The following is a 62,198-nucleotide window of genomic DNA, read 5'->3' as shown; positions in this document are numbered from 1 at the left end:
AATGCTGGATCAGGCGGTGGTGCTATCAGGGAGACCTGAAGGGCCACATCTGCTTTTTTGTAATCAAACTCTACTGTACATGAGTATGTCGAGATGGCATGCTACCACCTGGTGCTTGGGTAGAGGTGGGCGCAGTTTGCCAGATTGTTGCCCCAAGAATTGCAATTACAGCCCCCCATGATCATCAGCAGTAAAATCTTCAACATGAGGGGCTAATGATGGAGGGGCAACAAGGGCGATTTGACCCAGGGCAAGTTCAAAGGGGGAGTCAAATTCAGACACTTGTTCATGGGGGCGGGGGGGGAGGCATTTGGTAAGGGTTTGGTGTCGTTTTATTTTCATGCATTGTCATTTCTTATTAGCACTAAGGGCCTCAAAAGCGGAAAGTGGCCTGGGCTTCCCTGGAACGCTGAGAGGGCCCGTATCTTGGATCACCTCAAAATAGCAATCATGCTATATTTAAAATACCAAGGACCTATATTTTCCTTTCACCATGTCATATACCACATTTGTACCTAAGAATAAGCACACCTATACTACGCACTGGCTGGTACTAGTTTCTGTCCTAAACTAAGGAACTGTAATCCCATAATATATAGAAGCATGGGAGGGAGAATTTGGGGAACTGGATGAAGCAGAACAAAGAAAAGGTCTGGATTGGACTGAAGAAAATCTAGAATACTGCCACGTGTAAGGCTATCATGCTCATAAAGATGGCTGCAGCAGAGGGCAGTGAAAGCAGTCCAAATGTGCAGAACTGTGCTAAGGTTCCAGAGCCCATATGTTTGAATAACAAAATATTATTGTGGAGTTGGGCAGTGGCTCAGTGGTAGAACATGTGGAAGGTTCGGGTAGTAGGTAAAATGAAAGGTTTCTGCCTGAGAGCCCAGAGAATGGCTGCCCTTTAGGGCAGACAATGCTGACACTGAGAGACCAACGGCCGGCTCAGTATAAGGCTGCATGTGTTCATATTCAGTTAATAAGCCTCTGATGTGCTGAGATGTGGACAGCAGTGGGGAGGGCATTGCCAAGGCTTCATAAATAATGCAAAAGAAAATATTCATGAGTTACGTAGACATTGTGTATGTAGTGCTATATCTATGCACACACATCTCTTAAAGCTACAGTCCAGTCAATTAATTATGAACTTTTATGCATGAACTGGCCCTTTAAAAGCCATTAAGATGTACTAAAAAGAGATTTTTTTATCTCAGGAGAATCTTGTATTGAACAACAGCTCATTTGGAAAATTAGTTCTGGACACCACTTTCTGAGGAGGATAGATCAGGCAGAAATAGAACAAAGAAGATAAAAGATCTCCAAATACAGATCATAGGAGGACAAACAAAAGAATGGGAGGTGGGGGATAGGGCTGGAGAAGAGACAGGCTGTCAGCTTTACGATCCTGACATAGTTTCAGGCAGATATAAGTTAAACATGAACGGGGAAAAGATCCGAACTGTAAAAGCTCTAAGACAGTGGAATCTCCATTCTTGAAAGTTTTCAGTCATATGTCCTATTTTTATACATTCTTCATTTCTATTTGCTGCCTTTCAACATAACCTTTTCTCACACAATGTACAGTTCTACATGCATTGTACAGGATGTAAACATCTTTCCTTGTGTCAGCAATTCTGTGGCAAGGAAATGGAGTTTGCCATGCATTCAGAGTGCAATATTGTGCAGGAGAAAGGAAAATGGAATCTTTTTTCAAGTTGTAAATTCATAGAGAATGCAACTGGAAGCTACTTACAATAGGAAGTGTCAAACAAAATAACATGTACGAGCATCTCGTATCTGTTCCACTTTTAAAATTAGCTTTATGTTGCTTCTCTGAAGATTTGTCCAAACAGCTGTCCATCCACTGAGAATCCCTACTCTCCACCAGCCCCCACGTCTTCTTCTGCCATGACATTCTACCTCTGCTCCATGTTTAACACCAAACTGAGCCATGGAGGCTGTATTTGCAGGTATCTTTTATAATTGTGGTAGAGTTAAAAGTCTAGTAACTTTTTAAACGTTACATGGTGAATGAGAAAGAAACACAGAGCAAGATACATGCATCACCTATGGCTAGGCTCTATACTAATCACACTGCCAGGCTATGGGAGCTACCAACATTGTACTCATGTGCTCCTATGACAAATTGCAAGGATGCTTCAAAAGTTCTGAATGCCAGTGTCAAGGAAGGTGCGTGGTGCTTTCTTCCCTTTGACCGATTAGCCTTAAAGCAATGCACTGTCATTTAGTGAACATTTTGGCTTGTGTGTGTACTTTTTTGCAGTTAAATTTGTTTCTTCCCCAACTATGCATACTCTGTTCCTACTAAATGGCATGATTACCCTACTCCAGAACCTGGTATGTTTGGACTTGCTTTTATACCACTGTCTTTGAAGCAGGAGATGGGAGATTCTCAGCAAAAGCAGAAAATGCAGTTTGGTTGTACACAAGAACCTTTAAACAAGTCACTGGATGACTAGTATTCCATTTCTTCTGATGTTTGTTTCAAGCACTTCCTTTATATCCTCGTGCTTTAGACAAGCAGTAGGATACGGTGATTAAAGTGCCTGGAAGAACCAGGTTCAAATCCACATTCTGTCATGGAAGCTTGCTGGGTGACCTTGGGTCAGTCACACACTCTCAGCCTAATCTACATCACAGGGTTGTTGTGGGGATAAAAATGGAAGGTGAGGAGAATTATTCAGGCCACCTCAAGTCCCCATAGGGGAGACAGGTAGGGTATAAATAAATACATAAGCATTGGATAGCTTCCTAGTTTCCCTCTAATTTTATTGCTTCAGTTCATGTTTCTACTAATTTAGTTTTCATATTCCTTCATGGCCTGCCTTATGGCAGAATTTTATTTGATTAGCCAGTGCACTGAGGCTCTATTATGCCATTTCCTTGCCGCTTAAAGAATTTGATACTAACTGTATCATTCCAGCTATTACATAACCCTCTCATTTGAGAAATTTCCCTTTTGAAGTCAAATGTGAGCGTGCTCTTTGTTAATGCAGCTTCCCACTTGCATGCATGTTGACTAGCGATAGACGCTCGTGGTTGCCACACTGTTCAACACAGACTTCATGTATCACCTCTTAAGCACCATGCTGATTTGAAGTCAAGTTCACCCATCTTGGTGGTTCTATAATTACCTGAGACAATAGACAATATTTTTTAAATTGAGCAAGTCTTTCTGTCTTATGGCCTGAGATGACATGCAAGTCTGAAGCTAGTTGCCTTACTACAGAAAATTCTCTTCTTGTATTGCATCTCCTGTCTCTTTCTGTGTTACCATTCAGAAGGCTCAGTTGTGAGCCATTTTCTAAAAGCAGAGGATAGAACTTTTCTCCTTCCATAGTACCAGAACTCAGGGGCACCCAATGAAGACAGTGGACAAAATGAAGCATTTCTTTACTTGACAAGCAATTAAATTGCAGAACTCATAGCTGCAAGCATGGATAGCTTTAAAAGGAAGATTCACGGAGGACAGATTGATCAATGGCTACTAGCCACTTCTCTTTGTTAAATACTATCTTATGCATTTTTCTATACTTTTGGGTCCTATATATCATGAACAATCAATGACACTTTTTATTATTTATTATGAAGAAAGACAACTGAAGCAACATAGCAAGGATGTTTGTTCTGCGAGACAGACAAACAAGCTTACGAAAATGCTAGTGGCAAGTAATACTAGGGCTTCTGTTCCCATCACTAAAAGAAGCACCAAGAAGAGAGCTTTTCTTGTTAGGTCAGATTAGCATCAATTCACTTGGGATGCAGCTTGAAGCTTCTGTTCAAGCTATGTCAAGACTCAGATCAAAGCTTCCACCTAGCATTTTGCCAGTTCTTTGGAACAGGTGCAAATGGGGAGCCATGCTGAAGGACTGAGCTAGCCCATCCTCTGCTATATTCAGTGGTTAGCCCTGGCCCATTAATGGCTGCTATGTTCAAAGCTAAAAACAGCTTTAGGGCCAGCACTTATTGCTCTTCATCACCAAACACGGGTTCTGTTGTATCCGTCCAGTTACCCAATCAACCCACCCCCAGGATATTTCTTTGGAAGAGCTTATCTTGGAATTCAGGCACTTTCCCAATAAATGGCTTTATTTATGGCATGCTCCAAGGATGTCTTGCCATAGTTCTACCTGTAGATATTACCATCCATCTGTGGGAAATCCAGGAGTGATATGTTGCAAGAACAAAATCAAGTTACTAGATAGGTTGTTTCACTGAATTTCAAGTCAGTTCTATGGCACTCCATCAGTCATGAAGGAGGTTTCAGAATATGAAGTGGGCTCAAAAACCCCTCCAATCCACTCCCAAAAGTGGGTTAGACTAGAGGAATGTGTCATATCACCTCTAGCAAGCAGGCCATGTGGCCCACCAGCAACACAGAAGCCCATGCTTACACTCAAGTTGGCCTTGCATCATATTTTGCCCTAGATACAGGTCCACAGGGAAGAATGTGAGTAGGAAGTGTTTACTTTTGAGAAGATGAACCTTCATTTCACCAAAACCAAAAAGGAGTTAAGATAAGAACCCAACCAAGTGTGTGTTTGTGTGTGTGGAGTGGGGGGGGGGGAGAGAGACATAAGAGAATGTCAGATATGTTGTAACTCTCATCCACTACTCAGGTACCCAACTGTTGCCATACAACCCAGGTGCCTGGACAGGGAAGTAAACTGTTATAAGCTCACCCCCATAGAGAGATACCACTCTTGATAATTCAAAGGAAGCCCATAGAAATCATTTTGTTGACAAAGATTATTAATTTTCACAAGCCTCCAATCTTGGGCAAAGACACAAGCATATAAGTGCTGAGCTACAATATTTTAGTTTCCCAAGAACAAAGCAATATATACCAATCCCTCCCATCTCCCTCCAACTGCCCCAAAGATCCTGCCAACTGGGAGGCTCTACCGCAGTCGCTCACACCACAAACTTGTTCTTCATGAGGGAACTGCTCTTGGTGGCTGTGTCTGCATGAGCCTGATAACCAATCACCACTTTTGAAGACAGGCCCAGGCGCTCCTTGTACACACGCCTGCAAACAAATAACATTCTGTCATATCAGCTTGCCAGGAGCAGCTTCTCTTTTCTGCAGCCACCGTTAGCATACCCAGAACCCCTCCCAGTGAAGTAATCCTTTATTGAAAAATAGGAATTTCATTTTTATGTCAACCGCTTGCTCTCCTTTCCAGCACCTGTGGCACATTTGATTATGAGGATAGATTCTACTTTATGGAAGGTGACTGGCTGACATTAGCTCCCCTAAGCCATTGCCCAGCACTACAGGCACAGCAGAGGATGGGAAACAGCCTTTTACCCAATATGAGTGACTCCATCTCGATTCTCTGCCTCCTGGGTCCAGATTGCAATCTTGTCCCCCTTGGCACGGATGTTGATGACAGCCCCACAGACATCATCACTGTAGTCATCAAACATTTCTCCAATCAGACACAGCAACTACACACAAGTGACAAGATGGGGGAAATACAGGAATTACACAGGGAACCACAGGATGCAGTATAGGCATGGGAAATGGGCAACACATCGGGCCTTATAAAGGCTCTTTAAGCAGCTTGTCCTGCCCTAAAGGAAACAAAAATGCTACACCCTTTGGGAAAGAGCTTAACTCAGAACTGGAAGGGAAACAATATACAGGAAAGAAAGGGCTGCCTGGGCAGAAGAATGCCATATAGACTTTGCTTCTCCCCTTATCAAGCTGTCAAGCCACCTCACACCAATGAACTACCATCATCTAGGGAAAGAACTACTGAAGGGAGGACTAGTGTGGGAGCTTTTTGGTCTGCTGAAGACTGAAACAACGAGGCTTAAACCCAGCACAGTAACATGGGTAGAAATCAGAGAAGATCTATGTGTGAAAAACGCAGCCACACACACAGCCACACACACACACACACACACAGCTTACTTACTGTCTCCAGCCAGAAATGGTCAAGCTCTGTATGCCGCTGCTGCTTGGCCAGTGCAATAAGCCAGCGGCCACCCCGTTTGTTCCGATTATCTTCCCACATAGGCTCAATACCATCCTGTCAGGAAAACAACCAGAAGTGCTTAATGACACAACACATACAATTCACACATACCTCATGCCTCCAATTGATATCAGATTCCCAGCAGACCATGCATAGTACTGCAGTGTATGGCAAGACTCAACCAATAAGAAAAAAAAGAAAACCTTGACTACAGATGGAACATGTCATCTCTGTTCAGTATCCCCACAGGCGACCTGCACAGTGCAACTGAACAGGGACAGGAATCAGAAGCGTCAACTTGGAGATGTCTTACCTTGAAAAGAGAGTAGTCACAGCCTGAGGTCAGCTTGCTGGCCAGTTGGATATGACTATACAGCCTGTAGCCTCAAGAGGAAGGAGACAAGATATGTTAAAAAAACGGATAGTAGATTACTCCCCATGGAGATAGAGATCTAATAAAACATGGCAGGAATATTTCTAAAGTAGCAACTCAACACCACCATGGAAATATCCTTAAGAACTGTTCCACGCCCACACAAAGTAGTGGTACATACTGCAAGGAACTGAGGCCTATTGGGAGCTCCCAACCACATGCATGTGCATCTAATTAGTTTTAAAATATGCAATTCCATTTTTAGCATATATATGCACAAGCAGGGCCTTTTTTCTGGGAAAAGAGGTGGTGGAACTCAGTGGTGGAACTCAGGACTGCACAATGATGTCACTTTGGGTCAGCTGGAACGGGGCGGGGGGAGAGTTTTTTAAAGTTTAAATAGCTCTCGGCGAAAATGGTCACATGGCCGGTGACGCTGCCCCCTGATCTCCAGACAGAGGGGAGTTTAGATTGCCCTCTGCAACACGGTGCGGAGGGCGATCTAAAATCCCCTCTATCTGGAGATCAGGGGGCAGGGCCACCGGCCATGCGAGCATTTTCAAGAGGTGCCGGAACTCCATTCCACCACGTTCCAGCTGAAAAAAAGCCCTGTGCACAAGTATGTGCTAATGTACAGGGCAGCTCTGAAATGGAAAGTGTTTGTCAGACGCAGATATTCTTGTTTCCCTTCCAATTCCAACTAGTATGTTATATAGCTCCCTTCTCAATCATAGACACATTTAATGTTACTACTTGAGTTCGACCCAAGCTGTACATACATTGCAAATTTGTTTTGATTTTATAAGAACTTAATCAACATGCTTTCCCTCAAAGAATCCCTAGAACTGTAGTATTAGCAAGGCTGTTAAGAATCCTGAAAGCCTCAGAGTTCCATTGATTAAGAGAATGAACGGAGTCTAAAGTGTGGGTACGCCCCAATAGTAATTTAATAGGGACATCAGCACTGAAATTCCTTTTTTGAATGCTTCTCTTATGCACTTCATGTTGCTGGAATTGCTTGCAGGTCTGTCAGATTCTACAGCACTGTGAGGAAAAAAACACCTACATAAACTATTTCAAATTAATTCTTTTACTTGGCAGCATGATGTTGACAACACCCTTATCAGAGCATTTCTGAGACTGACAATCTACAAATTTTCAACAATTTCCTCCCTTTCTTCTCATTACTGTAGTTCTGCTGCCATTTTCATTGGAGATTTTAACAAGACTTACCACGAGATAGACAGACTGAATTTGGGATTGTCAAGTTCAGGTATCTTAACAGTAAGGAGGAATGAAAAGCACTCACGCCCAAAAGTCTTCCACAGTGTCAAACTTGGTGACAAGTCTTAAGTTCTCCTGCCATGTCTTGCTCTTGTCATTTTTGAAGAACCATAGGACCCACCTATGAAGATCAGCAAAAGGCATCATTAAACTACCAGCTATATGCACATATTTCACACAGGCACTCAACCTATATGCAAACATATCCTGGCTCATCATACCAAGAATCAGAGCATGGTGCTTTCTAAACAGTGAAAAGGGAGCAGTGCTGCCCCATACGCAGTTCAGTTCCTCACAGAATATCTGTTCAAATATGAATGAAGCTAAACTTGCAGGAAGTGCACGGTGGATTTTATTCAGCTCCTCCCATTGTATGGAGAGGGCATGAGAGAAGATGCAGTTTCCAGGAATATAGGCGTGCCTCTTGTGCCAGAAAGACAAGAGTGATCAAACTGAATGTGAGGTCATAGCGCCAGTGTGGTATAGTGGTGAGAAAATCAGACTAGGCTCTGCGAGTCCCCTCTCTACCATGGAAACTTGCTGAGTGACTTTGGGCCAGTCACACACTCTCAGCCTAGCCTATCTCATGGGATTGTTGTAAGAATAAAATGGAGATGAGAAAGATGGAAACTCATTTGGGCCCCACTGGGAAGAAAGGTGGTAAGTAAACAAGCAGTCAGTTGAAGGTGTTTAGTCATCTTGAGAAAGGCATACACGCTGCTTCTTCCATGCAACTGGCAGTCAGGAGTAAGTGTAGCCCCAGTGGCACTCGCAGTGCTGCAGGGGCTCATACAGGCCTGGCTGGCAGTGGCACAAATTCAGTGGCACCAAACCCTAGGCAAAAAGTGGGCTTCCCCACTCCCTACTTTCCCACAACACGGTGGTACATTTCTGCACCATCTGGGGTTTCCTTGGCTTTACTCCAATCTTTCCCAAACCTGCTTTGCTGCAAAGTTTTGGGAAAGATCACAGCAAAGCTTGGAAGGCCTCCATGTGGGTAGGAAAATTTGAAACTTTCATGTGGCCTCACATGGCATATCTCCACAGTGAAATGGGCTAGAGACTTTTCAAGGTGATAGTGGTCAATTAACACTTTTAAAAACATGGTGGTGAGGGATTGGCTGCTGCCAGGAGACTCTGACAGGAACACTATTGGAAAGCCAGCCATGTGGAAGCCCTGTTGCCACTGCACTGTATCCACAGCAGTGAGGAAACTACACTAGCCTGTCTCCATGTGGAAAGCAAAACTGATGGGTGCAGACCTCCTCTGCACTGCTGACCACTGGGAGCAAGCCAAGCCCCTGTAGTGCAACACTGCCTCCTCGCTGTTCCTCCCTAAGCAGTCTCTTGGAGGGGAGAACTGGCCCTACAGCGGTCTGGTCCCACTCGGGAGATGAGCACAGCAAGGACAACCAGGGGGTCTTCAAGATGAGTGAAAAATGATGTTTTTGCATTTCAGATATTGACAAAACCCTTTTAGGTACAAGCAAAGTGGGCAACCCCACCCCTCCACCCTCAGGTAATTTCAGGTGGGATTTGCCTATAGCAGTAAAAGAGGCAAGAGAAAATGTTACCACCACATTTGACAATCTGCACTTCCAGAAACAATTCTATGCAACATATCTGGAATTTATATTAGCATTGGGATTTCTTTCTATAGGGCAATGGTCACTCAAAAGATATACTGTAGCATACAAAGCATTTCTTGAAAGCTAAACAAAGGATTTCTTGGCAACAAATATCTGCTGAGTCATGCACATCGCTCTCGTCACATTTCAATGCATATAACAAGGACATTTCAGGTTAACAGGGAGAGTAGCCATTAAACTAGGAAAGTTAAGACTACAAAAATGGCACTGGGGAGGGCCATAGAATCATAACTGTATAGGGTTGCTAGTCAGTGCCTGGCAACTGGTGAGAGGACTGTGGGTGAGGATATGGGAGGACTATGAAACCAGCTGCAGCATCACATCACTTCCAGTAAAAAAGGACATGTCATAGGTAGCTCTAGGAAGCTTCAGAAACTCTGTGGTGAAACCATAAAGTTTCCAGTAATTCCTAGAGCTTCCCAATGTCATTTCCATTTTTTACTGGAAGTGACCCAACATAGCATGCAATACTGTGGAGTTTTTTAAAAATTTCCCACTGCCTCTCTAAGCAGCAGCAGGCAATGGGAGCAGGAGCACCTCCATTGGAAAAATAGACCCCTGTTAAGATATCTAATTCTCAATGTGGCCAAATCTGTGGATACTTAAATCCAGAGACTGGAGCCTTGAACACACAAAACAGATCTTTCTACAAACCTGAAAAGGCCCCAGGTTTGCGCAAGAGAGAAAACGTTCTGAAATGTAAAAAAAAAAAAAAATACTAGGGTATCCGCTCCAAATAATAGAAGTAGTGCCTTTAATTTGAAATGAATGCCCTCAATGGCCTTTGCTAAGCAACCACGCCAGCCATCAAGCCTCAGTTCCTGACAATAAAAGGCTGTTTGGCCCTTGGAGGGAAGACCCATCAGAGCTACACCCACCACCAACAACCAGACCTGGCTGCTTGCTACTGTTCAACAGCAGGCACTTCAAAAACTCCTGTGGTATACTGGTTGGAGATCCTTTTCGCACTTAAAATTTAAACCACCATTTATGAGCATTTGCCACAATTGCAATGGCTTCAGCATGGCACCCCCATGTTCCACACTGTCTGAGGCAGTTTTGATTTGGCATCTTGTTTTTCATTTTAGATGGGCTTTGAAGCCTCAGTCCAGTTTTGGGCTTTCGGGGCTTTGCAATTCATGTCACACTTTAAAAAAAAAAAACTTTGAGCAGGTGTAGTAGCATTGCAATGTTGTAACCCTTCCCGCCCCCTCCCCTGTATTTGCTGATTGGGCTGTCCCATGCCCACTGGAGCGATAATTGGTGGTGGAGTTCAGGGGGAAAATATGTACTTTTCGTGCTTGTTCCATTCTCATTTTTTTTTAAAGCCAAGCCAGAAAAGGGTTAAAATGCTGCTGCTGCTTCATCCCCTCCAGGCAGCTTCCCTGCTGCTTAGTTTTGCTGTGCAAAATGCTTCAGCTTTTTTTCTGTTTGGCAAAGCCCAAAACATGCCTGGAAAGGAGGGAAAAGCAGCCATTTAATCCTTTCCTGGCTTTTAAAGTCAGGAGGAACGTGCAGCCATGTTACAATGTTACAATCCATTCTTGCCTTTGAAAAAAAAGAGTGTGTGCATACCCCAAGGGAGGAAGGGAAAAGCAGAGAAGCAGAAGGAGAGTATAGAGTTCACACTGACATTAATCTGACCAGATATGACTTGGCAGCAGCTTCAAAATAAAATCGTAGGGGGGGGGAAATCGGGGATACCGCGGACAAACATTGGTACTGCGTCCCATGAGTATCTTGCAAGTGTGAAACTCCTGCAAACATGGGAAGCAGAACAGTTACTGAAACTCTTTAAAGCCCCAAAGCGAAAAAGACCAGAGTTTCAGATCTGAGAGACTCAGGTTCAAATCCCCACTCTGCCTTGAAATGTCACTGGGCAATCTTGGGATAGTCATACCATGCCAGCCTGACCTACCTCCCAGGGTTGTTGTGAAAATAAATCAGAGGAGGGGAGAATGATGTAAGTCACTTTAGTTCCCCTTTGTGGAGAAAGGTGAGTTGTAAGTGAAGTAAGCAAATAATAAACATAACCAAAGGTGTGGGGCAGAGAGAAGGTAGGCTGGTGTGTGGGAAGGAGAAAAGGAAACAGGGGATAGTGAGGTTATGGGGGCTGCCAGGAGGAGGAAAATAGGAAATAGTGTGGGAACAGGGATATAAGGGAAAGTGAGGTACCCCTGCAATTCCTTGTGAGTTCCCCACTGCACAACTGAACCCTGTGGCACAACTCAGCCATACTCTTCCTGGACAGAGATTGCTGGGGGAATGAAGGAGGAAAAGCAGAAGATAGCGATCAAAAAAGGTAGGTTGGCTGGAGGTGGGTGGGAAGGAAACAGGAAAGTGGGGGAGCCAATGGGGATTTCCAGGTAAGAGCAAAAGGAAATATGGGGGATGCTATTACCTGTTCTGGAGAGGATGTTTCCTGAAGCGTTCTACCGTCACCTCCTCTCTTCTGGTCTTGCGCTTTCGCTGCTCTTCCTGTGCACTTGCCTGACATTTAAATAAGTGGATAACAAATAGTGTCAAAACAAGGAATACAATACAAAAACAAACAGAAGGATTGTCCCTGTGGTGGTAGGAAGGAAGAGGAAAACTAGAGGTACTACATATTTGTGGTGCTGGCCTGGTGCCCTTGTTCAGTGGCAGAAGAATGTTTTGTATGCTTTTTTCAACTAGCAAAAATCCCCTATGCAGTAAGCCTCCAAAATGTTCTCAATTCTGAGATAAAATATGACCTCTCCAAAAAAAGAATGAAAGAGCATTTCCCCACAGTTTTCTTTTCCTTCTGACAAGAACAGTAACTAGAACTGCTCACAGCACTTTATTCCCTTCCCAAAAAGAGTTGGCAGCACTTGTAAGAAAAAAGGCAGTATCTATAAGAGAAAAAAACAAAATAAACTTTGCAACATTTTTAAGGCTAGCACACTTTTATTCCTACATAAATTTTTGTGGGCTAGCACCTGCTTCTTCAGTTAACTCTGAGAAAAGGTGTTCTAGTTCACAAAAATTTATGCTAGAATAAAAATGTGTAGCTAACCAAGTGCAGCAAACAACTTGTTTTGTTTGGGTTGCAGATGACTATAACACAGCTACCCCTCTGGGATTTATTCATTTTTATTTACTTTATTTACCATTTACTTTCTTACCAAGACTCAAAGCAGATTTCATGAAAAAAAAAAGGTGACACACCACATGAAATGGCAAAACCATATTAGGTGACAGGATATTGTAGTAATGCTCTCAGGGAAAACAGCGCAGTGCCAGAACATAGAGGTCACTGTAAACAATCTTATAAGAAGAATTTCAAAGGGGGACTCCATACTAGGAACTCTTAGGAAAAGAGTTGAAAATAAAATGGCCTGTATTATGAAATGGCAAGATATGGAACAACCTCATTTGGAATACTCTATGCAGCTGAGGTTGTTATATCTTAAACAGGATATTGCAGAGCTGGAAAAACACAAAGGAGATCAACCAAGATGGAGTACCTTTCCTATGAGGAAAGGCTGGAAAGTTTGGGACTTCACAATTTAGTGGAGGGAAGAGATGCTCAGGACAATAGATATGGAACAGACAAAAAGAAATACTTCTTTACTAGAAGAGCAATTAAAATGAAGGTAGTGATGGCTACACACATTTAAAAGGCGAGCTTTAAAAGAGTGTTAGAAAGATTAATGGAGAAGTGGTCCACCAATCCCTACCAGCCACGGTGACTGAGGTGAGCCTCCATCTATGGAGGCAGCAAACCTCTGAAAACCAGCACTGGGAAGCAGCAGTATTGGAGGGTCTCAGCCTCTGTGCCCTGTCATTAGCCCCTCCAAGACAACTGGATGGCCACTGTGAAACAGTATGCTGGACTAGAGGCCTGAAACAGCAGGGCTTTTCTTATGTTCTAATGCCTAGTAATCTACTATTTACCCTACTCAGATGTATCATTCCAACTTACTTATAACCCACCTTTCCCCTCACCATTTAGTACCCAAGGCAGTTTTCAACAAAGATGAGAGCCCTATCACTCAGGAGGACACAAATATACACAACAAAAGCCACCCATAGCAAACACGGTATAAAATTACAAAAGCTGCTGTTTGCTCTCCCTCATTTTAAATGTCCTGAATAATCCAGTTTGGTGTAGTTTCCTAAAAACTAGAAGGATGAAGACAGTACCCATGGGTTTAAAAGACCATTCCACAGTAAAAGCCAACCCTAGGTAGTATTAGTTCTTCTCACCTGCCTGGAGAATCATACACACCAGCAACAAAACAAAACACCTTAGCCCGCGGAGAATAAGGTTGGCAGAAGCAACATATGCTATATCTAATTCTGAAACTTTTTGCTAGGCAGGGTTCTTGTGACTTTAACAGCAGAATTATAAGCAGAAGATCAGGAGATGCCACTCCTCCTCAGTAATGCACAGCAACAATAGGAGCCCTTCCTGAAGGATGACTGAAAACTAAAAGTAACCCTCTTATATAGAGAAGAGGCAATTTCAGCAACTGTAGTTTCCCTCATCATCACATACTGAGCAAGAGAATTGGCAATCTTACCAATAATAGGCTCAATACGGCTGTTATACCCCCCCAACAGAGCTCAGCAAGATACAACTCAGGTCAGTGTATACTTTCTCAGAAAGAAGTCCCCCTAAATTAACCAATTATTTTCACATAAGCATGCACAGAACTGATGACTTAGTGAGGAAAACCCAACTTTATACTAAAAAGCCAGATAAGTTTTTCAGAATAATAAACAGAAGAACCACTTTATTTAGGCTAGGCTAACAGCTTTTTTTCTTCAAGGACCAATAAGACCTCTGAAAAGATTTTTTAAATACACCTAAAACAGTAATTCAAAAAACCAACAGCTGGGGGTGGGGGCAAAGTGAAGAGACACTCACCATCTCTACTGCTACCCTCCTGAACAATAACAACAACAGCCTCCACTGCTTCAGATCTTTTATCCTAAAGGCCCCACTCAGAACCACCTTTAACCAAGAAGCCTCACTTCTTAAAGCTCCAGGCTTCCTTTTCTCCTCCCTTCAAAGACCGGACTGCATAAAGGTACACCTGTCTTTCCCTATTGGATGGAGCACAAAAGGTAGGCCAAATGGGCCTACTAAAATAAATTGGCTTAAGGAATATACCACCTTTTTACCACTTTTTTTTTTAAAGAAAGAACCTCAGATAGAATGTTCCAATGGAACTGCAGGATTTGAGTCCAGTAGCACTGTAGAGACCAACAAGATTTTCAGGGTAAGAGCTTTTGAAAGTCAAAGCTCTGAAGATACCAGAATAAGGAAACTGACTCTCAAAAGCTCATATCCAAAAAATCTTGTTGGTCTCTAAGGTGCCACTGGACTCACATGCTGCAGACCAACACTACTACCCATCTAAACCCTGTCCTAATGGAGTTACATTATCTACACATTCAGTGGACTGTCCAGGTCTGCAGAAAAAGTGACTTTGCAGAGAAAGAGACCCCAGTAGCCAGAGATGAGGGAAGAAATAGAATGTTGGCCCTAAATCCCAATTAAAGGAGAAATGGGTGTGGGGAACTGCTCAAGCCTTTTAGCATCCCGAAGTCACAGGGATTGGTGGAAGAGATTTCCAAGTTATCCTCCCCCCACTTCCTTGTGAGCCCTGGTTTGCCTAAAAATCTGGTAACTGTAGCTGAGGGTTGCCATCAGATAGGGATAGGCCCGTTTCACCAAAATAACACTTACCCTGTAAAAAGAAGCCAGTCATGAGGCGACATTAGAAGGTCCCAGAGGTCCCCCATTATACAACAGAATGTTCTAGGGAGAGTGCATTTATAGAAAATGCCTATCAAGCCAGATTTTTATTAAAGTTTCCAAACATGAATGTCTGATTTCATTTGATTCTGAAAAAGTAAAATGATTTCATTTCAGATTGAGTTGCTATGTTTTCTGGCAGGGCTTTGGGGATGGCTGTTAACAGCTGCATAATAGGTAGTTATTCAATAGGTGAAGTTTTCCTTCAACATTGCATCTCTACTAGGGAAATGTTTCATCTGTTGAATTTCTGTGAGATGTGCAGCAGTAAAAGCATACAAGTCCTGCCAGAAAACAGTGGCACCCTTTGTTCTAACAATATATCAATAGGTAAGAAGGAATAAAATCAGAAATACTGCTCAATTCAGTCCTAATGTGCTCATAAAATTTACAGATTTCTTGTCATTTTTTGTTGCAGCAGGAAAAATTGAGCTAGAAAAAAATGGAAATCAGATAAAATGTCATCAGTGAACAGTGTATGTGCAAAGAGTGATAGGTCCTTGTCAATGAAAAAGGAAATAATGTTCTGTGTTATCTGTCACCTTTTATACCAACCTTCCTTGACGGAGTCGGAGGCAGTGTTTATGGTTCTCCCCTTCACTCTTTTTTAAAAAAAATTATTAATGTTTCAAACACAAGAAAAAATCTACCATCTAAACCACATACATAACATACAATACTGCATATAAGAATAATGAGCAGGGCTTTTTTCTGGGAAAAGAGGTGGTGGAACTCAGTGGGTTGCCCTTGGAGAAAATGGTCACATGGCTGGTGGCCCCGCCTCCTGCTCTCCAGACAGAGGGGAGCTGAGCGGCGCGGAGGGCAATCTAAACTCTCCTCTGTCCGGAGATCAGGGGGCGGGGCCACCAGCCATGTGACCATTTTCAAGAGGTTCCGGAACTCCGTTCCACTGCGTTTCTGCTGAAAAAAAGCCCTGATAAGCAGTGAGTACATAATACAAGACTAAGTAAGAAAAGGAAGAAAAATGAGGGAAAAAAGTTGAAAAGAAGACGGGCAATGTTGAATCAAACTGTTAGTGGAGGGCTTTTCACATTTATCTTGCATAATATAAAACACAGAGAGGAAATTTTTAATGGCATATGGGAGTTTTTTTTAAAAAACATTTCTATATATACTGTGAATAACTTGAGGAAGGGTTCAGATAAATGTTGGTATTAGGTACTGTTCTGATTAATATATGATATTAAGTCTTGCTATGTTTCATAGAAATCTGACATTCTGGCATTACCATTAACAACTCTTAAATTAATGTGTCAATTTTTCTGCCAATTATTTGCCATAACTCAGTATCAGTGATGTAATGATAATAATTCTGCAGATTTTTAGCACTTTTCTATAACCTTATGGGCTGCCATCAGCATGAACGCTATTAATTTCTTGGATGATACTTTTCTATTTTTGTTCCCCCCATATTGTTAGCAGGGCCAGTGCTGATGTGACATAAATAACTTGATGTGTGATATTTTCCATTTTTATAAATATTTTCCTCCAAAATTTTTATATGACAGGGCATGACCTCCACATGTGTATATAATTGCCTGATTGATTGCAGCTCCTCCAACAGTTTGTGTTATTTATTCAAGCAAGACGTACCAGGGTTATATACCATTGGTGTAATAACTTAAAGGAATTTTCCCTGAGGGCTATTGATACTGTTTTCCTGGTCTGAGTTGTCCATAATTTTTCCCATATATTTTTGTCTATGTTTATCCCAGTATTATTTCCCCAAATTGTTTTCAATCCAATTGATGCACTTCTATCTGTTTCAACTAAATATGAATATATTTTGGAGGTTATTCCTTTTGTGCTATTCATGTGTTGTATTCTGTTCAAATTTTGTCATCTTTCTGGTCATAGTTTTCCTTACTGTAGGATTCACAATCAAATAATGTAATTGATAAAGAAGTATCCAATTCATCGGGATTCCTTAATTTTTCTTTTAGTTGTACAACTGTGAGGGGAGCTTCATTTTTGTAAAGATCTCTCATTCTGTGAATCCCTTTTTCTTACCATTTATTATATTCTTTTGTTTTCTCTATGTAGGAAAAGTTGGAGTGTAATGTAAATGAAATTAATGGGGATATTTCTGGGATCACTTTGTTCTTCCATTTATTCCAGATTTTTAATGTGGTGTATAAAAAGGGATTTTCAACCCATTTTATATCTCTTACTTTTCCCCCTCTAAAAATAGTTTTTTCAATTAATTTCAGGTGCTCTCTATTGGCTTCCATGCCCACCCATGTCTTATCAGGGGTACACTCCAGATATGCCATCAATGTTTTCAGCTGGTTTGCCTCATAATATTTACTCATACTGGGTTCTCCCCATCCCCCTTGATCTAACCTTTTTTTTGTCTCAGGGCCTTTGTAAGTCATGGCCTTTTACTTTGATAAATGAAATCAGTAAATATCTTTTGCCATTTTGCTAGCTTTTTTGATTCAATTGCTATGGGAAATGCTTGAAAAAAATAATTTTGGCAGTACTACTATTTTAATAGCATCGATTCTGCCCATGATTGTCAGATGTATCTTGGACCATCTCTTAATATCTTTTCTTATTTGTTGAATTACTGGGTGGAGGTTTAGCTGCTGACGTTTATTTAAATGTTTTGAAATATTTACACTTAGTTGAATGATTTATAAAATACTGGAATATTCAAATCACTTTAAATTTTATATTGTGTTTTAGGTTTGATATTTATATATAATGCTCGAGATTTTTTATAGTTGATGTGTAATTCTGTAATTATTCCATATTCACGGATCTCTCTCATTAATTCTGGTATAGCTTTTTTAGTATTAACAGAAGTAACGCTCTTTTATCCTCACAACAGCCCTGTGAGGTAGGTTAGGCAGATAGAATGACTGGTCCAAGGCCACTTACAATGCAGCCCTAAACAGGTCTAAATCCATTGATATCAGTAGTCTTGGAAGGGTGTGACTCTGTTTAAGATAGCATTGCCAGTGATCATTATGAGACTTAACCCTGGTTTTCCCAGTCCCAACAGACCACATGAGCTCTCATTTTCTTCTAATGTGGAATTAAGGCATTTCTAGTTTACATAGATATATGCTAACATGGCACTTGCTGATAAGCCCCCAAATATATTATTGCATCAGAGTTGATCCTATTGGTTGAATATAGTAGAGATTTAGTGCTAGAGTTTAAATTAGTTTAATTATTATTTCAGATAAATTATAAATACTGTTGTGGCTTACTCAAATATTTCTTCTGTTAATGTATGTTATTATCTAACATTTGTAAAACAAATAAAAGCTATAAAGATAAATGAATAAAAGTACGGTTATTGAAATAAAATAAAAGTACAGGTTATTTTAAAAAACTACAAAGCCAGGTCCTGAAAGGTTTTTGTAATTTAAACTGCTGATTCTTTCTTGAAAGTTTCATCCATTTCCAAAATCTACAAGAGATACTGATTTTGACCCCCCCCCCCCCGCTTTCTTCTAAAAAAAACCGTAGATGGAAATCTATTTCTTCAATTTTTGCAACTTCCTATACCCCTGGTTGCGGGTAGCTCCTCATTTTTTGATCACATTATTTAATTCATTAAGCAGGAATTCTTATTAGAATGAGAGGTGCCTTCATATAATATTTTTTCTAGATGCCACCAAGAAGAAGATGCTTGTGTAGATGTTAACTATGGCTACATGTTTGCACTGCATGTTTCAGTCTTACTTGTTTCTTGTCATTCAGGTTCACGTTGGTTAGAATCCAGCTGCATGAGCAATTGTTGATAGTAAAACTCTAGAACTGACAAGGTTTGTGTCCACGGTGATTATTCTATGAAATTCTGGCACTAGTTTTACATGAGAACATATTTATGCTTTATTTGTTTCACTAGCCACTAACTGTAGTGTACGTATCTTCATGGTAATGGAATAAGCTTTGCACCATCCAGTCTAGTGAAGCGTTCTGGAGATCTCAAAAACTTGCATGCTATTTTGTGTTTTCGGTTGGTCCTAATAAAAAGGTATTTCATGGGTTTTAACGGTCTAATCACTTTTTTTTTTAAGTGCTCCATGGTATGATTTGGAAACTACTAGTAATCCCAGATGTGTGGATATGTTTTGTGGCAGCTTGGCTGTGAAACAAAAGTGTTCTCTATATGTGCGCAAAAGAACATCCATGCATCCATGTACTTATTACTCCATTGGTATTTGCAGGACAGCCTTGGTTCAAATTAAGCAGCATTCAATCTTTATGCTTTTTTGTGAATGATGCCATAAATCCTACCTACTCAATTGGTCTGATCCTATGCATGTTTATTCAGAAGAAAGCCTTGTGGAGTTTGGGGGCAGGGATTTCTAGCAAATAAGCTTAGGATTGCAGCCTTAAGAACCATCTTGACTTTTATTTTTACTTCTGTCCTATCACAGGAGCTCACAAATGGCAGATAATGTTCTACCAAGTATTCAGAGAGCTGTGGCTAATGTCTACTTCTGCTCCTGCTCCATTTTCCAGATCTATAATGGCCTCTTAACCAAAAAGTATTTGCTCCATGGGAGAATCTTCAGAATCACTTCAAGTGGGGGCTAGCATGAACGAACACCCCTCCACCCAGGGAAAAGAATTCTAGCTTAATCTTCCTGACATGGTGATATTCTAGGTGAAGGAATGGGGAGGGACTGAATCCAGTAACCCCATGGCAGTGGTGGAGAGTGCTCTTAAGTCATAGCTGACTTACGGCAAACCCTGGTGGGGTTTTCATGGCAACAGACTAACAGAGGTGGTTTGCCATCGCCTGCCTCTGCAACTCTGGTCTTGGTTGAAGGTCTTCCATCCAATTACTAAGGCTGACCCTGCTTAGCTTTTGAGATCTGACGAGATCAGGCTCACCTGGGCTATCCAGGTCAGGGCCCGGTATCCCCATGTACAGCCTGAAATGGCTCAGCAACTAGGAGAACTAGACCTTCAAAGGGTTAAGAGTGTTTCTTGGGAATGTGTAAGGATCTCTCCCCCTTTTTGTTTGTTTGCAAGTGCTTTTAGGAAGGTTCAATCCTTATCTATTTTTAACCGGAAACCTGCAAAACCTGCAAACCTATTTCCTTATGGCCATCATAGGCACTCGTGATCTCTAAGACGGGGTGCGGGAAGGGGTCCTTCTAATTAAGCATCATATGCGACTACCTCGCTTTGTTGCCCTAACTTTTCTTCCCGGGAACAAATGAAACGGTATTTCTGACTTTTGGGGAGAAAGAACGAGAACTCGTTCGCATTTTCTATGCGCGAGGTCTGCGGCATTGCCTCCATGTGGCGGCCTAATTGCTGACCAGCCACGCCGTGCGGGGCTCTGCCAGTGCATCGCTCGCCTCAAATCGCTACCCAGCGACGCCTTGCAGGAGCACGAAGTTCTTGCTCGCTAGCGCAGTGCTCCCCACTTCTGCCGTGCCTGGGCAGAAAGGCTTCTATCGCGCCCTCCTTTCGGATGCCCCGCCCCAGTCACCGGACAGACGGCCTTCCAGGCCGGGGGTCCCGCTGCTGCATCCGGGCAGGGCGGAGGGGCGGGGAGCGCGGATTGCGCGCGATGATGAAATCCCCTCGCCGGGCGCGTATAGGGCGCGCGGCGGCTCATTGCAATATTCAGCAGCAGAAGCCGGGCGAAGGCGCCGGCGACTCCTCTCCTCTCTCTTGCTCTTCCTCCTCCCGGAGCTGCTCCATGGCAGAGCTGCCCTGACTCCCTCGCTGCACCGCCGCCCTATCAGGCCCGGAATGATCTGAACTCCTCCACGGAGACGCACCCGAGTCCAGCGCTATTGCCGATCGCAGGTGAGCGGCGGTTGAGCAGGGCTCCCTCCGTCTGTTAATTTGCAGGGGTGGGGAGCACGAGATCAAGGAGATCCTCTTTGGATTGGCCAGGGCGGGGTCATAACGTTGCCCTGAAGGTGAAACACCCAAACCGGGGGTGGCGGCGGATGGCTGAGGTCTCGCTTCTGGGGAGGGGAGTCTCTTCTTATGTCTGGCGAGCTTGGCTCTCCCTTTCTTTCCATAGGGAATCGGGATGCTAATGAAGATAGGAAAGGTTTCATCTTCCCGGATACCCCCTCCCACCGCAATAATTTATAGAGCGAGCAGCCTCGCCAGTCCTGCCCCCTCCCTTCTCGGGTTTCAAGGACACGGAGTCACCCCGTTTGGGTTGCCTTGATCCTGGTCCAATCCTAGTTGCCCTCTTGCCTGCCCACCTACCCACCGATGCTTTGTGGGGATGGGGCTTGAAAGTGGTGGTTTCCAGCTGTCCTCCCCACATGTTAAAATGAATAGGAAGGTGGCAGCTGCAGCCATTGAGACATGCGATGTAGGCCGGGGTGATGGCCGCTGGGGAGGGGCAGCCTTTGCAGCAGTAGCGGCTGCCACTAGACTTGTTGAATCTGGGGCACAGGGTTGCTTTCCCCGTGGTGGCAAGCTGGGCTCGGCATCATCCCAGTGGCTGCTCTCATAGCTTTGGAGAACCACCGTCTCCTGCCCCTCCCAGCACAATGGGCTGGCATGGAAGCTGAGTCTGCAGCACAATGCTGCCTCGAGCTGAGCAATATGGGCAACCTGTTCTGACTGGGGAGACAAGCCTAGGGACGTGCTGCGACTGCCATGCCCAGGTTTCCCCATCTCTTCGCCTCCTTCCCCCCCAGCAATGTAGTCACATCATTGTTGGGATCAGCAGAGCCCACTGCTGAAGCCATCTTGCCCTGTCTCTTATTTTCATGCAGACCTCAGTGCCGGGATGGATGTGTTTATGAAGGGCTTGTCCAAGGCAAAGGAAGGGGTCGTTGCCGCTGCAGAGAAAACCAAGGAAGGGGTAGCAGTGGCAGCAGAGAAGACCAAGGAAGGCGTGCTGTATGTTGGTAAGGATGCTGCAGGCATAGATGCAGAGCTGCCCTATGGGCTGTGCCCCTTTTTGCAGGAGAATCAAATGGGAGGATATCATGTACAAAGAATAAAAAAGGGGAAATCAAGCTTCTGTTGTGGGAGTTTGGGCTCATTTATGGCAGTCCTTTGGAATTGGTAAATTGCTCCGCCTCCATCCTGTTCTTCTGTTTAAGGAGTTCTAGGGCAGTGGTGAGGTCCAATGCACAGGGTGACAACAGACCCAGAGATCTGGAGTGTGATGCTGGGGGGGGGGCAACCTTTATAAAGCCATTTTCAGTGTCCCCTTCCTGAGCCTCCTGTGAAGGCCTAGTGGGTCCAGATGTCAAAGATCCCTCTTTACCTGTCAAAGGTTTTGTCTTCTGGAGCTGATCTATGAGAGCTCTGCTTGGTTTTGCATGTTTGGTTATTGTTCTCTAAGTACCACCGAATTCTTCATGTCCTTAAAACCCTGTGAGCAGATGTTCCGGAAATGTAGCGCTCCTTTATCCGAGAGTGAATTGCATTCCCATAGTCAGACAGAGAGTCTGTGACACAGCTGGAATATACCCTGGATTTTTGAAAGCCCAGGCTAGAATCAGACTCATTTTTTCCCCTGTTTCATCTGCTTCATGTATTGCTGGTCCTGCTAGCCCTTCTGGGAGCAGGAGGCAAAAGGATTGAAGTTACACCTTTTTATTGGACCAGTTAGTAGTTTAAAGATGGTATGCAAGTGTCTGAGTTTCATAGAGCTCTTTCTCAACCAAAATGAATATACTGAATGAATCATTTCATTTTGCATGGTAAAGAACTACGTGAAATAAAAATGTGTGCGCTTATCCTTTAAAGGATGGGTTAACAAGCATCCATGACATCTGCCTGCCTACAGTAATGAAGCACTGGCCGTTAGCTTAATGTCCTTCTTCAACCCCAGATTGTTGCCCATATGTACAAGCTCCATAACGCAGTGCTCGAGCTTCAGCTGCTGGGTGTTGTGAGCCAGTAAGTAACTGTCCAGCCTCGAGGCTGCTGCTTCAGGGACCACCTTCTAGGGCAGAAAGAGTGCCCAAAGCTGGAGTGCCCTGGAAGAGTTCTAAGAAAAGGGCACGGGGCTGGGTCTCCATTGGCTGATTTTGTGTCCAGTACAGCATGACAGTTCTGCAGAGGAATATTCATAGATGTCTACTCTGCATTTAGGAGCTCCTTCCGTTTTTACAGATTGGCTAACACAGAGAGATGAAGATCTGTTGGGAAAAGCCAGAGGCAACTTCAAATCATACCACTCTTTCCAGTTAGGACAGAGACACATGCGTGCAGAGCTCTGCCTTCCAGGAATTCACCTACCATCTTCTCACCAGCACTAGGGTTATCTATCATTGCATTTCCTTTTTTCCCTTACTAATCTTGCAGGCTTCCTCTACAGGCATGGTTACTCCTCCTAGCACTATAAGGACAAGTGCTGTTTTTGTTACTGAATGGATACAGTTGCATTCTGCTAATTGTGGTGCATTTTGCCTCAGATATGAAGTGGCAGGTAACCATGATGGGATTAGGAAACTGCTGGATTCAGAATGGAAGTTCAGCTCAGTTAAAATAAATTGTCAGATAAAAATAAACAAGGCATTGTAAGAGCACAGATGCAATGGCACAAATGTGCAACTAGAAAATGGAGAGGCTGTGATAATGGAGGAGGAACAGAAAAATGGCCAGTAACCAGGAAAAGTTCTGGGCTACTAGCACAGTCATGTATGCCTTGTTCTTGTAATTCAGACTTTTTTGTGAAAAACTGGGGAAGGTGCAAAAGTTATCAGTAACAGGATGTGCTATAGACACTACCAGCTGATATTTTGATCATACTCAAACATTCTCTTCTGCTAGCATCCCTTCCTTGCTTCTCCTCCTAATCCCCAGGTTTAGCTTGATCTTCCTTCAGTGAAGATATTAGAGCCTAGAAATCAAGCCTGATTTGAACCCTGTATGTATCTAAGAATAGTTTGCCTGGACCCCCAAATTCTGCTAATCCAAAGTAATCACAAGGGATCTTCAGACTGTGGTGAACCTCCCTGGGTGCCAAACAAAAACAAGTCCAGTGGCATTTTAAGCATTTATTCCAGCATGAGCTTCAGAGGGCTCTTCTTCAGATGCAATGGATAGCTCCAGCCATAAACTGGGATGTCACGAAAGTGCAAGCAGAGAGTATCATGGACTTCTTTAGAGGTTATTCAGGAGGGAAGGCGGCAATTCCTGTGCTGTTTACACATGTATTAAGAACAGGAGATCTAGACTGCTTGGAATCAGGGTAGGTGAGGCAGCAACCCACTGAGCTTGACCAGACACTGAGGAACAGCAGAGGAGACCAAATCAGGGTCTACAGTCAGAGGGGGGATTGGCAAACATTGCTCCCTTTGCAACCCTGGAAAGTTGACTTGCCTTGTTGGAGGCTACAGTGCTCATGAAGCACCCCCCAGTGGGGTCATTTTGGGTCAGAAAAATGGCAAAAGGGGGAGGCTGAAGCTCCTGAATCTTCTCACGCCACAGACTTGATCTGAATTGGGCCCTGAGGTGCTTCAGAATAGAGTTTCTGCAGGAAACTCACAGCTGCACTGGCGAGCATGCATTAACACATTATGTCTAGTTCAGGCCTGAAGTGGTTGTGAGATGATCTTCTCAGAAACTCTCCCCTGATTTCAGCTTTATAGATTTTTAGCACCAGTTTAAGATGAATATTGCAGTCTTTTAATTTATGATGCATTTTTGCTGCTGTTGCTGCTTTACTGGCATTTCATTCTTGGGGATTTTATTCTTAGCATGTTACTTTAATTAATTGATTTGTGTGTGTGTGTGTGTGGTTTGCCTTGGAAGCTTATTAAGTTGCAAAGCTGGATATTAATATAATTTTTTTTCTCTCTGGAGGACCATGCTTAGTGAAAGCAGAGGAAGAGGGTTGTTAGGATGTACTCCAGAATTTTTCCTGTTCCACAAGCAGCCATATTGTCTTTTGTCAACAGAGAGACTCTGAGAATGAGAACAGTAGTTTTCCCTCACGTGCTGCTCACATGAATGAGCAACTAAAGAATGAAGATATTACTACACCTTAAAAAGCAGCCCATCCTCCTCTTCTTTCTCATGAAGTGTTCCTAGGGGTTAAATGCCCTCTGACACCATACCCCATGATTGAATGCCCTGATCGACAGTCTTGTAGTTGCCTACCCCTCCCCTGTAGACACCCTTCTCCTGGCTAATGAGCAGAGGGGGCAGTTTCCTTACTTCAGTCCTTCTGTCTGTGTGAACAGTACTGGAGTTACTGAGGTACCTGTGTGAATGTGACCTTTATTTTTTTATTTATCAAACTTCCCTTGTCTTCAGCTGATCATGTCCATCTCTCCCCCCCCCGCCCCCACTCCATCCTTCTACTGTGTCCATCAGCTGCTCTCTCTTCAGAATATAACATTTTCCAGTTCTTGGTTGTTTTACTGTAGAAAGACACAGTGATCCTCCTATGCCTGGGAAGATGTACTAATGAAATTAGAAACCCTGTAATTAATGTCATATAAACAGCACTTCCTGTTGGAAGAGGCAGGATGCCTTCTTGTTGGGAACTGGCACTGTTAAAGAGACCTTCAGCAGTAGACACAAGTTTGGTGTTTTTGTGTGTATTTCCTGAAAGCTCCCACACACTGTGTCGGGTTCTGTTCCTTTAATATCACTCCCTACTGCGAGTAGCTGGGACATCAAGTAGCTGCCATCTTCTCCTGCTGTAAGCTTTGCTGCCTGCATCTCCCCAGGCCCCCTGTAAAGTCTTGTCTGGCTTTCCCTGCAATATCTCTATGCCACTGCTTTGAAAGAAAAATAATAGGTTTCTTGGAATTGAGGGTTTTTTAAAAAATTGCTTGATATTTGGTGGAGTGAGGGATGTTTTTCATCATGGAAATAGTCTGGATTTTTTTTTCATAGAGACTGGAGTTGCAGCATATGCAAAAGTAATAGGGAGAAGATGTGGAAGAGTGGATTGATGGAGTAGGGGAGTTACAGGTAGTGGCTGGATGCTGTGCTAACTAAAGAAGTCATGCCGTATCATCACTGGATACCTTTTCCGTTCTTCTGTTTCTAGCAAAACCTGCCTGCCACATTTTCCCTCTGCAACTATGTGGGCTAGAATTTTTCTGTTTTAAATAAATGAAGCTGAGATATTTGGATTCTCCTCAAGTTGCTTGGTACTGCAGTCATGGCTCAACAGAGTCCTTGCATACATTTTTCCTGTTTGTATACAAATTAGGAAACCCTTCCATTTACTAGCCGAGGAAGGTCTAGGAATCATGGTGGAAGAACTAAGTATAGAGAGAGTGCCTAGATTGCTCTCAGCCATTATAGAAATATAGCTCATAGGGTTAGAGTCACCAGTTCTAATACTTGAGTCCCTACATTTTAGAACTGTGGAACAGTCTTCCTTGGGGGTATGTAGGTATTTGGATGGTGTGACTTCCAAGAGGGCAGAAGATCTTAACACCGGTGGGATCTTTTTCCGTCTCTCTCACCTGTGCCAAGTTCAGGATTGTGACCACAGTTGCCTCCAAGAAACAGGCAAGGCTTGCTTTGAGACACAGGAATTGCTTTCCTGCAATCTTTCCAAAACCTACTTTATTATGATCTTTTTTTTAGAAATATTGCAGCAAAGCTGAGGTGAATAGGAGAGTCTGGGCCTTTCTCAGTCACACTCACATCAGTGCCACTTTCCCTGCTCCATGGCAGCCATTTTCCCCTCCTGAGGGACTTTTGTTTGTTTGTTTATCAATACTGACAGATTGCTCTAGCAATTCGTTAATTACCAATTTGAAAAACTAATTATATAGCCATCCCCCAGTAGTGCTGGGAACTGGGGCAGGGAAAATGCAAGGAAACTTGCCATTTGGAATTTGGAAACCACATAGCAGGGCCGCAGCACAACAAAGAAACCAAAGAGAATCCTCACTATTGTTCACATTGATCACTAATTGTTCTCATCAGCTTCCACCAGGGATGGGAGACTGCCCCCTTGGGTCCACAGGGGCGCAGAGTAGATCATGACTCACATCCTCTTTAACCTTGCTTGTGCTGACAAGGATTAAAGAAGGGTGGTGTTCTTCTCCTTTCTGTAGGGGGTGTGTGCACGTGTGCGCACGCATGCATGCACATGTGCAAGGAGGCACTGAAGGGCATTTTGTTCAGCACCCTTCAAAGCCTAGAGCCAGGCCTGGCACTGCACATACATAACTGTGTGTGAGGATCTCTGTGTGCTTATGGCTGGTGTTAGGTTGAGGAGCAATAGAATAGGCTGAGAAGTGGGATACAGCTTCCAGAACCTGGTGACACTGCCTTTGCTTTCCATTCCACTCATCATGCAAAATGAGGTGATAGAAATCTGAACTGTATTTTTTCATGCTGCTTCACTTTGAAAATATTCCCTGCGTATCATAAAGTTGCACATAAAGAGAGAGGTTTAGCACAACCTTCTTTTCCTGATGTGATTATTTATAATTTGCAAGGAGCTCCTTATTTGGGGGAAGATTTAAAAAATGGTTTCCCCTACCTGCATGCTGAGATAGTACGGTCCACTCTGTCACCTTGTTTTTGCTGCATTTTTAGACCTGGAATTTAGTCTGACAGACAGTTCTCACAGAAGTAACTAAGGTTGTAATTTGGTGTCAATTTAATTGAAAGTAAATGCCATTTAACTTACTGTGACTTCTTTCCAAGTAAATGTATTTAAGGTTGTACATTTCCTTCTGTTATTACTGTCTGAAGTGTACTTAGTTGATAGGAGAGTCTAGCCTTGGTCTGTGGGAGAAAACTCAATTCTTCGACAAGCCAGTGGCTGATTTGTCTTCAATACAAAAGAAAGCTTTGTATACGTGCAGTGCGAATGAGGAGAGGAAATAGCTTCTTTTACCTCACTTTAATTTCAGTGATTGTGTGAAGAGAAATTTAGTTGAACCCTGTTAAGGATGAAATTCCTTGTTATGAATGATAAGGTTTATTACTTATAATTTAGTTGTCATAAAGGTCAACTCTCAGTTTTTGAGTTTTTTACCTACAAGATTTTTAGGGATTCTAGAGCAAGAAGTCTTACAGATTATGAAATAGTTTTGACTCAGTCCCAGACACATACTTTGTTAAAGGTTTATAACATACTTCTTAATCCCTTATTTATCATCTGATTTTTCCATGTAGATGGAACAAAGACATTGGATGTGAATTAAGTAATGAAGTATAAATTTACTTTCTCCTTTGGATCGTTTTTTATTCTTTGTTTTGCTTTTAAGGAGAACCTAGCTAAAACAATTCATCACCTTTATATTACCCCAAAATCATTTCTAAAATTTATAAGTCTTGTTCAGGTCTTTGTTGGTTTTGTAATAACTTAGAGGCTGATTTTATGCATACATGGTGGTGATACTCTCGAACAAAAATGTATTGGGGAGAAGGATAACAGATCTGGTAAAAATTAGCTTAAATAGAGGGATTCCAATGACTCCAGAAATATTACTCCTTAATTATTGCCCAAAAATCAACAATTCATTTTGTTAAATTTGATTATAGTGGCCAGATTGGTATATGTGAGATATTGGAAATCTAAATCTGAGCCCAGTATAAAAGAGTGGTTTGAAAAAATTAAAGATACTTATATTTTGATCAAACTTACTCACATAGACATCAAGATTTACAGTAATTTGAAGCTCTTGTGTATAAGTGCACATGTTCAAAGAAACAGTTTTTAATGGTTATAATCTGATGGTATTTGTTTTTGGATAGTTTATTACTGTATTTATTATTGTAATTGTGTATTCATCTAAAATGGATGAACTAATTCAGGCAGAATGTTCTTTGGATGAGATAGGATGTTTTTATTGATTTTCATTTCATTTATGCCCTGCCTTTCTCACCAATGGAAGCCCAAAGTGGTTTACATCAGTGTCCTTTCCTCCATTTTATTTTCACAACAACCCTGTGAGGTAAGTAAAGCTAAGAGTATGTGACTAGCTCAAGGTCATCTAGTGAGCTTTCAAGGTTCAAGAGCTCAAAATCACCTAATGAGCTTCCAAGGCAGAGTGGGGATTCGAATCTGGGTCTTCCTGAGCTTCATCTGACACACTATCCACTACACCACCACTGGCTCTCAGAGTTGATTCTAAACTATAGTGTTGAGTGTGCAAATAAAACAAGGAGCAAATGCCATGTCTCAGTCTTGGAAACAAGATCTTCCATATGCACCCATAGCTACTGCTTTCCAGGATAGAGTCTCCCATTCCCTAGATATGCCCTAGATTCTTTGTTCCTAAATGGATGACATTGCATTTGGCTGCACTGAAATGGCTTTTGGAACAGACCCAGCATAATAAGCAATCCAGTCTGCTGGAAGTGCCCAGTCCTTCTCATTAATTACCACACTGGCCATTTTGTATCTTGGACATGTTTTATTGGCAGGCATTTTAATACCTTCCTCCAGATTGCTGAAAGGAGGAATATATATATGCACACACACAGTTGGGCCTGAAACACATCCCTCTGGGATCCTAATCTGGGCATGTCTACTTTCAGCATCCTTAATAATTGGATCACGCATTTCATTGCTGTCATATAATACTGCTGTTTTAATTGGAATGTCCCAGGGTAGTGAGTCAGGGCCCTTAAAGAGGTCTGTTATAATGACTGAGTTACCCTTATAACCCAAAACTTGTAAATAATGAAGAGAGAGCTCTCAGGAGGTACTGGGCAGGAGTGCTGTAAGCAGTAAGAAAAGAGCACTCAAAGGCTAGCTGGATTTCTGGTTTCTCTAGCTGTACTGGGATGGCACTGTATGGGTGCAGAGGGGCAGGACAAATATAGTTTCTGTGCAGAAGATTCAGCTTTTTAAATCCCATTTGGAAAACAGCAGAGTAAACAAAGGAGAGACAGTAGTAACTACTTTAGTCCCAGTCCTGTTACTTTAGTCTGCAAAATGCTTCATTATCATTATTATCTGCAGACACTGAGAATTCACCCCCCCCCCCAAATATTGCCAAATGTGGTAGTACCGGTGGCCACCATCAGATCTTTCCTCCATGCTGCTTTGGAATTGCTCGAGTGTCCCAATCTCCAGGATGCAGGCAAGGTGTAGTGGAACCTTTGCTTTTAAAGCACAAGATTCAAAGTGTAAGTCTTGGCCTCTCCAGTTAGAGGTTAGCAGGTAGCACAGACTGGGGCAGATCCTTGCCTGAAATCCTGGACATTGGCTGCCAGTTAGAATACATGATATTGGGCAGATGGTACAAAGCAGCTTCCTGCTGCTCCCCCTGCCTCTGAAAGTGATTCAGTAGCCTGAAGGGGTTGCATTGTTATGTCTCACTGCTTTTGAGCCTATCTCTTGCCACAGTATCCCTGTGATGAAGTTGATTATTATTATTCCCATTTTACAGAGGGAGAAATGGGGCAGAGGGAAATTTTTATCCAAGGCACAGAACTCTGGACCAAGGCACTCTAAATCCTGCAACAAGAAAAGTTGGCTTTTGCAACCTCTATAAATTAGGCAGATTAGCAGGATTTCATTTTTAATAATACATTCTGCTTCTGCTACAGGGTAAAGACAAGGTGCTTTTATAGGGAACTGAAATGTTGCCCCTCAGGCTCTGAAAGCATTATTCAGTAGCTTCTCTGGCTTCTAAGAGCTCATCAGGCAATTTCTACCTAATCTTTGCAAATATCAGGACAAGGGACTTTTCAAAATGAAAAGTTCTTAGGATGTGGAACTCTACAGCCAATATCTTATCGTACAGCTTTTTCACTGCTCAGTAAAGGCATGACTAATGAAGTGAACTCTCAGCTCTTCTTGGGCCCTTGTACAGCCTGGCTGTTGGATCTTCTTTGCTCTTTTATGGGTCTCTTGGGTTCTCCAGGACGAAACAGAATTATGCAGTACAGTGGGGGTAGAAATACTGTGCTGGTTTTGACACTTGATCCCAGCTATTCCAACTCAAGAATTACCCCATAGGTGTGCCATAAGAAAATCACTTACTGAAGCTGGCAAAGCACTGAGGACTAAGGTTTGCCCCAGGGACATGTATCCCCAAGGGATCAGTTTTGAAGCAGAGGATGTTTACAAAGGATCGGACCACCCCCTCCACAAGGCTGAGAGTGTGAAATCCCTGACCACAGCCTGGCCTTTGGGCAGTCAACAGGATAATACTCTTTGCCAAGAAGGGATTTACAGTGGAATCCTAAACAGAGTGACACCCTTCTAAACTTCTGTGAACATAAAAGAGTGTAACCCTGGTTAGGATTGTGGTTAGCTTCTTCAGTGCAGTTGCTAGCAAGCTGCCAAGGCCCTTCTGCCTGGTATGCTTTGTTTAAAGGAGGCTCTGATAGGCTGCCCCTCCTCTCCAGTGGTCCCGGTGTGAGATTCCTGAGGTGCTAAGCATGCCTACTCCAGGGTGTCCCCGTGGGACTTGTGAAAGAAAATCAGATCATAGCAGATTACTCTGCCTGAGAGAGGACTGACAGCAATGGCTCTGATAACAGTCTCCACTGTCACGTACCATGCCCTTCTCCCATAGCTGCTTATGGGATTCCCTGCTGGGAGGCTGCATGCAATGGCGTTAGCTGCATTTTTGGAGCTGAAATTCTACATTACTAGTACCACAAGGCCTGCAAAGGTGCACATGTTATTATGAGCAAGCAAGAGCCAGGAACAGGAAAGCTTGGAGAGGAAGAGGCAGACTTTGCCCAATATGTTAGTTACACTGGGAGATAAATACTTGGATACTGCTAATATGTTCTATAGGGAGACAGTTACCTGGATAGGAAAGTGGGATGCAGCAACACTGACAGAAAATACTAGCTCCAGTCTTTCACTTAAGGGAAAGTTAAGTTAAATTAAGCCCAGCTAGTGTTCTTCCAGTATTTTCCTCAGGAGAGTGGTGTAACAAGCAGGACTAAAATGTTGATTGTCAGAGAGCTTTGGTTTACACATGCTCTGAGGTTCTAAAGATTTGGGGGGGGGGAGATATGGCCTGTTAATATTCAAATAAAAGCTATATTCAGGACTTGCTTTTGAAGTTTGTCAAAGGGTGAAACTATTTTTAGGGCTTGACCCTGGTGCTTATGAAGTAATAATAAGGAAAGGTGTGTCTGAACATGTGCAGAATTCACTGCTAAATAATTATGTGCTTGGAGTTAGAGCTCTCAATATTAGAAGGTTGGTTTGTAAGAAGGATGGAGTCCCGGTATGTCTGGTTTTATAACTGAACCCCTGGCTAGTGCTTTTCTGAACTGATATCTCATACTCTTTGCGTACTTAGGCACGTATGCAAGATATGGCCCTCTGTGTGTCAGTGTAGATTCAGGTAGGTGTTGATGTGGTAGTTATATTCAGCAGTTCCCTTTTGCATAGGAGGGAACCTACACATACTATTGTACATGAGTAGTCATGAGGTCTATCATCACTGTTGCCATAGGGTGTCGTGCACACACCAGTCTACAGCTAGTGGCACAGTACATTTCATCAAATTTAAATGGAAACCTCTTCAGAGAGATTCACCCACAGTATATCCGTATAAGGTTCCACTACCGGACATGTGCAGATAGCTAATCAAATGTATAGGCAGAAGTTTTTTTTAAAAAGGCAGAAGGCAAAAGGAGAAGTTTTTTTTTTAAAAAAGGCAGAAGGCAAAAGGAGAGTTTTTAAACGCTTTGCAAACTCAAGCATTCAGCTTGTAAATAAACCACACTTTATAGTTTCTCATGGGATAGAAACTGAGTAATGAAACCTCTGATTTTAATGCAGTCCAATTACTTGAAAACCTAGATTTCTGGACAAAATCTTGTAGTAACTGGTCCTTAAACTGGCATTTATGTTCTGACAGCTAGGAACCTTCAGCTCAAGGCAGCATCTTTTTTAATAAACCATCCTCCATTTTATCCTTTTTCACACATGGAGAACAGAGAACCAGCTAGCGACACTGATGAGGTAAAGTATAGTTGTTTTATGCGCCGCAAAAACTCCCTGGAAGATCCATGCCGCTCAGAATGGTTACAGAAAATAAAAGTTACATTGCCTATAGTTTTTTTCCTTTTAGCATTCATTTAAAGTGTTTATATCTTGTAGTTTTTATGTTAAAACAAATCCAAAGCATCTTACAACCATAAAACAATATCACATAAATAGATTAGCAAGATAAAACCACATCAGCAGGCATACTGTATAAGAGATACACAGTAAAATCCACAGAATAACAGACAGTAAAATCAATAAAAATACAGCCAAAGTTAAAACATGTCAGTAGCAAGCTAATAATACATCTAAGGACAATAAAACTTCAGATCAAACACTCACATCAACATTGTTATATTGTTGACAGCCAAAGGTTTTTCCCAAAAATAACAGCTGCAATTGCACTGTATTTGTTCGAGCACCAAATCCCGAGTCAGTGTCCTGTTCTGATGTGTTAGAAGGAAGTGAAGCTTCAGAGAAAAATAGCTGTTCTGCATCTGTTCACTACTTTTTTAAAAAAGCAAATAATGAATTCCTTAATTTTTTTAAACTTAGAAAACAAAATGGCTCAAAGGATGGTAGAACATAGTACACTGAGAACATAGATGGTAGAATGTGGTTCACTATATTCTTGGTTTTGTTTGACATTTTTAAAAAGTGCCCCCTATACAGGGCTTATCCTCCAAGAGGACAGGGGAAGAAAGAATGGTGTTACTCTTCCCTGATGATGACACAGGCACTATCCTGTAGATGCCATGTGCACAATTGTATTCTACATGCTATTCAGAATTGCAGTGAATGTTTAGCTGGGGTTGGGGTGGAGAATGCTACATTCTTGGTGACAAACCACTGCAGTTCAGCACTGGGAATATTCAATATAGTTGTGATGGAATCACTGTATGGAGGAAAGAAATCCGGATACTTTGTTACAAATGGGTAATCTGGAAAAGCTCTGTTTTGGTTGCAAAGTCGTAGTTAAGCCACGTTTATCCAGTAGAGGGCCTTTTACATCAAGGCAGGTGAATTGAGACCCAGAACATGGATACTTGGTAAATGTCTAGGCATGCTCAGTAGGGTGCTGTGATCGACTGCGGCTCTCTGTTGAATGGTAAATGGTGGGACTCGGGGGGATTTTAAGCCTTGGTTGCATCATAGAAGTACTTTTGCCCACAACAGCCCTTTTCAGGCAGCTGGGTTCTTGCCAGGCCTTGTTAATTAATTCAGTATCATTATATCCCATCTGTCCTTCATGGAGGCCAAGGCAGTGTACAGTGAGTTCCTAGGAGTTCCTAATTAGAACCCAGCCTGGGCTCGCATTAGCAGTATCAAGTACCTTCAGACCATGCCCTGGGTCTAACACAAGAGGCAGCATTATGTAGTGGTTACAGTGTCAGACTAGGATCTGGGAGACCCAGATTCGAATTTGCACTCTACCATGGAAGCTAGCTGGGTGACCATGAGCCAGTCACACTCTTTCAGCCTAACTTACCTCATAGGGTTGTTGTGAATATAAAATGGAGGAGAAGGGAATATAAGTCACTTTGGGTTCCTTTTGGGGAGAAAGGCGGGATATAAATGAAGCAGTAAATAAATAATTCTTCTGTCCCTGTTTTGTTTAACGGGGTTCTTCTTTTATTACTACCTTACCGTAGTTCTGTAGTGCCAGGAGAGTGCTGGGTGGACTTTAGCTTACCTAGTCGAGAATCAGATTTGCAGAATCCTTTCCACATCTAATGTCTGCTGCTTTCATAGACTGCTGTAGAGTAAATTAGTCACCATTTCTTGGCAAGCTACAGTAGCCTTGATTGAAGAGGCAAACTACGTTATGCAGAAATGCATGTATTTAAACCTGACAGCTACTACTTGTGTAAAAAAGGAGCTTTGAGAAAAGGCAATTTGGAGTGGAGAAGCAGCGGACAGCAGGAGTATCTAAGTTCCCCTCCCCCAGCCATTCTCCCTCCCGTGAGTTCTAGAACATGTTTACACTTGAAACACATAGTAGGGGAAGATTCAAGGGGGAGTTAAGCAGCTTTATATGAGTCAGATCATCGGATCAAAGTCAGTCTTGTGTGCTTTGACTGGCAGGGGCTGTCCAGAGTCTCCAGTGGATGTTTTTACTTCCCCTGATATCTGATCCTTTTAACTGGAGATGCTGGGAATTGAACCTGGGGCCTTCTGTATGCCAAACAGGTGCTTGACCGGAGAGCCATGGCCCCTTTTCTGAATTGTACAGTTAATTGTATAGTATTTCCAGTGTTGAAAGCACTTCACATGTATTATCTAAGTAATTCCTACAATAAGCACTATAAGTTAGGCCAGTCTTATTACCCCAGCATCGCAGATGGAGGACTGAGGCTGAGAGAGAGTGGTTCACCTAAGGCCACAATGAGTTAATGGCTGAGATAAGAACTGAGCCTGTGACCCCCTGGATCACTTAGCTTAGCCCCTATCCTATGCCAGCTCCCAGTGGCATGGGAAGGGAGGTTAAGCACTGCACTGAAAGTCATCCCCTCCTAAGAAACTACTTTTCCACTTAAGAAGCAGCTTGCAGTATTTAAATAAACACATTGATGTGTAAAGCGTAGCTTGGCTAGGAGTTAGCCTTTGCCTCAGCTGCTCACAACCATTCAGTTCTGCAAGAGGATTTTTGCATTGCACATTCTGGTGTAACTCCATCAGTCTTGAGGCAAATGAACAAAAGGGGAGCTGCCTAAATCAGATGTCCTCTGAATTCCACCTGCCAGTAACTCTGTGAATTCCAATTTGTGGTGCTGGAGCCTGATGAATCTTTGTGCCATCCTGTTATTCCTAGGCTTTTCTTTCTGCAGACTAGGTCATGCTTTGCACTGTATCTGTCCAGTGCTTGTTTCTTTCACTAAATGCTGTATGGCCTCAGTATAACAGTGAAATTGCTCACAGGTAGAATCCAGAAATGCAAGATGCAGGAATGGCCTCCAGCCACCTTTCTTTGGTCTTTCAAGCATCCGAATGTCTTTAACAACGATGCTTATCAGTTAGCTTCACAAAGCCTAAAATTATGATCTGCTTGGTTAGCAAAGGACGGTCTCTGTCCCAAACAGCTTGCAAGCTATATGGAGAGTAAAGTTCATATCTTTGTTTAGCTATGGGACTGTCTTGAGTAGGTGACTTTCCCTTTGGCCTAATTAAACAAATGCAACAGTCATTCTCTCTCCAGAGAGCACTGTGGGATCTGCAGTCCTTGTGCAGAGATGGTAGTGTTAGGCTTATGCCCGAGCTCTTGACATCTTCATTCAGTGACAATTCCCAGCCTTCTTTGGGACATCTGACTCTGCTAGTGTGTCTATAGAGATGCCATCTTCCTCATAAGGATTCATGGTGAAGATGCTGCTTGATCAGAAGCCAGTGTTCTAGTTGAGCAAGAATAAGCACGTGAGTCTGATACAGTTATTTTGTGACAGGTCAGAAGCAGTTTGGGCAATAGCAGTGTCCGGAATGGTGTTTGCAGTGGCCTGTAATCCACCTTCATTAGGTGCAACTGGATTGTTTTAATGTTGTTTTCTCTAAAGACTAATATGACCACACTACAGTAATTACAATGGAGTGCGTTAATATAGCAAAAACAAAATTACAGTTGTATGCAAAACATAGAAACAAATTATTCTATTTAATTTTCTAAACCATAAGATAATGATACAGTATCTAGTGACAGTTCTATTGGCTGCATCCACACTAGGGCTGCAAAAGCTGCCCCTGCTGTGAAAGTAGGGGCGGGGAGGTTTACAGGACAGGTATTTGCATGCCCTGTTCCCTGCCCTTTTCTCCCGCAAAGAACTGACATGATAAGACCCTTGCTGCCTCCTTCCTTCAACGCCTGGCAATAGCATCCATGTGGACACTCCCATCAGCTTCCCTCCCTTTGAGCATGACTAAAGGGGTGGTGTTTTTGTCTTGTTTTTGCTCTGCCTTAAAGGGGAGAACTCCGAGAGCTATATGAGCCTGATGTCACATAAAAGCAACAACAGAAAAAGGAGAGGTGGAGCAAAAGCTCTGCTTGGAAGACACCATAATTTGACCACTCTATATGCTCTATTGTTGGGGAGGAGAGGCAAAATATTAATATTCTGCAATGGGCTGTGCTGTCTTTAGTTCGTTCCATTCTTTCTGCATTCTGACACTATTCAGGACATCATGTAGTGGCTGTTATATTTGAGGAGATGAGCAGAGATGGACTGGGTTCCTCTAGCTGTAATGGTCGTTCGAAGGAGGAGATATTGTCCAGGTGCAGCTTTTTGTCATTTTACATACCAGTTTTCAAAAAATACTTCTCCTAAGCCATCCATCCAATTTTTATCTCGCCTTTCCGGCATTAAACTCAGGTCTCTCTTCCTCTGTCTTCACAGCAGCCCTGTGAGACAAATTAGGGTTGCGTTGAGCTAGGATTTGGCCCAGTGGTAGAGGGGCCCAGAAGGTCCTAGGATCAATCCTGACATCTCTAGTTAAAGGATCAGGTTGTAGGTGATCTGAAAGACCTCTATTTGAGGCCATGGAGAGCTGCCACCAGACAGAGTATATAATGCTGACTTTGATAGACTTCAGCCCATTATATCAAAGTAAAGGCAGACAGACAGATCCCTCCAGGAGCAGGTGTAAGTTTTTCTGCCTGGAGCAAACTCTGCTTCTCCAGTCTTTGCTTCCCCAGTAGCACATAACTCCACTGTGGACTTTCTCACCTCTCCCATGCTTCAGGCAGGTCTGTTTCCTACCCATTCTCCCCCAGTGCTCCCAGGATGATTATCCAGTTAATTGCTTATTTGGTGCCATTTTAAAGAAGTCACTCAGATTTTTTTAAAAATTGCTATGTGTGAAGGAAGGCAGGCACAGGTGATTCTACCTACCGCTGTCTACAAAGACAAGCAGCAATTTTGTTCATCTGTCTTGAGGAAGTTAGGGATCCAATTCTGAGGGATGCTAAGAATCTGGTTGGTGACTCAACTGAAGAATTCAAGACTGACAGAAGTTCTTAGGTGCCCTCTCCCTCCCTTAAAAAAGGCTCTGGCTTCTTGGATTACTGATGAGCTGAGGAAACTAAAAAGGTTTAGAAGACAGAGCGCTGTGGAAGGAAGAGATATAACGTGCCGTAGACCTATGAAGTGGCAATTACGGTGGTAAAGAAACCTTTTTTTCCTCCACAGTGGCTACATTTGCAGAATGTGGCTCAATTATTCAAAATTGCACAGCCTGTCTTGGTGTGAGCCCTTGAGAGTACTGCGCTTGTCAGAACAGGGGCTGCTTATCATCCTTACACCAAGGGAATTTGGAATGTTTTCAGCCTATGCACAGGATTTTTTTTGTTGCAAACCCAAGTCCTTTGGAATGGGATGTCCAGAGATCTTAGTGATCTTCATGGGAAAAGTGTAAGACTGGATTATTAAACACGGCCCATGAAAAAGGACTGGTTGTTTTCCTGATTGCTTGAGTCCTTTGTTGTTGGTTTTATTTTTTAAAAATTGTATCTGAATATCTGGAAATTGCTTTTTTGTGTTTGTCAGAAAAGTGGTATAAGAAACATTTTAAGTAAATAAAAAAAATGGTTTCACAATGACCTCTAGGGCCAGCCAGCCAGTACAATGCTGAGCCAGCCTCTCCTGGAAATAAGAACTGGTCACTCCTGGGTTGGATTCAGTTTGCATGTCTGTCCAAAATGGGGGTGATTGGGGATCATCTGTGGTCTCACTGCTTAAACGATGTATACCTGATACCACACTAAAGACACAGGAATCCAGGCATTCTTCTCATCTAGTTTTGTATGGTTCTACTCTGCTTTTGAATTAAATCAGGAGCATCATGGTCTGGAAAATTTTGTTGGGCTCAGTTAATATTTCTGTGATAACTCAAGAGGTGCCATTTGCATCCCACCATTTTTCACACATTTGGATCCCTTCGAACACCGTTGATAGGTGCCTCTACTCCACCTCTTCTACATCAAGGACACAATGGATACATTTAATTAAGTAGGATATTTATACCCTGCTTTTCTCCTCAATGGGGACCTAAAGCAGTGTACAACAACATTCTCCCCTTCTCCATCTTACCTTCTCAACAACCCTGTGAAGGCAGAGAGAGAGTGATTATACCAAGGTCTCCCAGCAAGCTTCCATTTGATCTTGGATCCTAATCCAATATTAACCGCTGTACCATGCTGGAGGGTAAATAGTTTTTATCCCTTCTCCTGGACTGAATGGATATAGTTGCAATGCAAACATGGCAGGTCTTCCAAAAGGAAGTCGGTTCAGAATAATTTGGCCAGAGAGGTACAGTGAGATGTTCCAAATGACATTTCTAGCCTCGAGTTGCAGCTCACCAAGAACAGGCAGTTAGTGCATTTGAGGTCGTCAATCAAACACAGGCTCCTGAACCTTGCCTGTCAGGAAAAGTTATTAGTTCCAATGTAAGCATGTCTAATATATAAGCCCATTTAATTTTTAATAATCATCTGGCACACAGAGTCTGCAAATTGGCCAGAAGGACAGCTGCTCCCGAGGCATTGTCATATGGTCTGAAAACATGGAGCGCCCTTCTTGCAGGGTTGGTATCCTGAATTTCCTCCCACATTCCAAGAGAAAGCCCATATGGCAGAGTGATTTAGAGTGCCAAGATGGCACTGAAGAGACCTGGGTTCGAGCTCATATTTTTATTCTGCCTTTTCTCCAGGGCGCTCAGAGCAGTATACTAATTCACTGCTCAATTTGGTCCTCACAACAATTCTGAGAGATGAATTAGGCTGAGAGTTCAAATCCCTACATTGCTGTGAAGCAACTTGTGGGGCTTTGGACCAGTCACTTGCTCAGCCTAAGTTACCTCACAGCGATATTATGAAGATTAATGAGGAGGGGGACACCATCTATATTTGCTCTGAGTTCCCTGAGGCAAGCAGGGATAAAAATCTCATAAAATATACACAAATCAAATTGAACAGAATCAACCAAAAGATGATGTGTATAAGGGCTGCTTCTCATATGGCTTTTGTCCTGCAGGAGAGTTGTCACTCTTAGAGGCAACGGTTGGGATATCTGGGAAATATCGACGGAGGCTGAGATACCGATGAGCCTGAATTGCTACCTCTCAGCCTGCATGGCAGTAGTATGGGTGTTTTTCCTCTGGACAATGCCTATCGTAGGATCTTTCTAATATTTCTCTCTCTCTCTCCCCCCGCCCTCAGGAAGCAGAACTCGGGAAGGCGTGCAGAGTGTTGCCTCAGGTACTAGCCATTTCTGCCCCTGTGTTCCCACAGCTGGCTTTGTCTGCCCATTGAGTGGGTGGTTGTGCTAAAGGGATCACAGGTTAATAGGACAGTGATGTCAGTAGAAGTGCTTATGTAACTGGGCCCAGGACAAAGCCTTCCAGCTGCTTCTCTCACATCTGCAGAGCTGGCTGCAGAGATCAGCTAAGACACTGCCCCAGCATTTATGTGAGGTGGGGTTGCCTGAAAGGCTTGATGAAGCGTACAGCATAGTGGAATGGCAAAAGGAATGAATGTGCTTGTGTAAATTGATAGGGAGTGGGAGTAAGAGAGTAGAGGTCCCCTGAGAGGGAAGGATTCAGGTTCTTATGGTAGAGGAAGATGATTGCTTTGTCCCATACAACATATGGCTAGATATAGCAGGAGAGACTATAAGGTTGATCTCTCTGCCACAACAGCTGTGGTCAGTCACCACCCATCTCCTGGTCCACTTACCAAGTCTTGTGATCCTTCACAGACTGTAAGAGGCCTATTAGTGCAGGTCCAGAAAAAGAAACTAGTTGCCTAGTACAGAATGACCCCAAATTCATTCTCTTCTGGTTCTTGTAGTTGCTGAGAAGACAAAAGAACAGGCATCACAGCTGGGTGGAGCTGTCTTCTCAGGAGCTGGCAATATTGCAGCTGCCACAGGCCTGGTCAAGAAGGAAGAATTCCCCACTGACCTGAAGGTGAGCATCCCAAGCCCTTCAAGTGACCATGAGAACCGTTATAGAATGGTCCTTAGCTGGTGGCAATACAGGACTCCCATGGGAAGGGCAGCTGATCCCTAGGCAGGGTCTCTCTTGGGAGATACTAATGCAAGCGGCACTGAGGTTTGGCACAAGTTGCAACCTGTCTGCCTTCATTTTGTAAAACAAAATCTCAGCCACTGCATTGGGTTTTACTCTGTTCTGCCTCTCAAGTCTGGCAGAAGCACAAGTACATTAGGTGAGCAGCAAGAGATGGGATGGCAGTAGGCCTGTGTGATAGTGACAAAAGTCCAGTGATTTTGACATCCCTCAGCCTAAGAGAGCATAAACATTGTGCTGGTACAGACATGCATGTGCACAGGAAAAAATGTTCCTCTGTGATTGTGCTATGTGTGAGTGACTGTGCATTAACACATGATGAACGTCCATATACGGGTACCATCTGAGCATGTGTGTTAAGCTCCCTGCCAGGTATGCACATTCAGGAAGCATATGTGGGTTCATTTATGCCAGTATCACAAACTAGAGTGTATGCATATGGTTCTGGGTTTTTTTGGTATGTATGTGTGAACATGGACATTTATACGAACGTGATCAGCTGCATGCCTACGTGCACATTTGAGAGCGAGTGTGTTTCTCACAGTGGGTGAGTGGGCAGCATGCACTGAAACAGGCTGGCAGCTGCAGGGCTGGTTGATCTGAGGAAGGGCTCTTGAATCTTACAGCCGAACTGCCACAACGAGCAGAGCCGTTCGCTTCCAGCTTAGCTTAAAATAGCAACAGCTGAAGAAGAAATGAGGCCAGTGCAGCCTGGCAGGAGCAGGCGCTCTTTTCTGTTCTGCAGGGGGGAAGGGATTTGTGCAGCGTCTCCCTCCACCCCTGCCTTTGGACAGCTCCTGTTCGCCGATGGGGAGGTGACTGGCTGTACTGGCCAATCACAGTTCATGTTTGCTGCAAGCTGAAGATGAGCCCAGGTCCCCATTGCCTCCTTTGACAACAGAGCCAAGGATTATGGATCCACCACCTGTAGTCTCAAGAAGCCTTCCCCAGGGGACAGAAATAATTAAATGGACTTTATGGGACCAATTGTTCTCTGCTTCCAAATTAGCTGGAAATTATAAGAAGTCAGAATAGTGCTTTTTATGATGAGCTCTCCCACATATCTAAACAGGCAAACCCAGGCAGGTGAAACTGCCATTTTCCATCATCCCAAATACTTAATGTGCACTGCTGTGCCTGGAACAGAAAAGCCTGAATGACATTTGCCCCCCCCCCCCCAATGCTGTCCCAGGAGTATCAGCTCTCTGATTTCTCCCTGCCATACAACCAATTGGATCACAAGTTGACAACTTGTAACTTAAGGCTATTTTACAGTTTCTGTCAGTTTTAAAACAGCTGATATTTGTCAGTTTATTCCTTTCAGTGAGAACATAATCAAATCTAAAACATATAAAAATCTGGTCAAAGTGGGTCAAAGCTCATGAAAATATTGTTGGAATGGAACTGCATTAGCCCAAAACATCCCGGCAGATGCGAGTCCCCAGGTTAGTCCTGGAATGTAGCTTTGGCAAACGCCCAAGAATGGTGCTGGATAGTCCAGAGAGACTTAGGGAACTCTTAGCCTATTTCTGTGCTGTTAGGAAACAAATATCTTGTGGCCTGAAATTGATTTATAAACTTGTAGAAAGCAGGCCTATCTCTTTCTGAATATATAAAAAGTTCTGGCAGGCCTCTGCAGCTCAGAAATATGGGGAAAACAAAGGCTCGCTGAGCCCATGGACGGTATCAAGTGTAATCTGGGGAGGGGGAGCAGATATAAAAATGTATAAGTGTAATTGGGGAGGGGGACATTATAACAGTAAGGTGTTGGCACAGGTTATGTGGGTATACCTCCAGTAAGATATAAAGCAAGTTGAAGAAAAGGATTGATAAAACTTACAAAGTATAATGAGCAACCAAAAGGGCCAGGACCAAATCCTGCCCCTTATGTATTCTCCAGTGGCAAAGCATTTTGTGTGCACACAGGAAGGAGCACACCAGTGGCCACTGGAGCAACTAGCAGTCCCCTTTCAGGAGAGAGATGAAATTTTGTTCCTCAACCTACTGCCTGCTTCTCAAAGTGGCCCTAATAAAACTAAGGAAAATAAGCACTGGTTACTAGGGCTGTAGAGCATGTTACCCTAGCCCAGCCACCCTCTCTTTGTCCTTCAGTATCAGAAATGTTCAGGTTTACCAAATACCTATCCATTTTAAATTACAACTGTTTATTAGAATGATAGCAAAACTTAAAATACAATTTGATTTTATGTTAGAGGTATTGTGCAGTTTGATCCCTGGACTCCCATAGCAACTGAGGCTAGCTGGCTTTGGGTATGCTGGGGCTTTAAGAGAAGACCAACTCAGAAGGCAGGCAGCCATGAATAATCTGCCCATCTTTCCTCTGCAGCCGGAGGAAGTTGGTCAGGAAGCTGTGGAAGAGCCGCTGATAGAGCCATTGTTGGAACCTGAGGGAGAGAATTATGAAGAGCCACCACAGGTCAGTTGGGAAGCGTGGAAATGGTCTGGTGGGGAAACAAAATAACTTTCATCATAGGTCCCTGAGGGACAGAGGATTAGATCTAACAAGCCCTTGTGTAAGGACTGTGGATATTCCCCACTTTCTCCTTCTGATACCAGGGAGGTTGATTCTTGAGGTTATAGGACCTATATGTAACAATAGGGATGTGGAATGGTATGGTAGAACCTGTTCTCATTAGAAGCTAAGCAGGATCAGATCTTGAATGGGGGACCACCAAGGAAGACTCTGCAGAGGAAGGCAATGGCAAACCACCTCTACTTCTCCCTGGCCTTGAAAGCCCCTTGAGAGGTTGCTGTAAGTCAGTTGCAACTTAATGGCACATACATACATATGGAGTAATAGCCAAACAGGTCAGTGGGCTGCTGTGTTAACAGAGAAAAATCACCCATTCCTCCCTCTTCTGCCAGTGCAATGCCATTGATGAAAGAGACAGGAAGGGCAGTTTCAAAGAGGTGGTTATTTGCCCACTGCTTACAAAACTGTCCCTACAGAAAAATGATGAGGCCAGTTATTGCCCAGTCTCTAATCTGTCCTTTCTGGCAAAAGTGATGGAGAGAACAGTGGCAGACCAACTCCAGGCTCTGCACCCTTTTCAGTCTGGTACCAGACTGGGTTGTGGGTCAGAGACAGGCCAGTGGCTTTAATTGATGACTTTTATCTGTTTGCAGAGAAGGGCCATGTTTCTTTGTTACTTCTGTTAGATTCATCTGCAGCTTTTGATACAGTGGTCCATTACATCTTGTTGAGATGCTTGGGGATAGACCTAAGTATTAGAGGATGTGCTTTGGATTGGTTTAAATTGTTCCTTAGTTTCATTTATTAGGCTTATAGCCCACCCTCCCCACAAGTGGGCTCAAGGTGGGCCACAACAACAAATCTATAACACAATGAACAGATAAAAGCTTAAAACATACAATAAATATGAATAAAAACATAAATGACTGGAATGCAACATAGTTTGAAAACCAATTCAACTCAAGGAAGCAGCATTCATAATTCCCCAAATAACACACTCAGACACCCAAATACTGTGGGGTGCGACACAACAGATCTTCCAAGATCAACCCGCAAAGCAGGGTGGGTCAAAAGAGGCCACAGCAGGAAGGCCAGCTGGATAATTTGTCTACGCCTCAACCGTAACCATAGGCCTGGTGGAACATCTCCATCTTACAGGCCCAGTGGAACTGTAATACATCCTGCAGGGCCCAAGTCTCAACAGACAGAGTTCCATGAGGCCAGAGCCAAAAAGGTCCTGGCCCTGGCCTGGTTGAGGCCAAGCGAACATCCTTGAGGCCAGGGATGGGATCACCAGTAGATATTTATTGGCAGAATGGAGCACCTCCGGGGAACATACGGTGAGAGGCAGTCCCACAGGTATGTTGGCCCCAGTCCATTAAGGGCTTTATATATCAAAACCAGAACCTTGAACTTGACCTGGAATTCAACTGGGAGTCAGTGCACGGACCCAAAGGAGACTGGATATCTTGTCCTATCCCTCCACTATTCAGCCGTTACGTAAATCCCCTAAGAGAAACCATTCTTAGTTTTGGAATTAGATGCCATCAATATATGACAACACCAGTACTCTATCCCGATCTCCTGGCAATGTGGTAGACGTCTTGAGCCACTACCTGACTGTTGTGGTTAAATGGCTGAGTGAACAAATTGAAATGGAATCCAGATAATACCGAGTTAATGCACGTTGGGAAGCCTGACATTGAAAAACATTTTGCTTCACATCTTCAATGGGGTTCAGCTGACCCTTGCCAACTCAGTATCAGAAGTGTTTTACTGGATTCAGCTTTACTGTTGGAGAAGCAAGTTAATGAAGCTGCAAAAAACTGCTTCCAACTTTGTTAAGCTCAGAAGATAGCTCCTTACTTTTACCTAGCTATTCTGGCCATCTGGATCCATGCCATAGTAACACCAAAACTATTGTAATGTACTCTACATGGGTCTGCCCTTGTCAAATTGGAGACTCAAGTTTGTACAAAAGCTGCAGTTGTTGTTGTTGTTGTTATATACCGCTCTTCTAGACAAATTAGTGCCTCACCCAGAACAGTGAACAAGTTAGTGTTATTATTATATATCTGGGGAGCTGGGGCTGAGAGGAGTGGCTTACCCAAGGCCATCTACTGAGCTCATGGCAGTAGTGGGATTAGAACCAATAGAGTGCTGATTTGGAGTGGAACCACTTAGCCACTTATCCAGAGCTAGGTGATGCTTGCATATTATACTCATCCTGCAGTTGCTGAGTTGGCTGCCTTCAGCTGACTAGGGTCCAAGTCAATGTGCTGGCTATAGCATATAAAATCCTTTATGGCCTTGGACCCTCATATCTGCAGGACCACCCCTCCTCCTATGCTGTACCACATTTTCACTCATCCAAGCAGGGTCTCCTGGGAGTATCACCCTGCAAATAGGCAAGATTAACAACTGTCCATACGTGTGCAGTCTCTATTGTAGCTTCCCAAGGTGTGGAGTGGTCTGCCTGAAGTTAGGAAGGTTCCCACACTTCTGTGTTTCTGCAAACTGTATAAAAAATAATTGTTCAACAAGGCATTTTTAAAGGGATATATTGTAACAGAATGGTTCAGGAAGATACTTTTATTAAAGGAATGGGTCTGTGGGTTCTACTGCATACAGTATGTATTATCTGTTTGCTGTTTTTATTATTCTGCTCCTGTATATTGTCTTCTACTTATGTAATCCACATTCTGCATTGTTTAACATATTATGTGTAATACTTTTTGATTTGATTCAAATGTCTGTAATCCCACACCAATTGTGTTGCTTACTAGATATCACATCTTACCGATTGCATTAACTTATACTGTGTAATCCACCTTGAGTCTCAGTGAGAAAGGTGGACTATAAATAAAAAATAAAATTATGCCTCCTTCTCAGTGCAGCCCATCGATCCACCTGGCTGTTACTCCATGTTGGTACCTAGCTTTAGAAATCAACTTTCAATGGGTTGAAAGGCATTGCTGACTGGAGGAGAATGCAGCGAAGATCTGTTACAGCCATTGCCTTTTTACTGATTGATCACTGGACACAACCCAGAGTCATTCAAATTTCAGTTCTGACTGAAAGCAGGCTCAAGAGATAGCTAAGTAGATGAAAGCGAGGTGTAAAGTATGGACAGACGGCCTTCTAGGAGGTCTCAGTGAGAATTTGGGGGCACAGTTTGTGTGGAGACACAAGAGAGCAGACAGTACCTGCATTTGTGTACTTTGATACATATATTGAGCAACCACAAGAAAGTTCAGATGCAAAAGTTTTTAGGGAGACAACAATAAAATGTGGTTGATAAAACTAGTGTTGCCAACCTTACAGGCAAATGGGGGGGGTGGAGGCAAGGACAATAGTTGAGTGAATTCTAGTGCTACATCTCTGATAAACTTCCTCAGTAGGGCTGCCAGTCCCATGGTGGGGGCAGAGGATTCTCCACTCGCAGTCTGTGCCCCCCCCCATTGCCACTCACCCAACCGGCAGAGGAGGGGGAGGCCCAGGGGGCAAAAAATCTCCTGGCCAGTGTGCTCCTGTCAGGTGCGATGACATCACTTCCAGAAGTGATGTCATCGAACCCCACTGAGAGCTCACATAAGAAGATCCCCAAAGTAAGGGCCAGGTCCTCGCCCCCTCTTACTGAAAGGGTAAGAGGCCCTGGCAACCCTATTCTTCAGCTTTCCCATGTATTCTCTGCCCAGTTTCTGAACTGAGATATGTTGGTCAATGTCCTCCTTTCTTCTCATGCCAATGCAATTTGTTTCCTTCCAGGAAGAATATCAGGAATATGAGCCGGAAGCATAATGGCCATCCCTGTTCCCGACACTTCCACCAGCAGCACAATAACAATAATGACCTTCCCCTTCCCAAGCCTCCTCCGCCTCTCCAAAGGAAAGCTTTGAGGCAGATGGTGATGGAGAGAAGCCCCCCATACCCCATTTTGCCATGAGTTCTTCCTCCAGTTCTGCTCCAAGGGACCTCATCGGGATCTGTGTTTTATGTATCGTGGTCTTTAGCGTTAAGAGAAAAACCAAGAATTCTGAAGACAAACCCTGACCGCAGCGGTTTGTGTGTGCGCGCGTGCATTTGTGAGCCCGGCCTTACTGCCCTGTCTCCCTCCCAGCACAGTAAGGCCAGGCTTCCCTGTGTCTGTAAGAAGCATGTTGTATCCTCTCCGTTCTTAAGCAGAGCATTCCATCACCTTGGCTGGGACGTTGCACTGGGCCTGCTGTACATTTGCTTGCACGTGAATCACGCCGACTCCGCTCCATTATCATTGGTGGAACTTTTTTTTATATCTCTGAATGGATTGTTTACGCCTTGTGATCTCTCCCTTTCCTGACCCCCCTGGTCCTGTAAAAGAGACTCCCTAATTTGATGGTGCAGAAGTCGTGTCTGTGTGTCCCAAACAAAAGGAATACCCTCCCTTTCCTGCCCCCAGCGCTCTGTGTTGTGACTGTGGCATGGATATATACCTCCCACTGTCGCTATGTGTGCAATCCTGGGGTAGCTGCCAGTGACACAGCTGCCCCTGTGTCCGTGAATAAAGCCAACTCTTGTCTGTAGCTGTTTGTCTGCCTCCACATTGTTCACAAGTCAAGAGGGGAGCAATTGCCTTCTTTGTGTTATGAATAAGGGTGGCTTTTATAGCCCTGGCCTCCTGCAGCTACTCAAGCTTTTCAGGAGTCTGAGGCAGTAGAAATGGTATTTCCTAGAGGAAACAAGCAATACTGCTTCCAGAAAGGGAAATACAAGCAGATATAGCACCAGCCTTGGCTAGGAGGCACACAGAAACAAGACTACCTTACCTAGCACAGAAGCAGGGGCTTGAGTAGGTATAGCGCTTTTACCACATGACAAACTATCTCCCTTAAAGACCGCAAAACCTTGCAAATAAGGTATTTAAGAACAGGGTTTTCTGAAATTTTTTACTTATTAATACAGACCAATAGGATGGCTATGAAATGCCAACCAATGCTCACCCAGTCTGCATGCACCCATTGGTAGTCTGATGTCAACAATATAGTACAGTTGCCAAGCTCTTAGAACTATAAAATGTTGCACATATGGTGTACTAATCTGATGGCAGAATACAGATTAATATGGTGTATGTAGAGGGGCAACATGCACAAGTTTTACCAAGGAAAGTACTGAATACACCTTCCTGTATATTTGAAGCAGAGCAAAATATCCATTCCAAAGCTGCACAAGAAAAGAAGTTCTGGGCTCTTCCAACTGGAGAAAGTCTTGACCAAAATCTGATTTTGGTCAATGCAGCCTTTTTTAGTGTCACATAAATCCCATTTTACCTAAATTCTTGGCTAGGGGCAATTGGGCAATCTAGCAGCTGTAACCAGATTCCAGATCAGTTTTTAACAATTCTTTTTTACAAATCCTCCTACACTGACTTTACAAAATTCCATCTGTTCAAATGTATAGCTCTTCTGCCTCACCAATAGTAGAGAGTAGAGCTGTAATCCTGAACATAGTTAGAAGGTCCCACTAAAATCAACATTACTTCCAAAGATGCTAAGGATCCAGGAGGAAGTGACTTTATCAAATAAAGGATGTCTCCTGCATCCAATGCATGAGGAACAGCAGACCTTGGAATTGTGGAGAGGCAAGTGATTTACCTCTAGATAGCATCATCTCTCACATGACCAGGTAGGGTAAACCCACTTTAGTGACTGCTTATGCCTGCTTAATTGCCAAGCCAACTGTTGCTACAAGAAATGTTTTAAAACAGCACCAATCAGTTTTCACATGAGTATGTCCTCCTATATATAGCTAGCAATTTGTGCAATGTCTATCCAATAGAACATCCTATTACAAAAGTGTAAAAATCCATACCAGTATCACCACAATACCCCCCTTACCACTAGCAAAAGCTTTCTGAACAAACATTTCTCAAGCCCTTGAACTTGGCCTGTGTTTCTGATTTTGTATATACCTGCCCATACAGCAATCTAAATTTTTGTCAATGGTTTCACACATTATAACATACTAATGAGGTCTGGCTTTCTTAACATATAGCATAACCTTACAGGACAATTAGTTCTGGTCTTCACTACATCATCTGCCAGTTTGTCAGATATATACATAATCAGGTTGGCAAGCCTGGATCAAATCTCAAATGTTTTTGGAATAAATTCTATGTTCAATCCTCAGTTTTCACAAATCATACTGCTAAAGAAATCTACTATTATCAATATATCTCATTCTCAATGTCGCCCCACGTGCTGGTAATTCAGGGGATTAGGGCCATGGACAGACAAGACAGATCTCTCTACAAGCCTAAGAAAAGTCTTAGGCTTGTAGAAAACTACTAAAGTTAAAAGGAGGGATATTAAAAAAAACCTCAAGTGATAAAAAGAGCACCTTTAGCTTTAAAAACAGGTGTCCTCAACGGCCATTGCTAAGCAACCTCAAGCGTATTCAAGCTTTGGTCCCTGTCAATAAAATGCAGGGGAAAGCCCTTTCGAGGGTTGTTTTGGCTTTTGAGGCAAGAGTCATTGTGGCCAAGTCCTACAGCAGCCACCAGGTGACTTGCTACCATGCGCCTTGCATTCAACCAGGCCTGGCTGCTTGATACAGTTCAACAGCAGCCACACCACAAATGTCATAGTAGTGGTTAGAGTTTGAGACTAGAAACTATGCTCACGCTACTGTTGAAGCTCACTGGGTGACTTTGGGCTATTCACAGACAGCCTAACCTAGTTCACAAGGTTGTTGCGAGGATACAATGGCGAGGAATTATGTAAGCTGCTTTGAGTCCCCATTGTGGAGAAAAGCAGGATATAAATGAAATAAATAATAAATACTGCTGAAGATCAGGATCAGATAAAAGTTCAGTTGGTGGGTGGGAAAAGAGAAGGAAGCAGGGAAAGGTTAGGATATGGGAGCAGCCAGGGGAGGAAAAGAGGAAATGGTATGGGGAGAAGAAACGGGGGAAAGATAGGTGCTCCCCTGTAAGTCCTTGGATGTTCCTCACCACACAACTGGGCCAGGCTCAGCCAGCCCTGTGCAACTTGGCCAGAGTTTTCCCAGGGAGAGGCTGCCAGGGGAGGGAAGGAGGGAATTCTGAAGACTTGGGGTCGTCAGATAAAGGTTGCCTGGTGAGTGGGAAGCAGAGAAGGAAGCAGGGAATGTTGAGGATAAGGGGGTTGTCAGGAGGAAGGAAAGAGAAAATAGTGTGGGGGAGAAGGATACAGGGGAAAGTGAGGTAACCCTGCAAGTCCTTGCAGGAGTCCTACTTGTTAGGCTATTACTCTGTAAAGTAGTCTCAAAAATTTTATTTTCCTAGTTTATGTTAGCAACAATTTCCTCCAAAAATGTAACTACATTTGAAACGAAGACATTTCATTCATCTTCCCTCTTCCCAGTCAATGGCATGGTTGTGTTTTCCTCATGGAGACATGGCTTGCGTGGTTCCCCCATTCCTAGTATGGCTGCCAATACAATGCAGTGGCAACTGGGCTTCCACATGGCAGGTTTCCATGCCCCAGTCCGCTAGCAGTGGCAATTCTCTGCAACTACCAGGCTTTTCACTTTTTTAAAAAAAATAGCAATTTAGTATCAATATGTTGTTATAATGTTATATTTAAAAAACTCAAAGTGGCTAGAGACTTTTACCCTTCAAAAAGATAGCTGGTAATTCATAGAACCTGATATACAGATAGTTATATTGGTATAATGATAAGCCGATTTAAAAACAGAAAAGCCCCACAGTGAAGTCTATGAATGGCTGCCAGGGAGACATGGATAGGGAAACTGGATATGTGGACAGGACAGGGACAATCCCAGTTTTCCCATCCACATGGCAGCCATCCAGATTTTGCTCGATCCCCACCCCCCACCCCCAAGAACTTCAAAATAAGGCAAGTTTGAGAAAGATTGGAGAAAAGCCAGAGAAAGTATAGGAGGTGTACAAACGTATCACAATGCTGTGGGGAGGCAGAAAAATGTCCACTTCCCCACAGATTCTAAATCTAGACAAGAAACTGAAGAGGAAATTTCCAAAGCCACTCCCTAAGGCAACTAATTAATACTGAATAATGGCCTAAAAATTAATCTCTGAAGAACCCTACAGGTTATTGCTACCAACTTGAAAATTGCCTTCTGGCAAAAAACCTTGTATTTCATTTCTTCATTCTGCATCTGCTGATGTTTTTTCCAGTTGACTAGTGATCTCCTAACAATGCCAAAAGCATGCACTGAAGGAAGAGAATGAAGCAAAGGTACTACTTTTGTGAGGGAAATTAGAAAGATCACCCCACTGGCAGGGATCAAGGTCAGGAAACCTACACTGTGATGATCCAATTCTGAATATTATGACCAGGAGGGTAGCAAATTTGCCCTAGGCATGTTGATTCCCATGAAAAATCTAACATCTAGACCAGACAGTGGCCATCAATCTATCCAGACTGGGGACCCAGGCAGCAGCACGTGACAGATACAGCTGCAAAGCACATTACAGGAAGTCACGTGATATCAGTCACATGATAGGAAGAGCCAGAGTTGTAATTTCCTAAGAGGGAAGGGGAACTCCACACTACTAACATGCATGGAGCATGGAGGACTGATTGATCATGGGGAAGCCAGCCTCGGGGAAAAGAAGTCACAGGGGAGTTTTTTTATGGGGAAGGAAGTCACTGAATCAGCTGGGGCTAAAAAGAATCTTCTGCATGGCTGAGTGACCTCACTGCTCTGATGAACCTTTCAGTGTGTACATGCACAGAGAAATGCACACTAGTAACTGATCCTTTCCAAAAAGCATTAAAAAGGGTGTTTGTATAGGAACCTGCAACACACCTGAGGGTCTCGACACATGGGTTGAAGACCACTGGTCTAGACTATCTCATTGCCACCCAGGATGAAAATATGGCATCATACTGAAAGCAGACGTGAACATAAAAGAAACAACAGCATTATGGCTATAAAGATGACCAGTCTCTTTGTTATTCTTATCTCTCGCCCACATTTCTCCATCCCTGGGGCCATTTATGAAGCTTTTAGTTTTCTGAGTCCTTTAAGGAACTGTATCTAACAAAATTGCTGTTAGCTGCCATGCATCCTTAAAGATAGACATAAAAATCTAATAAACTAATGCTTTTTAAAAAGCAATTCACACATACATAGTATAGGTCTTTTGAATGTTTCCTAAGCTCCTACTTGTATTTTGCCATTGTCTTTCCAAACATTGTTCTTAGGGTATGTCTTTCTCTAGACCAAATTAATTCTTAATAAATGTCTAAACCATTATTTTTAGCATACAGTTGTCTTGGCCCTTTCCCATCCTAGTTTTAACAGGAATAATCTAAAGAGAAGGCTACCCTACTGCCTAAATCCCAATCCATGGGGTTTTCCGCATGCATTTTTTCTGATGATGTTGGTTCTGAGCCCAATATTGCTTTAGTTTATTCCTTGATTTCCACATTTTCTTGTGCCCTTAGTTTTTGCCTCTCTTTCCCCCTAGATTTTTTTCCCCTGTTTCTTTTGGGTCCACTTTTAGCTTGTTTTTTTTGAAAACCAATTTTGAGTCACCTTTCTTCCTTGTATGTAACGTTTTTTTTCGGTTTTGTTTGTTCTGCTCATTCCCAACCTCCTCTAACTACTTTTCAATGAATGGATTTTCATCATGAAGTCACATCCTCTGCTCCCCACCCCCTCTCCGTCCTGGGAAATGTGTTTTTATATTTTTTTATTTAAATGCTCCTCTTATAGTGATATCTCTATTGCCATAAAAGGCCCCCACAAGAATGGCTATTGCGCTTCCTGGCATGTCACCACGACCCCCAGGGACAGAATTTTTAATCAGTAGTCAAGGTTTTTTGTTTTTGACTGAACATATGCCTGACAGTAGTAGTATATCAACTGGAGATGTTTCTGAGGGCCTGGTTGTAACCTCCCTCCCTTCTGAAAAATTCTGTGCTTGTTATGCTTACTACCATTATTATAGCTATTATGGTTTATTTGGGATTTGATATAACTTTCTATGTGTGATCAAATGACAATTCTCACACACATGCATTTATTGGTTCTACAACTGATCTAAGAATTGCTATCATGCCAGACCTTCAACCAAAACTGTACTAGCCAACCAAAACACTTCACATTGCGGCCAGTAACTCTGAACATAGCAGAAGCATCTTTATCATAATGACAAAAATTGCCATCTTCCATCCCTACTTTAGTGATACATCGATATAGTGCATGTGCAAAAATTTTAAAAAGGGGTTGATTCTGTGATGCTACCAATGATGCCAGCACCCTTTCCCAAAAATTCTAATTATTTAAAGCCATGTCTGGAAGAAAATAAACCAACTCTACAACTGAAAAAATGCTGAGGAAGTGCAGATGTATAGAAAGCCTGTTCCCGAAACAATTCTGATGGTTGTAGATTGACTGCTAAGAAAACCAGGAATAAGAGCTAAGCTACAAGAGATGAATTACATAAGGAGGAGCACGTGAAGGGAGTCGCAAAGGAGCTGAGTTTTAAATGAGTTGGGAAGGCTCTGTCAATTTCCCCTCTCTACAGAGCCAGGGAGATGGCTGCTCAGAGGGTTTGTTAATTTCCTCTTCGCCTCCTAGAAGGGGAGGTGAAACTGACAGAGGCTTTGGGAGACAAAAAGGAAATTAACAAACCCTCTCAGGAGCCATGTTCTCTGGCTCTGTAGAGAGGGGAAATTAACAAAGCCTTCCGATCTCTTTTAAAACTCAGCTTCCCTGCTAACATTGCGACTCCCTTCACGTGCTCCTCCTCGTGTAATTCATCTCTTGTAGCTTGGCTCTAAGTCAAGCATCAAGCATGTTGAAAAACCCCGTAACAGAAATTCATTGGTAGTACTTCACCACATCCGCTCCCTTTTTATAGAATAATATATGCTGCTGCTCCTACAGAGTCATGCTGGGGAAACTAGCTTAAGGGCATTACCTCAGTTAAGCTCAGCAGTTCCAGTACAGCTGCCAAATTCTCATGAGCAAAGGTGGTCCACAGGAGCAATCTTTTACATGGGGAAAACAAGCAGTGAAAGAAAGTATTCAAATTATTTTATTTGATTGTACCATGCAGTACCTCTAACTGGGGTGAGAAGTCATGGCCTGGAAGAGGATATATTTTGCACCAAGATGCAAATGTAGGTTAATTTAAGGATTATACAACATACTGCTTATGCTACTTAAAAGAATGACTTTGGTGTCTGTCTTCCACACACGGACAGGATTTTGTGGTTTTCCTGTTACTGGTGTGGCTGCAGACAAAATGCAGCAGCAACAGGGCTTCCATGTGGCACGTTTCCTCACAGTTTCCGTGCCCCAATCCCATGGAAGTGGCCACCCCCCGCCACCAGGGCTTTTGCAATTTATTTTTTAGATAGGCACTTTTGTTTTATCAATATACTATTGTACCAATAGGTGTAGTAGTTTATCTATGAAAACAATCTTTCATTCTTTTCATACAGCCTCTGTAAACCTTTTTGGCTACTAGTTCCTAGAGGATTTTTTGTGCCATTTCAGACCCAACTGGTTTGGGGGCCAGTTGCCAATGGATATTTTCTTTACCTTTTCCACATAAAGCCACGTGTTCCATTTGTAATGTGGTGTTGAGCTAGTTTCTTTTAAATCCCCTTTCTCCCTTTCTCATGTGTTGTGTTTTTCCAATTCACCGTCGTTAACAGTTTGAAATGTCTGCAGTGCTTCTTCCACTACCTTATTTTTATTTCCCCATATTTCCAGCACATTTTTGCTCCCTGTTTTTGGAACAGATAGTGATTTTCGCCATAGCGCTACAGTGCTTCTTCTACTACCTTATTTTTATTTCCCCATATTTCCAGCACATTTTTCCTCCCTGTTTTTGGAGCAGATAGTGATTTTCGCCATAGTGCTACAGTGCTGAACACTATGGTATAGTATCACCCTATTAGTGCATTGTTGCTATAGCGCAAAAGTTCACACCATTAAAAAAGAAACTGCATTGCACTGCCAGAAAAAGCAGCACTGAAATGCCCACAGAAATTCATGTACAGTTCACATATGGTTTATAAACAGATATAAATGCTTTTTGAAACCACCATCCCCACATTCCTTTACATGGAGTTGGGGCAGCAATGGATAACAACTAGATTAAAATGGAAATGTGAAAGGGCCCTTTGACTCATGTAAAACATTATGAATCACAGCCTAGCATTTCAGGCCCACCCATCCATCCCAGAAATAACTGAGGTTAAAATAAAGGTAAAAGTAGTCCCCTGTGCAAGCACCGAGTCATTACTGACCCATGGGGAGGTGTTGCATCATGATGCTTTCTTGGCAGACTTTTTGCTACAGGATGGTTTGCCATTGCCTTCCCCAGTCATCTACACTTTACCCCCTGGAAACTGGGTACTCATTTTACCGACCTTGGAAGGATGGAAGGCTGAGTCAACCTTGAGCCAGCTACCTGAACCTGGCTTCCACCAGGATTGAACGCAGGTCATGAGCAGAACTTGGGCTGTAGTACTGCAGCTTACCACTCTGTGCCATAGGGCTCCCTGAGGTTAAAAAATAGGTGCTTCCTATCTCTGAAAACACCTTTGAGCTGAAATCCATGACTCATCAGATTTTTTTTTCTTAAGCAACACCTTTTCGGAGGAGATCAAGGCTTCATTTCAAAACTGCAAGTAATGGAATTGCTTGATATGTTACCTCAAAGATTCATGTTTACAAGTAACACCATAGCAACTCATAGTGCTGAATAAATAAAACAGTATCACACATGCTAACATTCAAAACATTCACCGCTTCTTTGGAACTGAAAGGTTTCCCTCTAAACAAGATAAGAACAGAGAGAAGCTCCAGTCTGTTAAAGCCATTTTTCTATCCAAACCACACAGGAAATATCTCTGGATTCAAATTCCAGCATATTGAAAAACTCCTTAGCAGACACTGTACAGCACTCCAAGCACATAGACCAGCAGCAGGCAGAGCCTCCTCTGCACAGTAATTCACTATGCTGACTGCATTGTCTTTCTGGGGTGATTTCTGTAGCACGATTGAGCAGCAAAGCCCAAGGTGACAGCAAGCGACACATCTTTCCAACCCTCCAAGTTGCAAGGAGGTTCACATGTCACTCGAAGCAACAGTTATTTTCCAGTGATGTATTTACTGAACCTGCTGGAAAGTATCCTTCCTCCAAATTTATTGAGGAAATGGCAAACAAACATGAACATTTTCAGCATGCACAGAACCCAGCATACCTGCTACCAACAAAACAGGCCTCAAGCTGCTGAAATTTGACAAGGCCTGTCATCATTCAGCTAAATCGGCTGACATCCAGAATGGTAGAATCAATGACAAGATCATCTCAGCAGACCTTGATACCAAGTTCTCCACTAATCAGCCAACTTTATAGTCACGTTTCCAACATGCAGTGGATGTAATAGAAAGATTCCAGGGACAAATGAGGCTAGATCATTCTCAAAAGATATTAAATGTTGATTCACACAATTATTTTTGCACAGCAGGGTAACTTTTTGTACTCATCTCATAGAGAAGCTCTATGGGCAACCTGTTATTTTCTGAACCTCTTGAAAATGGTCCAATCACAGGCCAGCCATAGCTAAATTCAGGGGGTGGGGTCAAGCCCCACAATATTCTTTTTTTCAGATTTAAAGTGAGGAGTCACCATTAGCTAACTGAACGGACAATGCCGTGCAAGAAAACGTCAGCAGGATGCTTAGATCAGTGTGATAACATATGATAGTGCTTCTCAACAAACAGTCCATTCGTACCTGCAACCCTAACACAGCATGTAGGGTTTCTGGCTTCTTTGAGAGATGTTGATGTGGGATGCAGCCCTGACCCCCCCCCTTAATTCTGAGTAGTAAGCAGAGGTCCTCAGAGGCCCTGAGTGATATTTTATGCAACTCTAGATATAGCACAAACATGTATCAGAAAGATGACTATATGAATGTAGATGTAATCATGTTTTATGATTTTTGTCTTTACACAGCCACACTGAGAGCACCTTACTCATCTTTCTTTTGTCCTTGCAAGCTAACAAAAGTGCTGACAGTAGAAAATGAAACTGCATTTCTTAGAATCTGTGAGAACAAAACAATTAAAATCCAGGCCTGTAGAATCTCAGTTCCCTCATTGGCAACATTGCAAGAGATAGATGGTCATCATCCTTCCATAGATTGGGGCACTTGTATTAAAGCCTTTGTTTCAGAAATGTTGGGTAATGTTCTTTGCCCGGCACCTATATCATGTAATGGAATAAATTAACAATGGGTAGTTGTCCTGCTAGTTACATCAAAGATGGGAACAGATCCGGGCTAGTCGTGAAAATGACACACATCTGCCCAACGGATACTTGAACTGATATCAGAGTTGCCAAAGAAAGGGTGTTTGTTCTTTGAAATGATAAACAACTTTTACAAGTGTTAATTGAGTAAGGGAACAACCCCTAATGGAATGATGCTAAGTCATATGTACACGTAACTAACTCAACCAATTATTTACTGAATACATAATGAACCCAAGATGACAAAAGTTGATGTAATGTTTCTCAGACCTCTGAAGAACGATTGGTTTTACTGGGCTTTTATTGCCCTTGTATCCACAGTCTTCCCTCTATTCGAATAAAGTAACTTCCCTCTATTTGAATAAAGAGCTTAAACTGCTGAGATTACATGTGCGGAGATACTACAAGCAACACACAACACCCATGGAACACAGCGGTTAGGGATGTGGATAGTATAGTCTGGCATTTAAAATAATACAATCTATGAGGACTACACTGCAGAGAGGGACTGCATGCTGAAATCTGTCCTAGAAAGGAGAATTCTACCTTTGTGGCATAGGATAGATTTTATCATGACAGAGCAAGTCTTTGTTTTACCTTTTCTCTAAACCCATGACTGTGAGCATGCACGCATGTGTGTCATATCTCCCAGCTACAGAAGAGGCCACCATATAGATGGAGAGCACCATTACCACAGCCAGAACTCAGGAAGCAATTAAAGTCTTGGGATAAAAGTTGGTTTAGCTGCAACATGGATGTATCCTTGAAATAAGGGGCACAAGGCATGCAGTGAAACACAGCTATACAAAATAAAACTATTGATAAGAGACCGTGAACAACAGATTCTTAGTTTCAACCGTTACACTGTACGAGTCAGCAAACAATCACTATCCCTATGCTGCTGGCACCACCTACAGGTCTAATAAAAGAACTACTTTCAGAACAAGCATGACTAGACTTAGAACTGTGCACCAGGGAAGCTGGGAACAGGAAAGGGAGGAGTGAGATACAAACTAAGGAGACAACTCCCAGGAGTCCACAGCGACATCTCATGGGCCCACTTTTTCACTGCAATGTTTTCTGTTCTCTGCATAACACACATTTGTTACCTTTTAGCCAACTGAGACAAATGAGAAGCTCGATTCACTGTAAACTTTAAAGACCTTTTCAATGGCACACACATGCACACAGCAGTTCTTTGGTCCAGGCCCAGGTCCTATCTCATAGTTGTACTCATAATTTGCTAGAAGATAAAACAAAAACATAAAAGGGGCATGATCCCCAGTATTCTTATTTAGAGCCTAAATCCCAAATGCAATGGTTAGAAGAGAATGGGATTGTTGGACTATTGTAGTAGTGAGAACTGTTCTGATAACATCATAATAGAGTTCAGAAGAGCACACGGAAAGGAGATTAGAGGACTAGGGAGCTCGTTCTATAAGACAATGAGGGCTTGACCTGATATTCTAAATATACTGAGCAAACAGAGAGAGATAACTACCTACTCAAGCTGTCGGAACCCTAATCGAAACTTTAGCCACTACTAGTCCTTATTAACCCTTCTTGCAAATGATTTGGGGGTTTGCGAGTATTCCCTTCTTCCAGAAATAGATTCATGCTAGACCCACACGAGGCTTTCATCCTTTTCTGGTTGCAGTTCTGCTGGATCAAAACTGAACTAGATAAATCTTGGCAACTGAGCTCTTCTGAAGACTTGCCCAGAATACTACAGCAGAGACAAAGTTTAGAGTGGCCTTTATGGCACAGCTGGACCAAGGGTTTTTCTTTCTTTTTATAATTGTCTTAGTCTGTACTTGTTCATAAAATAGATTCATTAAAAATGCTTCTAGAACATTATGCATATTCAGATTGTAAAGGATTTTTTTTTTACCTCAGTGCATCCTAGGATGGAACATACCTTAGGAATTAAGTCATCTTATGTCGCTTCACTAGAAACCATATAGGGACACCTGAAGACTCATAGCCAGAGAAACGGAAAGCAAAAGAACTGAGTGTTGTAAGGATACAACAGAAACAGTGCCCTACTGCAATCCTGGCTTAGAACTCAGGTATGGCAACAATAGGGATTTCACCACTGGTCATTCTAAATTTGCTTTCCAGACATCACTGCACTGACATCAGGTGATAGTTAAAGTCATGCTCATATTTGAAGATGAGGAGTCTGTAGCTGACATGGTTCAGATTCTTCAACCATTCAGAGTAAGAGACAGTCACACCTCCCACATTTATGTACAAATCCTGCAAGAAAGAACAAGTGGTTGTTATAGTTTATTAGAGAGGTAAGTGACTGCCGTACTTACACATATTGCTTCCCAAATGGTATAGAAAGGCAAGTGGTGAAAGCTATCCTATAGACAGATGCTGAATGCCATCATGCATATGTCTGTCAAAAATACAACAGTGGAATTAAGACACCTCTCAGTAGAGGAGAATTTGAACACAGTGCAGGAATCCACAAGATTTACAGGCTGAGTTGGGGAGAAGAGAGAAGCACGCACTTTGGGAAAAGTTACACAATTGCTGGCAGAAAGTCTACTTTTAGGAAAGAAGGAGTAGTTGAAGCAGTTGTGAATGCATGGGGCAGAGGGGCTTATGGTTCCAAGCAAATCTTAGCACAGAAGACATTTTCTTAGCAGGCCACTCAAGACAAATATGGAAATAAGAAAAAATTCAGAGCCCCTAAAAATAGGATTTAAGTTGCTTGCAAGGAACTGATCAAATGTGACACATCAGCACCAATGGAATACTCCAGAGTAACTGCGTGGAGTCTTACTTCCTCTGAACAGCAAGCCAAAGGAATTGTGTTACCTGTGTCTTAGGACAAACTGCTCTGACAGCTTTTATTTTCACCTGATGACATGCAACTGTCATTCAGTACTATAAGGAGGAGGACACCAAATGTAGACTGTGCAGTAAAACCCTCACATCCCCAGAGAGCTACTGTTAGGGACCAAAAAACAAACCAACCTTTTTCTGTTTACCCTGAGAAATGTTGTTACTATTGAGTCAAATCTTCCATGCAAGACTAATACAAGAGACAACTCATTTGTTGAGGAAGAGCTGTTCAAAATCTCTTTAGTCAAAATAGCAGCTTTATCATCAGGAACAGAGAACACGAGAAATTCTATAGGCTAAACTGCAGTCCTAGATATATGAATGAACTCCACAAGACAAAAGGTATTTACATCATATAGAACAATCATTTGACCTTCTGGATATGACTCTGCTTTGAGTTGAGATAGTCTATAAGAAGCTAGTAATAGCAACATAACACAGAGCAAGTGTAAGCATACACACACACACACACACACCTTCTACAAATCCTTTTTGTGTACACTAAATTACTACCATACAGTCCCACTTCTCTGTCTTCACTAGGCTGCGAAGTTCAGTCATGCTTGTTTACACAATTGCACTGAAGAGAGCTTGCCCACTTCTGCTACAGGGTAAAGTATGTTGTAGCAAAATATGCTCAACAGTGGAAGTTTAGCTAGAGGCCCAGACAACAAAACAAGAAATTGGGTGCTAGTGGAGACAGGGGATGTGTCAGGCATACCAGGAAATCAAGGATTTTTCTCTGCAGGAAGATCTCAAGGGCTTTGAGCATGGCACCTTCAATAATCCGCAAGGCACAAAGGTAGCAAACAGAATAGCAATATCAAGAAGACAAGCCTTAAGCAGTTGCCTCAGCAAAGTATTTTAGCATAGAGTATGGAAATGAGGCTGTATCAAGTTATTTCAAGAAGCTATTACATTTAGCACCAATTCATGTGTGTTCAGCTAGCAGAGAGCTGTCTAAGCTTTTCCCAACACACTGCAGCTCATCACAACCTCTAAGGAATTATATTAAGCAGAGAAGACTGCACTCAATTTCATCTTTAAAATGGAGGGCAGTCCCATGGAGAATACTGCTGTCAACATGCTTCATGATTCCAACATTGTATCAAACTGTAGAAATCTTGTATGATCCACATAACCCCTACGGTTATGGGACCACATTTTCAGCAGCTGTAGTCTTTTACAACTCTTTTGCAACCTATCTGAGAATTCAAAAAAGGCAACTGATAACTAGTTTACATATTGTTTCTGAATTGTCATTTCTTTCCTCCCACATGTGGGGCAGGACCCAATCTTTCTTTCTTTCTGTTACTGTCAATGTTCATAAATTGGAAAAGATTATAAAATGTGGAGCACCAACAGAAACTGTTCTATTTTTCTCCTGGCCAGAACTGAGGGGATTCTCCTTATAGTACTTATTCCAACTCTAGTGATAAAAGAAGTGCCCCAATGGGCTTTCATGATTCTGGGGATATTTGCACAGGAATGTTTTACTTCATTCACGGAAGGCATTTGGT

General features: G+C 42.8%; 2 protein-coding genes across 2 annotated transcripts; one reads left to right on the top strand and one right to left on the bottom strand.

The window, feature by feature from the left end:
- Window positions 1-4,778: 4,778 nt before the first annotated feature.
- On the bottom strand, window positions 4,779-20,713 carry EIF4E1B (eukaryotic translation initiation factor 4E family member 1B). The gene is given in 9 exon segments (XM_054976369.1): window positions 4,779-5,050; window positions 5,333-5,472; window positions 5,946-6,059; window positions 6,319-6,382; window positions 7,688-7,783; window positions 11,713-11,801; window positions 18,817-18,856; window positions 20,464-20,587; window positions 20,590-20,713. Coding segments are annotated over 9 exon segments (906 nt in total). The 3' UTR covers window positions 4,779-4,935.
- Window positions 20,714-20,825: 112 nt separating this feature from the next.
- Window positions 20,826-47,387, top strand: SNCB (synuclein beta). Its single transcript, XM_054978193.1, has 6 exons — window positions 20,826-20,907; window positions 21,843-21,977; window positions 40,182-40,220; window positions 40,812-40,930; window positions 43,398-43,487; window positions 47,313-47,387. Exons 2-6 carry the CDS (start codon window positions 21,857-21,859, stop codon window positions 47,343-47,345), a joined length of 402 nt encoding a protein of 133 aa, XP_054834168.1. The 5' UTR covers window positions 20,826-20,907; window positions 21,843-21,856; the 3' UTR covers window positions 47,346-47,387.
- Window positions 47,388-62,198: the final 14,811 nt, after the last annotated feature.

Source organism: Eublepharis macularius, chromosome 4 (genome assembly GCF_028583425.1).
Source record: "Eublepharis macularius isolate TG4126 chromosome 4, MPM_Emac_v1.0, whole genome shotgun sequence".
In the NCBI taxonomy this organism is placed as follows: domain Eukaryota; kingdom Metazoa; phylum Chordata; class Lepidosauria; order Squamata; family Eublepharidae; genus Eublepharis; species Eublepharis macularius.
Note: the sequence above shows the minus strand (reverse complement) of the source record. Positions and strands in the feature narration are given on the sequence as shown.

Bases quoted from the DNA above. Each gene is read 5' to 3' on its own strand.
- SNCB (XM_054978193.1), top strand. From the start codon at position 21,857: ATGGATGTGTTTATGAAGGGCTTGTCCAAGGCAAAGGAAGGGGTCGTT. The intron at 21,978-40,181 runs GTAAGGATGCTG...CCCCGCCCTCAG, and splicing joins GGAAGGCGTGCTGTATGTTG to GAAGCAGAACTCGGGAAGGC. The intron at 40,931-43,397 runs GTGAGCATCCCA...TTTCCTCTGCAG, and splicing joins AATTCCCCACTGACCTGAAG to CCGGAGGAAGTTGGTCAGGA.